At 25.6% G+C, this 72,089-nt stretch overlaps 2 protein-coding genes across 3 annotated transcripts in view; both read left to right on the plus strand.

The window, feature by feature from the left end:
* Positions 1 to 3,129: 3,129 nt before the first annotated feature.
* On the plus strand, positions 3,130 to 42,430 carry LOC111620635 (Kv channel-interacting protein 1-like). Of its 2 annotated transcripts, none has more exons than XM_023362609.1 (7): positions 3,130 to 3,626; positions 41,132 to 41,256; positions 41,330 to 41,399; positions 41,473 to 41,543; positions 41,651 to 41,863; positions 41,966 to 42,028; positions 42,132 to 42,430. In XM_023362609.1, exons 1-7 carry the CDS (start codon positions 3,452 to 3,454, stop codon positions 42,150 to 42,152), a joined length of 738 nt encoding a protein of 245 aa, XP_023218377.1. In that variant the 5' UTR covers positions 3,130 to 3,451; the 3' UTR covers positions 42,153 to 42,430. The 2 variants fall into 2 exon arrangements, with proteins under 2 accessions (XP_023218377.1, XP_023218376.1); XM_023362608.1 differs by having other exon boundaries at positions 3,131 to 3,626; positions 42,105 to 42,430.
* Positions 42,431 to 51,766: 9,336 nt separating this feature from the next.
* LOC111620622 (ras-related protein Rab-32-like) overlaps positions 51,767 to 72,089 on the plus strand; it is a 21,209-nt gene continuing 886 nt past the window's right edge. The window contains exons 1-14 of the mRNA XM_023362586.1: positions 51,767 to 51,894; positions 56,016 to 56,141; positions 57,597 to 57,742; positions 60,161 to 60,193; positions 60,432 to 60,528; positions 60,739 to 60,795; positions 63,553 to 63,585; positions 64,704 to 64,731; positions 66,471 to 66,533; positions 66,607 to 66,715; positions 67,174 to 67,322; positions 71,337 to 71,399; positions 71,473 to 71,581; positions 72,040 to 72,089. The exon at positions 72,040 to 72,089 is cut by the window's right edge and continues 886 nt beyond it. Coding sequence (XP_023218354.1) covers positions 57,628 to 57,742; positions 60,161 to 60,193; positions 60,432 to 60,528; positions 60,739 to 60,795; positions 63,553 to 63,585; positions 64,704 to 64,731; positions 66,471 to 66,533; positions 66,607 to 66,715; positions 67,174 to 67,322; positions 71,337 to 71,399; positions 71,473 to 71,581; positions 72,040 to 72,089 — 906 coding nt within the window. The 5' untranslated portion in view covers positions 51,767 to 51,894; positions 56,016 to 56,141; positions 57,597 to 57,627. The remainder of the gene's footprint in view (positions 51,895 to 56,015; positions 56,142 to 57,596; positions 57,743 to 60,160; positions 60,194 to 60,431; positions 60,529 to 60,738; positions 60,796 to 63,552; positions 63,586 to 64,703; positions 64,732 to 66,470; positions 66,534 to 66,606; positions 66,716 to 67,173; positions 67,323 to 71,336; positions 71,400 to 71,472; positions 71,582 to 72,039) is intronic.

The raw sequence follows: 72,089 nt of genomic DNA on the forward strand, positions 1-72,089 counted from the left end.
CAACTAATAGCTAACAGCCTTTATGCAATTATTCATCATAAATAGTTTTAACAGCTAAATATGTTGCATAATTGAAAAATTTACTTTAAACTAAAAAGAAAATTAAATAAATTTTAAAAATTATTATCGACATTCAGATAAAACTGCAAACTTAAAATAATTTATTTTCATCTAAATAAATTTTTACGTAAGAAAGTAAGAACATACTAGCTGTAGTAACTAGTAGCCTTTATACATTATATTATCGATAGCGATTGCATTCCAATAATACTTACAGAAATTTATCTCATTACACCAAGTTACAGATAGTAATTAAGCCCATAACCATTCATTCTCTCTTTCTTCATGCCCGAGAATGCGCTAAACATAGACTTGGTAGTAACTGTTTTACTAATATCCTGTTAATGCTTAATTTAATATGCTAATTCGAAATGTATGAAATTCACAAGATAATTTCAATTATCTCCATATACACTTAAATTTGAGAAATTTTCTACATGTAATTTCTATTTGCAATGTCATTATAAAAAGCTTCATAAAAATAATTCTTTACCATCCGATTGAGCATATGAAAGTCTGTCGTAAGTTTCCGGTCAGGAGGTTCCGGTTCAATTCGTGCTCGAATTCCTTCCTTCTTTCAGCGAACTGAACTTGACGACAATGAAAAATTAAGATGCAAGTTTCACTTGCATCTTAAGTGCAATACTTAAATATTAAGTTTGGTTATTTTCAAATGTTAGAAAACAGTAATTAGGCTAAACAGAAAATACTAGTTAATTCTAAATACTAAATACTAAATAGAAAATACTAGTTAATACTAGTTAATTTATTCTTCACCAAAGTTGGTGAAGAATAAATCAATATTGTCATATTTATTAATTATACAAACAATTATGTATATTCAGGGAAAAATATAACCTTAAGTAAGATGTTAACAATTTGCTCTATTCTTACAGAATACCGTATAGATAAACACAGTTAATAACAGGAAATAAAAAATTTAAATTAAACGATGTATAATGAGATAATATTCTTGTTATTAAGATAAAATGTGCTTTATTTAATTATACACAGCAGTACTCGTATTATGAATCATTCATTTATTTTCAATTTTTTCAGCACATTCCTTTTAACAAACAAATTTATTTCGAGTTTGAATGAATGAAGAAATAAATCCTTGATTTATACATTAATTTGCATAAAAAATTTATATCTGAAGTCTGTTTTACACAATTTTATATTATTATATGTAGCTATATACGAGTATACAAATTATCCTTTTCAATTTTTTTTATTTAAAATATGGAATATATTTTAATTCCTTGAGATACAATTTAAAAAATTAAACTAATCTTTTATTTACTAATTTCTTAATTAATAATCGAATATTTTTATATTTCCTATGTTTAACTCTCTCTTACATAAAGCTGTAATAACTATACTATTGCTATAACTCGATTCGTTTTAATTACATCTGCTTGTTAAATAAGATTAGCTTATATAATTTATCTCTCTGTTCTTGTAATAATTTCATATTATGCAACTGATGTGTGTAATGTTTAGGATAGTTTACATATTTCATTTTGTTAATGTAGGAAACATTTTAATCTTGACGACATCCATTTTAACCGAACGTCATAGCTGGTTAAAAAGGAAAAAAAATGGCATTAATCCCTGTGAAATCTGAATATTCTTATCAATATTACTTAAAATATACTATATTACTTTACATTTCATCTCTTATTAGATTACAGTTTTATCGATAAGATACAATACATTTAGTCTATACTATTGTGACATTTGCATCCCTCACATCTCCCCTTGCACCTATGTACTGTACAGTACTGTTCACTAAAGTGGATGGCGATGTAGAGAAGGATCTTCTTCGAAATATATTTTTCGTTTTCGTAATTTAATAGTTATTTGTATTTTATCTCAGCTGTAATAGTGAAGGCAAATTGCATTGTAAATGCTCGCTCCTAAACTGTATTTAGAATAAACATTTAACTTAAGTAAAAATAATTCGCGACAATTCACATCTTTACTATTGATATTATTAAGTTTATTTAAGATAAATATATTTTGATTTAAGATATTCTACGTCTTTATTAAATCTAAAAATGTTTCATTAAATTACACAGACTACAACATTGGTTAAGTTATTAAAACTTTCTTTTATCAATATACTCGTATAATACATGTTTTATAAATCCGAATCGATTTAATAAACATAAAAACACATATATGCTTATTATTTCAGTAATGTAAGCCTAAATATACTTTAATTAAAATAATTAAAATTATATTAATAATTTAATTATTTAAAAATTATTATAAACCAAACTGTAGAAATTACAGTAACCGAATCAAAATATTTCATATAAGACCGACTAACTTCAGGTATATTTTTAAGAAATTCCATTTTATTAAATTAGTATTTAATTTAATTAGTAAAAGCATTTAGATGTTTATATCTATTCATGTCTAAAAATAAATTGTTTACGAATAAAATACAGTAAAGTATCATCGGCTAAAGAATTCAAATTTTCGACTGCCAAACATTCTAAGTTCGAATTTGAAATCACTGGTTGATCAATTCGTAGAAACTTCTAAAGTCAAAGATACTTTTCAAAGTTAAATTTGAACTTAAAAATATTTAAGCAACGATCCTTATATTCTGTATATGGATGTAGAGAATGAATAGCGTTAATGAATTTGAAGAGTAAGCTAGAGCGGTATCTAATTATCGATCATTATTCATCTTTAAAGAATAACTTTAGCGTAGCTCAGCACTTGATCAGATAAACAATATTCCGGAAACCTTCGCGTAGACAAACAAAGATGTCATTCTAACAGAGAATATCCGACGTTTGGCATTTATTCACACAGCGGCGTACGGTGGAAAATTCTACCGTAAAGCTCTCTCCGACTTAAGTCCTCGAAGTTGTTTATAATTAATTTACGCTTAGTTTAATTCGGGAAAATTGCTTTTAATACGAAATCTCGGGTCTGTTCATTCGAATGGTAGCATTTAACGGCATTTATCTCCTTTGGAAGATAAGAATGATGGAGTAGCCATCGACACTCCATCGATTTTTATCTATTTTTTTCTCTTCTAGGATATTGATACGAACAAAACTGCAGTTATTTTTCCCGCGAAAGGAAAACGAAAGGAGAATGGCAGAGAACGATTTCATGGTTAAAACGTTGTTGCCAGAGTGGATATTGCGCCGTTAGGATGGCGCCGGCGCGAAAGAACGGAGCCACACGTGCAGTCGGCGAGGAACACGGCAGCGATTCGCCGCACGCGGGTCGTCAAGGCAACGAGCAACAGGCACCTTCTTTCTCCCTTCACGTCAGCTTTGGCTGCGATGACTGAAAAGCGAGACGTTCGGGACTGAATACCTGCCTCGTTCTTTTTACCTGTCTGCGCAGGTGGCAGCACCTAACAATGACTAGTATCAAGAACATTAAACAGATCCGTTACAACCTGGTGGACATGACGGAAAAAGATATTCCCAACTGTCGTCGAGAAGGCAGCTGTAAGGCGCCGATGGACGAACGTCAGACGGGATTGTATCGCCGTCTGTTGCATATGTTTAGGAGAGCTTGGAGCGGAATCAGAGGTAAGTTCCATTACGTAAACGCTAACGTCCATAACTCATCTACGTCTAATTAAAATGCACCAGTCGCATAAACTGCATTTTCTTTCTCCGTTCGTAAAGTTTAAGTCTATTAAGTACCCGACCTTGGCAACTACAGATCCAGGAATAAAAATAATATTTATATCCGAACGCATCGTATACATTCGTCACTCGATCGATTTCGAGCATCTCGACGTCCCGGAATTCTTTTTTAAGCCAATAATAAACAACAGTTTAATTCATTACCGCACGATATTTGCATTTTATGAGTTTATTGGATGGCGTGTCTACGCATTACTGGAAGAAATGCCTAACTTATTTAAATACTTGCAGACTCTTCCATAAATTTATAATATATATATTAATATATAAAATTTGCCATATATTTCACCTTTTAATACTTTATAAATTATTATTAATTAAAGCTTATTTTCTTTAAAAAGGTATTTTAGTTTTTTGTGAGAATAACTTTAGCGGCAATTTTTATAAAAGTTTAAGCTGTGGTACTGTGTATCAGTTTCTATTTTAGATAAAGATTCATTTATTTTCCTAAGTCGTATGTTTAGTTTGTGAGATGTTTAATATGCTCCGAAGAGAAAATTAACTGTCTTATTTCACTCGTCAAAATTATTCCAGATGGCAATTTTAGTTAAGTTGTGTTTTGAGAAGAGGATGGTATATTGACATTCGTATGTGTTCCAATACAGATTTTCAAAAGAATCTTAAAGTTCAGTCAAATATTAAATAAAAAAAGTATATTTTGTAGTTTATATCATCAATATAAGAGTGGGTTTAAAGTCGAAAAACTGAAATTTATGTAAACTCCGTTTGTGATGTTCTCGTGTTCCATTCTATCAATATTTACATATTAACTTCATTCAAATGCAGAAATTCACTACATGTCCGAGTAAAATATAGAGAATTTGTATCCGTTCGTGTAACGTCGTAAAGATTTTTTGAAAGAATTTTTAAAATGTCCGAATCTTTGCTGGCATCTAATAATATACTTATAACTTGTTTTAACCTGGATATTTGTCAATGTTCGTTTCTATTCTTTGTTAAAAGCACATTATATATATATTTATATAAAAAGTTATTGACAAAAAAGCTCTGATTCTGTAAGCCTGGCGTATGTTTGATGGGATTGCGATGCAACTATAAAACATTTTTTTAAAAAAAGCTCGAGTATTATATTTGTATTTTATTCTTCTGAACATACCAGAAGAATAAAATACAAGTATTTAGAAATTTTTTTTGAAATTAATGAATGTCATCTCTTCAAACATAATAACCTAGTTCAGTGACATTGATTCGAAACGTTTAATGCAATTTTTCCGAGTTTTGCTAGTTGAAGGACGGGAAATCCTTGTAAAAATAACAAATGATTTTGGAATTGATCCAGAAGACGATGTTATTGTCGTAACTGAATTGGTCGAGGTCAAGGTAGTAAAGCCAGCAAAACAATCCCTTTTCGTGAGAAATCGTCTCATCAAAATCTCTATAAATGATCCCCTTTTTTGTAATATGAAATGAATTTCTTCTTATATTTTTTGGCTTACCTAGATATTTTTTTGGACGTAAAGCCATTAAACTCGACATTATTTTGTCTATAAAGGTAAATTGTCGTAAAATGGCCGAATACTTTTCTTAAACGAGTATTGTCAACGTATAATATATAGCCTATGATTTAAAACATCGTATATTAAAAAGTTTTTGGCATGTGAATGTTATTGTAATATTTATTCATGTTATTTTTAATCTGAAAATAAATTCTAAATGGTCTAAGGGTGGACCTATTTATAAAATATAAAATATATAATAAATATAAAATCGAAAGAAACTTTAAAATTTTATAGATCTAATGGAAAGAAAAAAACATTGCCGTTTTATTTTTGCCGTTCAAAGTTTAACGAGTTTTTTGCTCTTCCATCAGATCTCCAATACAAACTTTGCAGACCATCTTCTAATTCAATGTTAGGATGTTTTAGCCACACAAATTATTATCTTTCTCTTACAACTATCCGGGTAATTACGGTGCATCATGCACCAATTACTATATCATGCACCAAACGACTACCTGTGTAAAAAAGGCAAGGAAATTTAATACAAAAACCTATTAATTTTCAACTGTATATGTTTATGAAGCATAATCTTCAAATACATATTCATTCAAAACTTGATTGTTCAAATATAATAAATGGATTTTTACTTGAACATTCTTATATCCATACAGTTCTGGATTTTAAGCTTTAAAGATCAAACATTTTTTTGATATCTGAATAAAATGGGACGAAAAAGATTCTTGAACATCAGGTAAATTGCCCGATAACATTAATGGATAGACCATCCTTTTATTTCGGGCGAGTAAATTATGATGGTTTGCTGCACCACTTGATCTTCGAAAGTATGAAATGTGATATCTTTAATGCTATTTTTATGGATATTTTATTTATGGAAAGAGAGATATTTTGTCATGTATTATTACTCATTTTCCATTGGTAAGAAGCATTTATTTTAAAATAACCGTAACAGAAAAATCAACTTGGTTTCTTTATTAACTCGAGTAGAATTAAAAGTATAATGTTTGCTCCGACTTTGTTTGACTACTTCATTAATTACAAATCTGCCTCGAAGCCATTCTATCTAGAGTACAAAACCTTAATAAATAATTAAATATTGAAGATAAATTTAAATAAAACATTCTCGATAACTTTTTAAATATTATAGTGATCATTATTTTAGCCATTAAACATCTTAAATATCAATACTTTTAGATCAATTTTTAATTTGGATTTTTTTTATCGTTTTGGTATAGAGAATTTAATTCCGCTAAAAGGATTTTTCTGTTTATTAAATGCTTCGAGTTTAAATACAAGTAATTATAACTTTGCGTTGGTTTTTATTTATAATTCTTTTTTAAATCTAAAACTTATTTAATATATTTCGTAGATTATCATCACGACTTTGATATATTAAGAATCTGAAAAATAAATATTTAAGATAGTATTCAAATATTAATTTGACTAAAGGGTTTCGTTTGAATAGCAATTATTCTAAATGAAGATAATTTGCTCCTTAATGTCTATTGTTAGTGTATATCTAAAGATTAATGGATGGAGATAGCGAAGTTGATAGAGTTTTGGGATTAACTAAAGCACGGGATTGATGGAAATGCGATTTCTCTGGGTGTTAATTGAAGCATTTCTTTTTTTAGTCAGTAAATTACTATTTGAAAGAGCTGTATTTTATGATGATTGAATCCTCTCTTCTGTCAAATATTATTTCATAAACGTCGAAAGAAGCCGAAGAAAGAATATCCGGATAATCTTCTGTTTATCTTTAGAGCCAGAAACTTCAACTTCAACTAGGCATTTCTAATCTGCAAAAAATACTTCTTTAATTACTAAGTTTGAAAGTCACTATTCTTTTTACTTCAGGAGTTTTATATTTTTCGTGAGATGAATTTTAATTCGATTCGTTGGAAAAAAAATGAGAATGCATTTAAAATTTCGTTAAGACATAAACAAAATGAAACTTGATTTTCATGCCGTAATTTTCTATCAGACTGAATGAAGAATTAGTAAAAAGATTTTTCATACGATTAAATTTTTGTTAAGAGAAAATGTTTTATCACATTTTAATTCGAGTCTATTGATTATAAATCAAAATACAAACAATAACGAAAATAGTTAAGATAAGGGCATGGAGAACCAATTTTTATATTTTTGTTGATCGAAAACCTTCGAAAACAAAAATGTTAATTTTATCTTTCTGATAAGTTGAGTTCGATCATTTAGAAAGTTATAACTACGTCATAAGCCGATCAGCTTAAAGCTTTCGGAGGTCGTAAAAGTCATCTTTCCATCTATTAATCCAAATGATTACGAGTAATGTATTAAAGAAAAAATTTCTAAATGTTTTATCTAGATTAACTTATAGATAAACGAATCTAATTAATTCTAATGCACAATCGTTAGACCATCGAAACTGCTATCAAAATTACACTATTAGAGAAACAAGCTGTCTTATAACGTTGCCAGTTTAAGATTTTTCCAACTTCTAGATAAGGTAAAAATGATTACTTTTTTTGTCAATTCCCCATCTGTCTTTGTCTGTTAAAGGATAATTGTGGGGCTAATAGGATGATATACGATCCTTCGTGCGTAGAACACTCGTGGGGTTTCCTCTTACCTGCCTTTTGCCACAAAATTATTCATAGGAGCCTTCAATCGCTGCTCGTTATGGAGAAGACATAGTTTAGACGCCAGGCTATTCGGTTTCTCGAAGAAAGTTTTGTTAGCAAAGTTAAGACAAGAACCTTCCATTTATAATGAGTTAAAAGTAAATCATTATCAGCTTCATTAAAGTTAATATTTTATTTTAAACGCATCAATGGCAATACTTAAATGGTTTCTGTTTATTTACAACTCTCTTGATGGCATTTTATTCGATGCAATTCCAATTGAAGAAGGTTTCAGTCTATAAACTCTCCTTCTTTAATTCTCGTGTGTATAGTTGAATTGATGTATAATATCTACTTATTGTCAAAAATACCTAACGTTATTAAGATTCATTCCCTAAGTTAACATTATATTTTTAGTACATTTTCATCAGTTCAATAATTAAATATTAATTTTGTTACGTAAAGTTTAAAAATGATTTCAAAATTGCTTTTTAAATGTTCGGAGAATTTCTGAATTTTCTCTCTCTAAGGGGAAAGAAACTAAATGTATCGATTTATTGGTTTAACATTTTCTGTAGTTTAAATATAGTCCAGTTTACATAATTCATAAAATGTTTTTTTCTTTAAATTTATAAGTTAATTGGAATTATAACACACGTATTTGTATATAAGAAATTTTGATTGTTGTCATCATATTTTATTATTTAGTATGCTTAGAATATCTACAACTTAAGTACGAATTAAAGAAATAAATTTAATAGTAGGATTATTAATAAGTAGCTAAGCTCATGGAGTAATTAGTAATATTAAAAAAAATTTTCTAAAATTACAAAGTTTTTCATATTGTCAAAATTCATTTAAAAATAATATTTGAAAAAGATAAAGAAGATCTTTTAAACTAATCAAAGTCCCTCGTATAATGCTGTTTTTACTCTTAAAAATGTTTCTATTAAAAAAATATCATCAAAAGATATTTCAAAGTAAATTTCAAAAAATTATTCTTGAGAATTCAAACGAAAAATGCAACTCAGCATATGTAATGAGTCGAAAGATCGTTTTTCTCTTGTCTACTTAAAATCGAATTTACTTTGATCTGAAGGATGACTAATTTTTATAATTTAAATTATAATTTCGTGGTGCATTTTCACGTGATATATTTCAAGAATGCGATTTCAATTTGCATTGAGTGATTTCATTTGAAAAATTCTATAGTATCCAATAATTCGTATAAATTAAACCTATAAAAATGAACTTTTATTATTATTATTATCTGTTACATGTTATATAAATTTCGGCTTGTTTAATAATTATTTTGACAAATTATAATTAAAGCATTTCAATATGTTTAAGAAATCGTAATAAATATCCTTTATTATTTACTATTTAAATAAATTATTGTATAATATAGGCCTATATCAAGCTGAAAATATAATTTATAAGTTACGTAGTTTATTATTTCATATAAATCTGATTAAATGAATTAAAATAATTCATAGAATTGTCAATACACAATTTTATGAACCTAATATTTTTTATTCTATTGATAGTTTCTAGAATTATTCTCGATAGAAGTTGAATATTTTTAAGATCAAAGTCTTCTTACTCGCTAGTAAACCAATTTAATGTCATTTTTTTCATTGCTTTATTGTTAAATAGCACTTTTTATACGAGCAACATTTTTTCTTTTAGTTTCTATTTCTTGAAACATGGAAATAAGCTTACGTCTATCTTGAAATAAGCTTAAAAATAACTTTTGTATCTTGTTTATAAGTTTTAAAAAGGAGATTTAAAAAAATAATAAATTTTAGCTTTAAAAAAACTTAAATAATATTTACTCGAATTTGAAAAAATTTTAAATCATTTATTAATGTTTTTTCTATATTCAAATCTGAAATATTTAGACAATAAAATTACTTTTATTTATTTTTTTAATATTAATTAAATACATTAAAGCAGAAACTTTTTACGAATAAATCTAATAGATTCATCCTATTAAGATAATTGATAGATTCAAATGGAAAAAGAGAAGAAAGAAATTCTTAAATTTTTATAAATTTTTTTTAAATTTAAAAATTTTTAAAGAGACAATTTTATATTTAATTTGAAATATTCATTTATGTAATACAAATACAAAAAATAAGAATATTAAATTCGGTTTTAATTCTCCCTTCAGTAAAAACAGAGAATATTGGAAATTATACTTGTATTGTATCAAATTCTGCTGGATCCGATTCCTATACCGCATCGCTGATAATGAAAGGTAAACGTTGAATTTTATATTACCGAAAAATAATGCAGAGTATTATTATTAGTTTTACATTTGTAGATTAGCTCTAACTTTGGATATTATAAAGCGAAACAGCAAGTGAACTTTCATATTTTATTTACNACGATAAGGTTTATAATAACCCACTTAATTTGTTTTTTTATTTTGAAATTTAAATTTTTATTTATTTTTTTTTCTTGTTGGAAAAAATTTAATTTGTTAGCATCTATAAAAATAAAATAATTACGAAACTTTTTTAATCCTATATAAACATTAATTGTATTAAAAATTCAATTTCTATATTAAAAAATAAAATAAAATTCGAAATTATCGAAAAAAATTAAACGTAATTTTATTAAGAAAATAAATAAAAAAATATATTAAATTTGAAAGTCGAACGAGTCAAAATTAATATAGCAATAAGAAATAGCTAGAAAGTAAAATAATTAAAATTAATTTGACTAAAATCGTTTTGTATGAAGAATTCAAATATAATTTTAAAATATTAAAATTTAAAACAATTATTTTTATTCGGTTACGCTTGTTTATATATTAAATAATGTATTTTTGTATTAAAGTGTATTCGGTAAAAATCGACTCGTACTGTACAGTACATCTTTGGAACAAATAAGCAAAGCAGAATTATAATTGGGGATCAATGTTTAATGGAGCATAGACAAGAAATATCCTCAGGGAATAACGTGAAAAGCTAATAACAGAAACTTATAACAAGGAACACGCTATAAAGAGAGCATTTTTATCAAAATAATGTCATCTTTGTCGATTCTACTCCACTCGTATTAAAATTCTATTCTGTTATGAACCGAGAAACAGAAGCGCTTCTGAATATTTTACAACGTTCACATATAAATTCTTTTATTATTTATTTCGTAAGTTACAAAACCTATAAGTAAATACGACATCGTGTTTATCACAAGATTTATTTAAGAAGGTATTTAAAGAGAATGATATACGCGTCCTTTCGTCTTAAAGCTTTTTATTTATAAATAAATATATTATTGAATATTTATTTAAAATCTTACTTTATAATAAAAATATAAGTCGGTAGAATATTTTAAAATTGTTGACAAAGATATTTATAAAATCGATTTAACAAAATAAAATAAATTTGAAAGATAATTTACTTAACAAAAGTATTTGGTTTTGATTCATATTTCTATTTAGAAAAATCAATCTTTTTATAAAAATATTTATAGAAAATTAATCTTTGACGATTTATATAAATATTCAAAGATTAGTTTTCTATAAAACATAAATATTAAATTCTGAAAAATTAATATTAAATTTGATATGCATTAATTTTCTTTGTGTTCAGTAGTTAGATCGTGTTCGGTTTTATAATATCAAACAAGAAAAATATGATTACAAGGAACATCGATTAAACTGAGATTAGTAACTTATTATAATCGATATTATAATATTAATATAAAATTTTTAAATGTTTATAAACGTCAAAATTGAAGAGAACTGCTTCCGATCTAAAAGAATCGATAAAATTAAGAAAATTTCTCTTCTTAAAATTAATCATTTGAAACCTTTCTAAAATTAATTATAAATTTTAATTTTAAAATATATTTTTTAAACTGTCGTTTAAATAAATATTCGTTGAAAATTATATAAATTCGTCAAAGAGAAGAGGAAGAGCGAGATAATGTTTCGATTTAGATGGATCGAAAGTCGATACTTCTGGCCAAATAAGATTATTAACAGAGATGAACAGAACCCTGATAACTTGGTGTAACAGGATTAGTATTTTCAGTGAAATTAATGAATTGTAAAGATATTAGAAATGATACCGAAATTTGTCGATGGTAACGAATCAATTATTTAGAATTTGTAAATATGTACCGTACCATTTTAATGTTCTTAGTATTCTACGTATATTTAGAAATTCAATTTTCTTAGTATTAATTGTAATTTATGTCCTTTAATTTTAGATTCGCTGCTAAGTTACGAAGTTTTAAATACATAAAATTTTGATAATTCGTGTTATAATGCACGAGTAGACAAATATTAGAAAATTATATTTTATTTAATAATCATGTAACAAAGTTTCTAATATTTCAGTATTTTAATTTTTGTTTTCTGATAAATATAACGATTTTTCTTGCTTCGGCCGGAGAAATTATTATTGTTCTGCTTAAACCAAACTCCTCCGTGCATTAATTTTCTTTAAGTCTGTTGTATTTTATTATTATGTTTATTTTTCAAAGGACGTAAATGATTTACAGATAGTTTGATGCAACTGTATGATAAAAAAATGAAAACTTTAATAAATTTAAATTAGTTTTTTCAATTCAATATCGAAATCTTAATATCAAACTTTATTTTATTTTATTTTTTAATGAATTTGTTTAAAAAACAGAATATTTATTTCTTGATCTGAATATGTTAAATCTGAATCAATGAATAACTTGATAGAAATTAATAAATACTTAAGTATTTTAAAATGAATATGTACAGTACAGTCTATTTCTTTGTACAGTTTTTAATCTATTTTTCAGTAATTATTTATTTTATTTTATTTACTTCTAAATTTATTTTCTCTAGTAGTTAATCGTAGTTCTTTTACGCTATAACATTAAAATACTTTGAATATTTAGTGAATTTTCATTATTTATTTCTATTGTCTCCCAAAAATTGTTTAATCTAATGTTTCATATTTTCTATTGTAAATTCCGCTTTCCATTTCAACAGAAAATAATGAATACAATAACTTGACAATTATCTATCTAGATATAGAGATTAAAATGAAAAATCATATTTAAAACAACAATTTTGGTAAAAATAAAGCGTTTTATTTTCTTATATCATTAAATATTTATGAATTAACTCTTACAGATCAGTTTATTTACTTGATTCTCTAATTTCTCCAGAAGTATTTACTTATAAGTGATTTATAATATTACAATAAGAATGTTGACTTTTANAAAATATATTTTTTAAACTGTCGTTTAAATAAATATTCGTTGAAAATTATATAAATTCGTCAAAGAGAAGAGGAAGAGCGAGATAATGTTTCGATTTAGATGGATCGAAAGTCGATACTTCTGGCCAAATAAGATTATTAACAGAGATGAACAGAACCCTGATAACTTGGTGTAACAGGATTAGTATTTTCAGTGAAATTAATGAATTGTAAAGATATTAGAAATGATACCGAAATTTGTCGATGGTAACGAATCAATTATTTAGAATTTGTAAATATGTACCGTACCATTTTAATGTTCTTAGTATTCTACGTATATTTAGAAATTCAATTTTCTTAGTATTAATTGTAATTTATGTCCTTTAATTTTAGATTCGCTGCTAAGTTACGAAGTTTTAAATACATAAAATTTTGATAATTCGTGTTATAATGCACGAGTAGACAAATATTAGAAAATTATATTTTATTTAATAATCATGTAACAAAGTTTCTAATATTTCAGTATTTTAATTTTTGTTTTCTGATAAATATAACGATTTTTCTTGCTTCGGCCGGAGAAATTATTATTGTTCTGCTTAAACCAAACTCCTCCGTGCATTAATTTTCTTTAAGTCTGTTGTATTTTATTATTATGTTTATTTTTCAAAGGACGTAAATGATTTACAGATAGTTTGATGCAACTGTATGATAAAAAAATGAAAACTTTAATAAATTTAAATTAGTTTTTTCAATTCAATATCGAAATCTTAATATCAAACTTTATTTTATTTTATTTTTTAATGAATTTGTTTAAAAAACAGAATATTTATTTCTTGATCTGAATATGTTAAATCTGAATCAATGAATAACTTGATAGAAATTAATAAATACTTAAGTATTTAAAAATGAATATGTACAGTACAGTCTATTTCTTTGTACAGTTTTTAATCTATTTTTCAGTAATTACTTATTTTATTTTATTTACTTCTAAATTTATTTTCTCTAGTAGTTAATCGTAGTTCTTTTACGCTATAACATTAAAATACTTTGAATATTTAGTGAATTTTCATTATTTATTTCTATTGTCTCCCAAAAATTGTTTAATCTAATGTTTCATATTTTCTATTGTAAATTCCGCTTTCCATTTCAACAGAAAATAATGAATACAATAACTTGACAATTATCTATCTAGATATAGAGATTAAAATGAAAAATCATATTTAAAACAACAATTTTGGTAAAAATAAAGCATGTTATTTTCTTATATCATTAAATATTTATGAATTAACTCTTACAGATCAGTTTATTTACTTGATTCTCTAATTTCTCCAGAAGTATTTACTTATAAGTGATTTATAATATTACAATAAGAATGTTGACTTTTAATCGCCTGTAATTATAAAATTAATCTAGATATAGAGATTAAAATGAAAAATCATATTTAAAACAACAATTTTGGTAAAAATAAAGCGTTTTATTTTCTTATATCATTAAATATTTATGAATTAACTCTTACAGATCAGTTTATTTACTTGATTCTCTAATTTCTCCAGAAGTATTTACTTATAAGTGATTTATAATATTACAATAAGAATGTTGACTTTTAATCGCCTGTAATTATAAAATTAATCTAATGAACGAACATATTCGTATGTTATAATTATCAATAATTAATTAAAGAAATGTTTTAAAATTTTCTTTTGACATTTAAATGTTAAAGTTCCTCATCTCTATAAGAAATAAATTACGAGTTAATGACTTTTCCATTCTTATTGTTAACCCATTTGTAACCTAAAGGTATTCTTTCCTGTTGTCTCACCTTTGCACTATTGCTCGTTACCTTATTAATAAAGCCATGAAGAATGTTGTAAAGGCATACTCCTGGCATTATTTATCCGAATATTCTTTGAATTCAGGGAAAATTTTGTAAATAAATAAATACGAATACAATACATTAATTTATATTCTTTTTAATCGATAAAATAAATCGATTAATTTTTTTTCTTAAATTATTTAATGTTTGTAAATTTATTATAATGTGTTTAACGTTTTACTAAAATTAAATTTATGAAGAAATTGTTTAAATTATTCATTTTTCTAAAGAAAAAATTTTGATTTTTTCTCTATATTTACAGAATAAAAAACAAAAATTTTACATTAAAAGCGTTTGAAAGATGAATTTAGTTGAAAACTAACTTGTACACAGATAAATATGAAAATGTTCTTTATAATATTAAAATGCAGAATATGTCAAAATTATGTTAACACTTAAATAGAAAAACTATTTATTCAACATTAATAAACATTTAACTCCAAAACATTTATCAAATATGGAATATTATTTATGTAGGTTTTAACTTGTCCATTGTTATCAACACACAAAAGAGAAAATAAAATATAATTTTTTTTACTTAAGTATTAACATAATTTTAACATACTCTGGTATAGTATTAAATAATACTTTTAATTGGCATTCTTTATTAAAAGTCAGCTTTATTAATTTTATCTCAAATCAGAAAAAATTTTTATTAAGTTACATGGAAACGCCCTTTAATTTAAAATGCTAAACTCTCTATACTTGTGTATAAACATACCAACTGAATGAATATTTAATAGCTATAACATTTTAAATATGTTATAATAATATAAATTTTTTTTTCATATTTACTTTTATCAAACTTTATTAAAAAATATATATTTTACTGTAAATTTAGTTTTACAGTATCAATAAGAAGATACCGTTCAGTGTAATGTATCTTACTTTCTCTTTTAGCATCTTATATTGTTGATATCTAAACATAGTGTGATTAGTCTTTTTTATTTCAAAATCTCTCATTTTTCTTACATTTCTCCCAACAAATATAGCTAATCATTGTTCTAATATTTATCTTTTATTCATGATTTTAAAACTTCAGTTATCTCCAAGTTCTGTTACAACTTGCATGTTGAAATTCATACGCCTAACACGTTTATAGTTTCTCTGTATTTCTTTTTTGTTTCGGTTGAAATAAGAAAATATTTTAATATATGCGTGTTTTAACGAAAATAACAAAAAGGAAAGACCATTAAGATATGAAACGTATAGTCATCAGCGTGCGATGCTCTTTGACGTGATTCGAAATCTGACGGATATTGATGAAAGAAATGCTTAAAGTTTTATGTAATATTAATATTTTGTGGTAATTTTAATATTATAATTTTTTATAGTAGAATCTTCTATTGCTCTTCGTTTGCGATATACATTATAATATAAAAGTATTATAAACAAAATTATATTCTTTATACTCTTTCAACGTGTTTAACGATTTAATATTTATATTTTATTAAATATATATTTTAAATTTTCGTTATAATTTTCTAATGATGTAATCTAAATATGTATATTTTTAATATATTTTAATTAAAAAAATTGTTTTCGTATATTTTACTTTCCCCCCTTTTTTCTGTAAAATATTTGATTCTTGTTACTACAATAGCCTATATTTGTTATAAGAATATTTGAAACATAAATTATATTTTATTTATACGCTTCAACTGGTTGTTTTCAAAATAATTTATATTTATAATTTGCATGAAATATATATTTAGGCTTGTATAACGAGACGATTTATTTGTTTAATTTCATTCCGGTTTAGTAATAAAAAAATTATGTTAATTATTAATTTATCAAAATCTGTATAAATTTTTATCATTTAATTCTTATGTTTTATTCATTTTATAAAACTGATAAGTTAATTTAAATTCGTTAAATCTTCATATTCAACAATTCATAAAATAGAAATAATAATTTTTTACTGTTTTCAACATATTTAAATGTTTGTCCAAAATTAATATTTCGATTGATAAAAATGTTATTAACTTTTCACTTTATAAAATAATTTTAAACTTTTTTATGAGTTTGATTTTAATTTGTCAAGCAAGAAAAATATATTTATTCTTTTATATAAGGAAACGACTATTCCACATTTCAATATAACAAAATACAAACTATTTAATTAAAAACTTTTTGAAAGAGGTTTGAATGTTGTTGTTGTATATTTATTTCGTTACGTTTATGGAATTGTTGACGAAAGTATATGAAAATAATAAAATGACGAAAGAATAGAAAAAATAATGTGTTTTGACTTATATACTTTAAATTTAAAAAATTCGGTTTTTTAAAAAGTTGTATCATTGTAATTTGATTTTCAAAAGTTATAATATTGAAGTGAAAACGGCAAAGATAAATTTATGTAGTATAGTTAGACAATTTTCAAGAACATTTTAAAGGGTCCTCAAAACTTACTTAAAATAACATAAAAAGACGGATGACCGAATGGCGGAGACGGTTAAGGAGTCAGCATATGGCTCTGGGGGATCTGGAATCAAATCTGCCAGCGATTCTCCAGAAATTTTTTGTAGTCGGTTCCCGTCCCTCGCCACCGGTCAATCCTATCGTGGGCTTTGTTGGATCCGCAATGGGTATGAAAAATGCTTTATCAGTGCCCTCGGGGTGGAAGGAATAAAGGAAATAAAATACTAAAGTTAAAAATCCTTTAAAATCATTTTAGAAAGGTTATCATATAGAGATTTGTCATATTTATTAAATCTAATGTCTGATTTAAATCATGAAATAAAGTAAAAACGATAATGAAAAAGTACTTAATTTTTAATAGGTTGTATGTAGATCTTAGGCAAAATCTTTTATCACTGGTCGTTTCTTTATTTAATCGTACTTCGCAACCCGATACTAAAACAATTTACTTGTTGCTTAGAAGGTATAGGAATCTTTCTGTTTCGAAGAGATTGGCTAGACACGTTGGTGAGTAGCGGCAGTTAAGGAAATTTAGGAGGTTTTCGTGTCGGCATCTCCAGAATTACTATTGTCGTAATGTGCTATAACGACGAAGGTCCTATAGGGGATCTTTATTACTAACATATTTCACGTAAGAAAATCTTTCAAATAGTTAAGCTTAAAATTTAATATACACTTTATGCAAATTATAAAAACGGTTATACGAATCGAACAAAAAATGATTTTAATTATATAAATTGTATAGATTGTAATCTGCTCTTTGCGTCCTTCGACACTTTATAAAAATAAAATAAAATAAATTTTTTGCAGACATCTAAATCTTTTTTGTCTGTGTTTTTACATTTTTCTCAAATATAATAAAATTATTTATGACAATATTAAAATTTATATTTGGGAAATGTGCATATAAATTCACTGATGTACAATTCGGCTTAGAATTTTAAAAATAAAATGCGGAAATTCGTAAGACAGGTCAAGATAAACGGGTCTTAACCAAAGTTTACGTAAGATATTCTACTTTATTTTTATTTTTTAAGAACTTTCTTTTATGAATATTCTTATTAAGATAAGTTTGTTATAAAGTTGCCTTTGTCAGTTTTATTATTTTAAAAATAATCCGAAAACTTGAATGCCACCATCGACACATTATCGTTTAAAGCCTATTTTTATTTTCGCATTGGATTAATAAAGTTTAGGATATACAAAAGTTAAATAAGATAAACATTTTCTGAAATGGCATATAGGCCTAATATACGTAAAGTGATTACGTTACATAAAAAGTTATTGTGTCAAACGTTTAGTATATATTATATTGCTATAAAATAACTGTAAACTGCTCAGAAATATTAATATAATAATGTTTTAAATCTCGATCAAAATAAAAAATGTCTATAAATGAAAATTGCTAGTGTAGTCGATTTATTTTTTTCCCTGCTTGCAAGGATAGTATCTTCTTCAATTGAAGTAAACAATCAATCTTCAGCATCAGGTCTTGAAAAATAAACGTCTCTTCTGTGTTAGCAATCACTCTTACAGTTCTCGTGTTGCTTGGGATGGAACTGTAACAAAAACTCACTGTATAGCATTGTTATTAATTATTGGTACATAGAAATATAAATAAAAATGCATTTAAACTTCATTAATTTAAAAATTTTTCAAATATTAATGCTAGTGGATTAAAAATAGATATTTATCTTATTAGAAATTTACCAGACGTTATTTATAATTTTATTTATTGATATAAAATATAAAAAATACTAAGATAATCATAAATTTTCTAAATTTTTCATTATAAAAATATTACTGTATACGAAAGTGATTTTACAAATTTAGAAATAGATTCACGAAAGTGTTGTGAAATAACGACGCAAATTAATGACATGTTTTGTAAATAAGTTCAAATGTTCTTATACCTTATAACGACCAAAACGTTCATGAATTCATCCTTTATTTGTATTTGTATTATATACACAGCGATTATTTGTATCAAATAACTTATTTATATTATTATTTTATAATAAATTTATAATTATTCTAATATTTTAGTACCAATTTGAACAAAAATTTGTATATAAATTTGTGGTTTATATAAATAATCAGTAATTAATTATTCCAAATGATTTAATAAATTTTCTTAATTAAAATTTTTAAAATTTTTTTCTTTTTCATAAAAAAAACTTAACATTTGATTACAGTATTTTTTATATACTGTAATTTATTTCTTTGGGATTATTTTTCTTGGTATATCGCCTGAAAATAATTTAAGCTTAATTTAACCTTGTGTGAATTAATAAAAACAACACTATAGTTGTCAAATTTATTTTGTTCATTGTATTACTCGTGTAATACAATATGCATTGATTCAATTGAATATTGATATTCGTATAAACAAGCTTAACCAGAGGACTAATGCAATTTTAGATTAGATAGTTAATTTATTTAGTTCGAAATCATGTTTTTATACATAGTTTCTGCGATATATATTTTAGAAATTCAAAATTCTATAATGACCAAACTCATCGTTGATTCATAGGTTATATTTTTTCACATTAAATTGCCGATTTTTTTTACTAAAGTTTTTCTCTATTACTCTTTCTTTCACTGAATAATTTATGTTGTAACTTGTGTCGAATCGAAAAAATAATATTTTTAACGTTAATAATAAATTTTCGTGAAATTCTAAATAAAATATGCAATACTGATTTGGGATTACGGATTATTCACTAGCTACCTGTGGCACATGCCTAGGAGCACCGGGTCTCGAAGACACCAAAATTGGAAAAATAAAGCAATTGTACCGTTGCAATTGTATATTATATCATATATTTCCGCAGATAAGACGATAGTTGAATCATAAAAGAAGGCCCCCAAAATCCGGGGTCATCTTATAGGACAGACACAAAAAAATTAGATTGAAATTTATATAAATTAAAACCATTGTAAAAAAACGGACAAACCGTAACTAGTAGAGAATAGGGTATGTTCACAAAATAAAATAGCCAGTACGACGTTTTTGTGAATAATCAAGGTCATTACTCGAATGCCCGAATCAGTGCGAATGTTTGCAACAATAGCAAGGCAGTGCTGCCAGATGCAAGAAAATAAAATTTTTTTATTCGAAAAATTACGAATAGGACATAATTCTGTATACGCTATACAGTATTATTATCCAGATGATGATCGCTGATCTAAACCAAATTCATAGGCCGTTGATAGCTTGAGGATCGTCTTATAGGACATATATGCTAAAACTATAAAATTTTGACGAAAATTTATACCTCGTCTTAGCTGAAGGTCTTCTTATATGCTGAAATATACGGTAATTTATAAATAATTCTAAAGCTCCAATTAAATGTTATTAGTTTATTATATAAAATTATAGAGAGGGATCCAAATTATTCTGTGTCAAGGTGCCCTGAAAGTCTTAATCCGCTACTGTTGACCTTGTGCAAATCTATGATTTTTACTTTTCAGGCTGTTACGTATAACAGAGGGAAAGTATGGCGATCGATCAAACAATGATCCCCCCGAAGATTTTTACATTTTTGGACTTAGGACACCTTGAAACGTCGAAAAATGCAAAAAAAAAAAAAAAAAAAAAATTCGGAGGTAATTTCTGTATGTATGGATGGATGTTAATGTGTGTGGGGGAGCACGATTTTATTCACCTGTTTGTATTTATAGCTTAATAACTCCTGTGCTTTTTGTCGAAAATTTTTGAAATTTTGCAGGGAGGTTTGTTTATTGTTCTTTTATTACTATTAAATTTTGAGGGTTAAAGGTAGAAGGGGTTGGAATCGTGTGTATCTCCAGTAGAATAGGACTTAATGACGATTTTATTCGTTATTAGCATTTACAACTTTTTATAAGACTCGTCCCTACCTTTAAAATTAAGTTTTTTTGCCATTTTATAATAGTTAAAAATGTAAAAAGTTTTAAAATAAAATATGATAACGGATGGCGCCACCAAAATTTTAAATGTTGCCGGGAAAGTTGAGCAACTCGTGCTGGTTTATTTAAATATTGACATAAACTTAAAGAACTTTATAAAGTTTTAGTTATTTTCATTTATTTAGAATTGTATTTTATAACTTCAACAGATTGAGAAATCATGTTCTAAATAATTTATTGAAAATTGTGATATTCCTGTAGGGATATTTTGTAAAAGAAAAGCTAATATCAACACATGCGAAATTTTAATAAATTGAATTTTCTGTTTTCTAAATATTTTAATTTAACTCTACTTATTCAAAGAAATAAAACTGGAAGAAAGATTAATGAAAAACAAACTTCCAATTATAGTAAGCATTAAATATAAATTTTGTATGTTGGAATATTGTATTGGAATAGTTACATTATTGTTTTATTTTACGGTTACATTTTAATAAAGTTTTGTTCGAACGTGTAGATTTGATTTTAAAATATAAATTAAATTATTAAAATTATTTAAAATAACATTTTTAATTAGTAAATATAAATTTACATTAGCTATTGTCTGATTGCTTTAATTTCGAAGGAAAAGAAACAGTTAATGTCTGTTATAATAAATAATTTAATAAAAATTATTTAAAAATAAATGTTTTAATTTGTAAAAGATTAAATGTAATTTATTTTACAAAAGTCAATTTTTAATTATTAAATTTACTGCTTTATAAAATTTCAGCAGATATTTATGTTGACAATTTGTAAGGTGAAAGAGCACTTGGGTTTGATTCTTTTCTTCTTGCTAATGACTTGCTGTTACCAATTAGTACAGAAATTCGGCTAGTGAGATTGTCGTTTTTGCTCTCAAGGATTGAAAATTAGAGACGGCGAATAAAAATAATCTGTTCAAGATGTTTGATATACTTTGACACATATTACAAAAAAAATAATGTTTTTAATAAAGTTTTAAAGAATTTGTTTGAATAGGTAAAGCGAATAAAGATTTTAATTTTATTCTATTAATAACTTCTCTTTTTGAAATACATTTAATAATCTATGGAATAGGAAGAATATTTTACTCTCACTTATTCTCGATTTTATTTCAAAATAAAAAATAAAATATTTTAGTTTTAAAGCTGGTAAAGCGTAGCGTTTTTCACTCGATGTCCGTGAGGACTTTCAAAGATATTTTATTTAAAACATAATAACTTATGAAAACAATTTTACATTAAAATACATTTAATTATAATTAGATTTGCTGAATATAACGATACAGTTATGTTTTTACTTTTGTTTTATATTATATTAAAACGAAAAATTTAATATTTTTTTCGCTGTTTTATATTTAACATTTAAGAAGAAGATGAACTTTGCTGCGATCACTTAAAATTTAGATGATGGGATGGTATATCTAAAAGGATTTAGAAACGTTAGCTTAAGAGCATGCAGAGGTGATAAGCGTATTTTTCGAGTACTTGATAATGGCCATACGTGCAAACAGAAAGAAAACCAGAGTATCAGATTAAACGAACAGAGAAAGCAATTAATAACAAAACAAACCATAGCTGATGAAAGAACAATGAAATGAGAAGTGGCAGGATGAGAAATACCTTTGCATTAGAAGTAAATATTCACTCCAGAAAAAATATATATATTAAGCCGAATAAAAGTACAAAACCGAATTAAAAATGATTCAAAATAATATAAAAAGAGCCAACACTAAATATAAAAACTATGAAGAAATATAACACAATTTATAATATTAACGGATAGCGATAAAGAATGCATTTTGATCAATGTAATTACAAAATTATTCAATTAATGGATAATGTTCCAATTAAATGCTTTAAAATTAAGATAAGATAATTACAAATAAATGTAGTTACTTTAAGATAATTAATTATTATAACAAAGGATAAATGATTAACATGAATAATTTTATCAAAATATCTCAGATAAAAATTTAAGAAAGGCATAGTCAAGATAATTAATCTATGATGAATGATATAATTTAATTAAATTTTTTTTTAAATGAACAGTTAGCTATTTGATACTTACTAAGACTAGTTAAAACCAACCACGCAGCATTCGACAAATGGAAATTAATTTGAATTATAAATGATAGTCACGCCTATTATCATAAATAAAGTTAAGATAAACTAAATAGTCTATTCAAATATATCTTCAATAGAATTAGCAAAATTGATATTCTGAGATACAGTATTTCACCGCATTATGCTTATATCCGGAAGTGAACTTTTAAGTCGTTCTCGTCAAAAAGTTAGGCATCTTATTTTTTATTTTCAGAGTAAGATTTGAAAAGTCGAAAATTCTTAATGTCAACGCGATCAATATCTTTAATATTTCATCAGTTCCCTAGTAAATATATGCAACATTCATCTGACCTCTCTCTAAACTTAAAGATAATATGTATACGTAATTATAATATATATATATAATTAATATATATATATTAATTTTATACCAAACATCATTCGCACTTCGAATTTATCTATATTATCTTATATAACAAGAAATACGTATGCTGTAGTGATGGACTGTCGATTTAAGAGTTCGAGGGGTGTACGATTGTCATAAAATCTAATTAAGAAGATTAGATTTCTGAATTTTTTGAATTTTAAACAGTCTTGAAAGTTGCGCTTCTAAATTATAAACGTTAAACTATTCATTAATTTTGTTTTGCCAATAAGTGTTATATTAATGAGTTACATGCCACGCCAACTACTCAGTTGTTAGTTATCAATCTATTACAACGAATAATCTTGTAATAATAAATCATAAATCGTACAAATTACTAGTTATAAGTTAACGGTCTATTAATCAATTTGTTGTAATACCGAAAACAATATTAATGAAATAATGTCTCATTTTAACTTTCTTTTTGTTTACATTTACAGTACTTTAATTATAAAGAACCTAAAGATATTTATCATCATACAAAGAGTATAAATAAATGAGTAAAAACGTTAAAACAGATATATTAATAGAATAATCCTTATTTAATTTTTTACATTGCTAATTTTTTTCTTTTCAATTAATTTCTACACGTCGGTCGCGAAGGTCCTAGCTGTATGAGGAAGCCGGATTTGAATCCGATCCAAAATTTGATTTTTTTTTTTTTTCGTGTAGGTCTATAATTAAGTAAGAATTTCGTTTACTGTTCTTCGTTTAGGTCTACGTTTCAAGACGGAACTATTGTTATTGAAAAAAATTGAAATTGGCAACGTAATCCAGAATATACCCGTGTAAAATTCAATTTAATTTAATTTTTTCATTTAAAAATCAACTTAATTTCCCAGATCAGCATTTATATTTTTTATAGTTATTGGTTTTAATTTGCCAATTCTAAAGAAAGGCTTTAAAAAATTGTATTTTAAAATCGAAATGACTTCCATTAAGCAATTTCATAAATTATATTTAAACTACGGGTATTATCACAACAATTTTTCCTTTTTATAGGAATGTTGATTAAAATGAATGCATCAACGATGTAATTATTGTAATCGATGCCACGTAATTGGTTTAAAATTCGAAAATAATAAACAATATATAAATCGTCTCAAAAATCAGAATAACTCCCGAACATATGATAAAAGATTTGCAGGAATGTTGCATCGTAAGGTATTCTTCTACTGCTTCGAATTCGATCTAGCATTTTACTATTTTTCGTGAAAAGTTCGTTTAGGATTGTTGTTCTTATCGCTCCTTCGTTCTAGTCAATTCAGTTTGGACTTGTCTATAAGAGAAAAATTGATTTCTGCTACATAACCTGTATGTGTGTTGGTTTTGCAAAAGAATTCTGTGCTGAGTATTACGCGTAAGAAATTTTATTTCCGTTATGAAGAATCCGGAATCAAAGTCAAGATATTTCGAGAATAATTCTTATTCTTTATTGTTTTTGCCAAATCGATTGAGGATGGTTAGGACCAGTATGTAATGGATAAAACAGAAATTATTCGTAATATTCGAAGGTTGATTGATACGCAGGTTCTCTATTTTTATAAAATTAGTTTGGGAAAAGGTAAAGTTTTGAATTAACATTTACAGTAACACATTTTCCCGAAAGTTCAATCTCTTTCTGTATTTCTTGCATGAAAAGATTTCTGGTTTTTCCTTTATCCATTCCTTTATGACAGTTCTGAGCTTCGGCATCTGACGAAAAGCGTTGATTTTTCAATCTTTTCTTTAATTTTACAAACAATCAGAAGTCTAATGGCCCCAAATCTGAACTGTAAGAGGTGCAGAACAACCTTTAACTTCAACTTCTTAAGAGCCTTCGCTGTTTTCTTATTGTAGTGTAGTCTTGCTTTACTGTGATGCAAGAAGATATTGTTCTTTTTGGCCTTACTTTGAAAATACTTAAGTGCTCATAAGATTTCACAATACTTCACTGAATTGATTGTTTCTATTTCAAAAAATCGTTAACACGACCTTTTAAAGACGAGAATATTGCATCGAGTGTCTTTTATTCTCTTGGTTTATAATAATGAGACTAGACACTCGTGACTACTACTGGTGATCTGTTTTTATCCACACAATTTGTCAAACAATGCCGTGAAAGATCTTATTTATTAATCGACTATTGTAACTAAAATGGTGTTAAAAGTAACACGTAAAGATCAAATTAAATAAAATACTATAACCGAAAGTAAAATAAATATTTTTGTTATTACGTCATTAAAAATGTAACATTTTATACAAACAACTTTATACACTAGATAGTGCAAGACTAATTTAACCAAATTTTGTTTCACGAAGAAATTTTGTCTAGAATATTTATTGTTTTAGAGTATAGCAACAAATAAAAGTTAGACATATAGATTATGTCATTACGATTCATAAACTTTAAATCTACATGTTAAACTTTTTTCAGAGTTAAAAAAAATCATTTTTCTTTCTTTGTTTAAAACAAACACAAAACTTTCATTAAATATCGCATTGTAACGAAATTACAAACTCAAAAATGCATTATGCCTTAGTAACAGGCACGTAGACAGGGAGGAAGCTCGTGGTGGTAAAATCCTCCATCGAATTTCGGTAGAAGACTACTGCTAGTAGCAAAATGTCGGGGGGAAGACCGAAGTGGTTAATTAAGCATTACTAGCACATAGTGATTTTTATATCAAATAAAGTTTTTAATACTTAAAATATTTTAATATAGAGGAGAAGGTGGTATTATGGAACCCCAATTACATTTTAGTGAATTGTAAATAAGGTATCATAACTACACCCACATTTTTTGTGCGAAAAGTACTGGTAACTAGTAAACTAAATGTTCCTAATTGGATTTTTCGCTAGTGTAATTATAAGTATGGTTTTTGAAGGCTTTTGTACAAAAAGTCCGAAAGTAGGCTTAGAGAAAATCGGGTGGTAATATGGAACCTTACTGTATATTTTCAAAAAAATGCTTTAATGTAGCCAAAAACAAATAGGAAAGGACAAAAAATGTTAAATAATTACCAAATTATTTACTCCAATGTATTTTATCGCAAAAATGCTTTTATAATAGAAAAATATGACCTCCATTAACAATATATATTCCAGCAGCCCTTTTTCGATATTCTCAAGAAGAATTGGCTTTCTACCTAGTGTCTTTTTCACAAATTGCTCCGGATGAATGTCTGCTTGCAAATAGAAAGTTCGGAGGAGTTGCGTTCCATATTACTGTAAAAGCACCAATGGGGTCCATATTTCACGCATCGCCATCTTGAATTAACTTATGTCTGTCAAGACCAAAATTTAAAAAACATGAACATCATACAGATTAATATGTACCCCTATGTCTCTGGAACGGAATACGTGTACCAGTGAACCTACAACTACACGATTTATATTTTAAAAATAATTAAATTCATTTAGCACTCAAAACTTGCGAATTTTGAAAAAAAAAACAAATTTGCTGATTAAATGCAGACAACCGTTTAACCGAAGTAAAACGGGTTTTCCCCTTGCTATGGATGTCTGCCTAGTTCAGTTCAGCCACATTCTGCTACAGTTCGCCTTTATTATCAGTTCGAAATGGGGTGGTTCCATAATACCCGCAGTGTTCCATAATACCACCTTCTCCTCTATAGTCTATATTACTCACATACATGAATAAATTATTATTACATTACTAAACTCTTATTAGAAATAATTTACATTAAAGTAAAGAAAACGCGATTATAAATTTAGTTGAATTTGATTTTAAAATATAAATATCTTAATATTAAATAAAAGATTGATGTTTTTATTGCTATCTTAAAACGTTGTAACGGGCCTTTTGGGACTGTTTCTTAATGGTATTAATTTTTGGATGCATTCAACTATTGATGCCGAAAGCAACAGTTATTAACGTTAATAAATCCGTCTTTTGTCAACGTAAACAACACAGCACTAGACAGATTGATTTGATGAAATCGGTGCAAAAGAAGAATGTAAAAGTTACCGAAATATATATTTTTGAAGTTTATTCACTACAAGAGATTAGTTTTCACCAAATTAAAAATAAATTTTTCAACAGTAAAATTTGATCTTTTTTCGTTTCAAATATTAAATACGTTTGGAAACTTTCGAATAGATTTTTTGATATATTTTTTTGAAATTATATATCTATATATTGATAATTTGCAAATTTTTGCATGTTTTTCTCTTGGTATTTTTCTCTTGCATTTTTTTTCTCTTGGTTGACTTTTATTAGAACTTTTTTACAATTTTTTTCTTAGTAACATTATAAGATTAAACGTAGAATACAATTTTTTCGCTATCAAATCGAATCAAATTTTTACATTGCAAGAATATTTCTGTTTTACATTATAGAACATAAAATATTGTATAAGCTGAATTTATTTCTTTCTTAATTTAATCATTTCCTCGGAATTTCTGATATAAACAAACGCATACGTTTTATTTATCATTTATAAATTTTATATCTTATTCGAAATGAAACTTTTTTCCAGTTTTATCGACACTTTAAAATATGTTCTTCTTAGGAAAGAAGTATATTTATTTAAAATATTTCTGTAATAGAAGATATTTATAATTTATTCATAAAAGGATAATAATAAATTTATAAAAATTAGAAATCTCTCCATTTTTTTCAGTTTTCACAAAAGAAAAGTTTATGAGATGCAATTCAATATTAATGAACGCATTGGATTAAATTAAATATCATTTCATAAAGTCAATACAAAGAAGAAATTGCATTTTTGTCATAATAAATGATGAAATTTCAGTGGTTTTAATGTCATTGATTAGATATTGATAAGAACAAAAAATAATATTATTATTTTTATTTAATAATTTAAAATGATTATAGTAAAAATATATTTCGAATTTTAGACTTTTTAGAGTTAAATGTATAAAAATTTTATTTAAAAAATTATGTAATTTATTTGTGAAATTAAATGTTCGTTAAAATTCATTATAATTAAAATTTAAAAATGTGTTTTTAATAGGAAGAATAAAATGCTTATTAGGCCTATATCTTGTAAGTTATTGGATTTTTTAAGAGCTTTTGATTAATGTTTTTAGGAAAACGTATGATTAATAAATTCGGTATTATTAATGGAAAATATATAAGTTCCTAAACATATAACAAAAAGTTATTAATAAAAAATTACCACATTCAAATATGAAGTAGCAATTGTTCTTTGAAATTTTATTTAATATTTTCTGTTTTATACTGTATAATTCTTTAAGAAAGTTTTCATCCTAACATAAAATCAATCATTTCAAAATGAAGAAAGAAGCAAAACGCAAAATATTCTAAAAACTTGTCCATTATTTGAGAAAATTAATATACGAAATGAATTTAACGATAAACGTAACATTACAATAATAAAAAAAATCAGATTCCATAATGCGTTGTTACCGCGTTAAGTCGAATGGCTGCTCGGTCTGATCACGATACTAACATAAAAATCATCTTCGAATCCAATTTCGATTCACCTGACTTTTATTGTTATTACAATAAATATACTACACAAATAATCGACTCGAAATCTTATCATTTTTGTCTCGCTTTTTTACTAGTTGCAGATACAAATCCATATCATGACTGTGCTTCCAACTGAAAATTTCAAATCAAATTCAAATTTTAGTTTTCGTCGATTTTTATCTGTTGAAAAGTTAACAAATTAATATATATGTATATATGTTGTAATGTGAAATACAGAAGTACAAATATTACAGTTATTGAATTCAAATTCTATAAAATTTAAAGGAAAACTTACTTATATTTTTTCTATGTTTCTGATAAAGATCTAATGATAGTCGAGAAACTTACGAATTGTAAAATCTCGAAGTAATGTGTATTTTTTAAATCATTCGAAATTATCTTAAGATAAATAAGATAATTTCAGTTACTGAACAGAGCGTAATATAATCAATCTATCGTAAACAGATATAGTAGAAACTCGATTATCCGAAGCGGTCTTCCAAAAATAAAAAATAGAACATGCAGCGTTGAACACAATACTGAGTATAATACACAGAGACCAAACTCTACGTAACTGGAAATTCCTTCGTCATCTGTCGATTGTTCGTCACAAAATTAACCATACATGTAACATTACGTTATATTTTGAGTAAATTAATTAATTAATTTACTCAAAACATACAGTAATACAGTAATTCATTACAATATTTATAGTAATATTTATAGTTAAACTTTAAATGTGGGTGTTCGATGTACCCAAAACACAAAAACAAACGAATTTCAAAATTATACCAAATTTCGTGCATCGAAAGAACCCAGGTCCCATCAAGTTCGGATAATCAAGTTTCCATTGTCAATATGTACTGTACTACTTTCAATATATTCTGTTTACATTTTGTAATAATAATCATTTACTTGTCAAGCTTTTTCGATATTAATTATTAATTTCACTAAATCGATTTTGTCTATTGTTTTTAATATCAATTATAAATGAGTTGATGCATTAAAGAATTATAGGCCTACTATATATTAATTGTAACAATATTATAAGCATTGATATCTAAAAGATGCTATTAAATATACAGTCAAACCTCCAATAACGATCATCTCTAAACAGCGGCCAGTTTTTTTTTTTTTTTTTTTAATATTGCTGTTAATGACCGTTGTTCGGAGGTTTGACTGTATTTGAATACTGTATTAAGTTACTATAATTTAAAAGCTAGCAAAGAGTTGCATAACTTTCAAAACAACAACATTTAGAACTGTGTGTGTGGCGTCACCTGTTATGATATTTTATTTTAAAAGTTTTTATGTTATTATTATTATTATTATTATAAAATGGCTAAAAGCTTAATTTTGAGGGTAAAGGCAAGTTTTATAAAAAAAAAATTGTAAATAATAATCACGAGTAAAGTCTTCATTAAGACCGATATGACACATGGTCCCTTCTACCTTTCCACTCTCTCGATCTTTAATCACCAAAATTTAATAGCATCAATTCCCTAATACACAAACCACTCTGCAAAATTTGGGAATTTCTTGACAAAAGGCATAGGAATTAAGTGTCAAAGAGGGTGAACAAAATTACTCCCTTGGCGCACACACACGCAAACGTACACATATATCAATAACAAACCCCCTTTTTTAATTTATCGACGTTTCAAGATGCCATGAGTCCAAAAGTGTAAAAATTTTTGCAGGTCATATTTTACCGATCGCCACACTTTTCCTCTGTTATATATGATAGCCGGAAAGGTAAAAATAATGCAATTACAAGAGAATAAAATACAGTATTTTTATTTAAATCTAGTTTTATTAAATACTTAGTTTAAATAAATAAATAAATAAAAATTTATCGACACAATAATTCTTAATGTAAAGCTAAATGACATAAAAATAAATTTTTTAGAAAATTACTAATGAACAAACTTTTTTTCTTTTCTTTATTTTCGACTTTTTAAATATGCAATTTGTAATTAATATAAACACTAAAATAGTGTGTTTGAAATTACGGGATGATCTCAAATTTATACAATAACCAGTTACAATTGACACCTTGTAGACAATTATTGCATTTAGAAAAATGTTTTATTCAATATCATACTTCTTTTTTACAATATGCATTTTGACAAATAAATAGTTTGGCCCTCTTCAGTTGAACTATAAAAATTTTAAATTACGTAAAGGTTACAATTTATAAATTATTATAAATTACTTGTGTAAAAATATCCCTTATATTTTATTTGCCGAAATGCATATTGTAAAAAAGAAGTATGTTATTGAATAAAACATTTTTCTAAATGCAATAATTGTTTACAAGACCTCAATTGTAAGTGGTTATTGTATAAATTTGAGATTGTATAAATGTTTACATTAATTATTAAAAAAACCACCTCTCTTTGTTTCACAATTATTATTATTATTATTGGTAACTAACACTTGTACAATTTGTGTTTAAGGATTTAAAGTTTTTATATTAGAATGAGCAATTATCTATTGTGATATCGTCACAATGCCAGGCTACAATTTTTTTTTAAATCGAATTTTAAATTTATTTAATTTAAACTATATGCTCTCCACCTCAATTTAGTAGTGATTTGCCCCTGTACATCATACTTTCCCTTTAACAATAGAGTAGTTCCTGTCATCTAACACCATTTACGGAAAATTTTTGAATTGTAATAACATGACTTCCTGTTTGCATTAGAGGTTCATTAATCGGGGCCTCCTGCCCCTAAGGTTTCTATATCTGGTTTCGACTTTCATCTATCTAAATCCGTTCTCGAGATTTTGAATGACAGACGGACAGACAGACAAACGACAGTGAGAATTTATGGGTCTACAATTTTTTTAAATTGTAGCCCAATCATTTATTTAAAATAACACAGCAACATTTAAACTAATAAAATATGTAAACATTGTAAAATTATTTTTGAGTTTTTTCATTACTTTTTCGATGTTATTCATTTTTTCTGTGAGTATTTCCAAGATAATATATAAAAATAAACTAAGTAATTCATTTATTTTGATAGAAAATTACCATAAAATAAACAAGTCACATCGTTCTGAACATATTCAGAATGTTAATAGTAATTTTGATATATGTTCAATTATTTACATTATTTAAGGTAAATTATTTTATTCACAGTAATAGTTTCTAATTAGTATTCTATTTTAGTCATGTTAATGATTCAATATTTGTTATTTTTACTATATGTAATACTTTAAACTAATTTGTATTCTGTTCATTACTTTTTCTTTCGCATCGAGTTGATTAACGTAATTTTTTAAAATTATTGCCTTAATTTTTAAATTATAGCCATAAGCTTTTAGGTAAAAAAATTTTAGTAAAGTTACTTTTATTTATTTTATTATTTTTTTCCGTCGTTTTAACATTTCGTAAGTAAACACGAAATGACTTTTTTAAATTATTCTTTAATAAACTTATATGTTGATACAGTTTTGTGGTGAATGATTAAAGGAATTTCTTTGTTTACTTTACTTTTACGAAATTCAACGACATTTTTGGTTTATTACTTATTCGGGTAACTTGATCAATTTAATCTTCTATCCACTTTCATCTGTTTTGAATGAAAACTAATATACATTCTTCGCGAATACTTCTTTATTATCACTTACAGTAAGCAGCTCGGCTTATCATTCTATGCAATATTTTCACATCATTTCCTAATCATGTTTTACAGTTTCGAAGATAGATATCTGGATTTATCTTTATGTATGATAATTTATGTATTTAAAGCCAGTTTGAACCGGATATAATTATATATTTTATAGTATCCATACTGAAAAGAATAAGTTGTAACAGGAATTTCAAAATATATTCCTGTGGACTAAATATAAATGTGTAGTAATTTTCCAAAGAATTAATTTAAAAAATTGTTAATAATATAGCCTATATTTAAATATTATTTATTTTATAGACGTGTATAATAGTTTCCAGATATTTTTTAAAGAAATAAATTCTCTGTAGTGCGTTATTATAAACTATTATCAATATAGAAGGGAATTGCAAAATAATACGTATACGTACTATACAGTACTGTACATTAATGTTCTATTATGAGAAAATAATTGTAATACGTAAAAGTTTATTTCAGCTGATTTCATCTTCAGTAATTGTAAGTAAATTTGAAAAATACACTATAATAAATAAGCAACTAGAAAATTTTATATCTTAATTTATATGTTCACTTAGCAAAGACGAAAATTAAGAACTAAAAAAAAAAATTCATTACATTCCGTAATTCGGATATCGGCTTTTAAATTTTTCACAACATTAGAGGAACATGCGTAAGAGGGATATCATTAGAAAAATATTTTTAAATTATTCGAAACAAGAAAGTGAGAACAAGAAAATCCGAAAGCATTATCTATGATGGTATCATAATGATGATAAATGCCGAAACAAATTAATTTAGACAGATTGAATTTCATTCGCTTAGATTTAAATAGTAGGTAGATTGGAATGTAGACACTTTCATGCAGGATAAATCAGGGTTAGATAGTGAATAAAAGTTCTGAAAGCTGACTGTAAAAATAAATTTAAAAAAAAAGCTGACTGAACTTTTGAACTGTTAAATCATATAAAAATTTAAAAAATAAAATAAAACCACAATAACGAACAAAGTATTACTATTTTCTGAAAAGCAGATTCGAAAAAACAAAATATAATTTTCTGCTAATTTACCATCTCACCCTTAGAGGTGTGGGTCATTTGGTGAACAGTATATTGACGAGCCCTGGTTTTTGACTGATTATTGGTTAGACTCATTATTCAAGCTTATAAAGTAGTATATGCAAGAAATCAAATTCGTTCGTTAATCTTAAGATTTTCAAGGCCATAGTAAACATAAACATGTGTAAAACATTCTACAAATCAGAAACAGAAACATTCGATTTATTCACCTATTTTTACAGCAATTACACGTAAATGGCATACACAGCAAGTATGACTTTCAACTAACACAATATCAATACGTGGCGCTATCTTTTAGTTTATGCAGCAATAAGATGTGTTCGCCATCTAACCCTTATTTACTCTATTGAGTCTATTATACTATAATTTGAGAAACTCTGAAAGCTGTCTAATCTAAAATATAAAAGTTGTGACTAAAATTATTCTAACATAAAAATAATGAATTAATAAGATATGTTTGGTGTAGAAATATATGACTTGAAAGAAAATTTAGAGAAGTTTAGTTCAGATAAAAAATAAAATAAACTAAAAATACAAACATTGGATATACTAATCATCTCAACAAAAGACACGATAACAATTGACAAAATTGTTTGATAGAAACGAAAAAGTGGAGGGTGTTCCGGATGGTTTGGAGAAAACCGCATAAAACAGAAAATATCCTTTTACTGTCGTTAATAGGATAGGTTGATCAAAATATTTTATTTAATTTGATTGATAAATTAATGGAATTTTATTAGAAATTCCAACACAATAACGTTCTCTGCCAAGCTTCTAAAATAATAATAATAGTATGACTAGCGACGGCAGATACAAGAGGAGGACAACAGAAATTCAACCCCTCCCATCGACCTAAAAAAATTAATTGTTTGTTCGAACTTGAAAACGTTATTTTTATAAACCGTTTACGATGGCAAATACAGTTTATCGGACCATCTGTAATCGTATTGTAAGTGTTAATAAAAGCTACTGTACAGTACTTATAATTATTCAAACATTTGTAATTTTGGGATCTGCTACTGATGACGAGTTACAGTCGATGCAACCAGAGTTGGCCGTTGGGTTGATTCACCTTAGTGTACTATAGGGAAGATTGATAAGACGATACGCCTTTTTTTAAATTTGTAATGAAACCCAAGGGAGTAATGTCTATTCATAAACAATTTTTTCACTCATTAAAGACGCAAAAATGAAATAACTCAATGGCTAATTAACTCTAGTTGCATCGACTATACATACGATATACATTTTGTTGGTCAATTTTCTTCATCAAAACTAGTTGAATAAATGTCTGAAAGAATTTTCTAAATTATTTTTAAAAAATTTAATCGCGTCTATTATTAACAACTTGAAACATATTACAATATTTACAATACATCTACAATTTTGTTATTATTTATTGATTTAAAATAAATTGAAATAATTTTTACTTGTTATATTGATTTTTTCTTAATAAATTATAATTTCCTGTATTTATTTCGATAAACTTTTGTATTAATGGAATAAGAGCGTAATTTTTATAATTTTATAAGTTGTTCTTATAGAAAATGATAATTAATTATCCTCATAAATTATTGCCAATTTATTTGGTGAAATACAATCGGATATAATTATAACTCTGAAGTAGCAAAATAAGATTGTTGGGGAACAGATTCATTTTTAATTTCCTGTTTCGATTATAATAGAATTACATCGTCACATTCCTTTGATTAAATTTTTAATGAAAATTAAATTTTTATCATCAAATAAAAATCAAATGGATAAGAACTAATGATTTTACCTTAAAAAAACCTCTTAGATTTTTTACTAAAAAATTCTAATAGCTAAAAACTCTTATTTCATAGTTTAATTAAACAAACCTGTGTACAATATTAATATTAAATGTTTTAAATGAAAATGTATATTGTCTCACTCGACTTGGTTTTAATTAAAATTATTTTATTTNTTCGATACTTTTTTTTATTTTTTAAAGCAAAGTCTTATATCAATCTTCCCTTTTAAATCAACCATTTGCTTTATTAAATGAAAAATTTCAGTTATAAGGCTTTTAGCAGTTTCAATAAATCATGCCACGATAAAATCACGTGATACTGTGAATATTTCATGAAATTTCAAGATCAATAAAACCGAGAAATGCATCTACCGAGGGAAGTTGTTCTAAATCTTTAAAATTTGCAAGTAATAAAATTATAAATAGGAAACATCCGATATTGGCTATCAAGAACATCATCTTTGAATTTAAATTTTAGATGAAAGAAATAATATTCTTTAGAATTTCTTTACACTGATATCATTCGGAAGAATTTTATTGATTGATAAACGTTGATTAAATAATCTTAGTCCTTATAAACTGGCAATTCGTGAGCATTTTCTTTCGGCTATTTCGTGACTTCTATCCATTAATATACTTATAAGATGTTTAACTTATATCATTTGTAAGTATAAGAACACGCCCGGTTGAAAAGGAAAGAATTCTGACTTAGAAACATTCATTTATATATAAATTCTCATTTTGAAAGAATATTATTTTATATTTACAGTCTTAAGAGCTCGTAAATTATAATATAAAACACATTTGTTTAATAAAATCTTTATTGAAAATAAAGCTCGGAAAAATTTTATTAATCCGAATAAAAATTATAAAGAAATATAAGCTTTTTAACTGTTAATTACACTCTGAATTCGAATAAAACATATTTAGTATTAATACAATAATATTCGATATATCAGAATGATTCTAATGAATTCTATAATAATTCTTTCCTTGGAAATTCCACTCAATTCCCTGTTGATCCTTATTAGATTGCATTAAATCGAGATTCAGAAAGACGCATGATTTTGGAACGTAATTAGAAATTTCTTTTTGGCTTGATTAAGGAGAATGTATTAGAGGAAAGCATCCTAAGGGGAAAAGATTTAGAATGAAATTAGTTCTATTTAGTAACACCTCGATATTTCCTTCCTAAGATAAGTTATTAATAAGACTTAACAAACAAAAGTCGTATTAATTGTTCATAAACTACAAATAACCACAACCTTATAATAAGCTACAGAAATTCGTTATTTAAAATCAGTTGGTTTCTATACTTAAGACTATAAGCTATCAGAATATCTCTTTCTGTGTCATCTACGGTTTGTTTGCAGATTCTGTACTTTATACTTGGCGATGGATTAACTACCTCTCGGGCCTTTAGGCCGAGCTTTAGAAAGTTCCTCGTTTCACCTTTTGTTAAATAGAACGAAGTGACACTAAGCTACATTAAATAAGTTAAATAACACATCGTTGTATCAAAGTATCAATTAGACCATTTGTTTTCTTGATTTCTTTTTACTCGCGGTTTCCTTCCTTCCTAGGCTTATTTAGGCCCTAAGCTTACTTAGCCTAATGATTAATCCGTCACTATGTATAACTGTTTATACTGTATATTATTTTCAGAATAAGCATTATAAATTTATTTTATTTCATATATTGAAACAAAAAATAGAAAAAAATAACAGATCTATACTCTAATTGAAAATGTTATTACTTAAAAGTATGAAATTTAATTCACGAATATACAGAAATTTTTATATTTTAAAGAGAAAAATTATGGGATTTCTATGTGTATTTGTCTATTTATCGAATAAATATATACCCTTAACCAATTCTTTTCAATAAAAACCTAATTCTTATTCTAATATTCTAATATTAAAAATATTAAAAAAAACATATTAACAGTCATCAAGATACATAAATATAATATGACTATTCACAAAATAATAGAGACGTTAAATCAAATTAAAAGTATTTTCATATTTCAATATACAAAACTTTTAAAAGAAGTTTTGTATATTGAAGTAGACGAGTGCCTCCAGATAAAGGTTGACTTGACCGTGAGACTCGAGATGTGAAAACGGACGTAATTTATTTTAGTGTTTATTCTATTTTTTGGATTTGAAATATATTTATATTTATAGTATTTTAATCAATAATACGATTATATGGAAATTAGTTATACTGCACTTAATTTTTAGCATTTAAAAAAACTAATTAACAGATTTTACGGTCTTGTAGAAAATTGTAAGTTGAATATTCTGAAGACCGAAATTTTCATATTGAATAATATCAAAATCCGTACATTTTACAATATTCCAAATTGATATTTGATTAAAAGCAATTATAGTTTTGACAAATCTCCGATACGTTGGAAGAATGCATTTATCTTGGCTCTAGACATTTTGCCACCCTAAGCAAACAAAATTGTTTGTCGCTCCTCCCATATTTAAACTCAGATTGACTCAGAAAAATACAATTTCTTTATTTATTTTAAATACAAAACATATGATTTAAAATTTGAATTAAATTTTCTTCATTTTTTTTTATAGAGTTGTTTTTGCGATTTTTCAAAATGTGCAGCTCCAAGCATGCGCTTGCTTTGTTGATGCCTAGAATCAACCCTATCTATGCACAGTTCAAAGAACAACTTATTTTTTAATAGTAAAATCAATAAAATTGAAAATTTTTAAATCTATACTACTTATATGTATATCATTGCACTCGTAATGATTTAATATGTAAGATATATACAGTATTACAAGTTATTCGGTATAGATAACATAGAAGTTAAACCTGCGAATGGCGAGAATTGAACTTCGGATGTTCATCTTGACTTGCATTGTTACAATAGAGTATAAAACATACAAACTGGAAAGATGGATCACGTCTCAAGTTTTAACTTATTTAGGTAAAGAGGAAAATGACGTGTCTAGTCTATGTTATATTAGTGTCTTTAAAGCGTAGACTTTCTATTATAGTTGATAAGTTTATTATTTCAATGATTAATCCAATTTCTCAACCAATAATATTAAAGCCAGTAACAAAATAATTTTAACTTTGAACAGTTTAAATATTTATTAAGTGTATAATCATTTAAAATTTATTTTCAATAAACTTTACCTTTTATCATACTTTTCTAGTTTCAGAAATTTCAATTATTAGAAATATTTGAGACGAAGATTTCCACTTTAAACAAAAATATTATTTCATTATAATGACGGTTTTATAATATTATTAATTATTATCATTTATCCNCCGCATGCCGAAGTTGCCCCGGTCTCCCCTAATTAAGATAAAATATAAAATATTTTTTCCTTTCTTAAATAAACTTAGATCCGCATACATTATTATATTTGATACAAACTTGAAAGCAACAAGTAATTTTTTTACTAAAATTATTCTTTTGGGGATGCTATTGCAATATATTTCCTTAACCCTATTGGCTACACCAACGAAACGAACAATTTTAATCTTGTAAGATTTATTTTTACTATTTACCTATTAAAGAAATTTATTTTTTGTATCATAAAATATCACAAAATACAAACTTTATATACTTATTCAAATTCTTTGTCGTACATTTGTTTTTGATTTCAAACTAAATTTAAATGAAAATTTTTTATTCGTCCATTTGTTTCATAGATTAAACAATATGACTCTATAAAAAAATAGTAGGACCTACATAATTTGTGTCGAATATTTTACGTAACCTAAAGCTTTCAGATTGTCAAAATTAATTTCATACTTTTATATAAAAAAAAATAATTTACATGAAATAATATTTTCCTTATAAAACAAACATTCTGTTGAAGTCTACGTAAATTAATGAAATGTTCTTTTTATATAACGTGTTTCTACATTTCCGTTTTAATCCGTATTCTGCTCTTAAATTATCTATAAAAATAGTTCATATACAGCATGCTGTTTTTAAAGAATGAAAAATATTGTTATTTCCTCCAGAATAAAATGTAAATCCGTCGATTTAAGGAGATAACATATTCTCTCTTTAAAACTACAAACCTTACAAATTAATTAATAGTTTTTTAATTATTGGGCTGCAATTTGGAAAAAAATATAGACCTATAATTCCTATTGTCGTCCGTCTGTCTATCTGTCTGTCCTTAATCTCGAGAACGGAGTTAGATAGATGAAAGCCGCAACCATATATGGAAAGATTACATATCAGAAGGCCCTAATTAATTATATACGAACTTCCAATGCAAACTGGAAGTCATGTTATTTCAATACAAACATTTACCTCCGAAAGGAGTTAGATAGATGACCGATACGACTCTATTGCTAGCAAGAAAGTATGATGTACAGAGGCGAGCCAATACTAATTTGAGGTAGAGAACATATATTTTAAATTAAATACATTTAAAATTCGATTAAAAATTGCAACCCGGCATTGTGGCGATGTCACGATAAATAATCGCTCGTATTAAGTACAATACTTTCGGAAGAAACACGATCATTGATCTTTTTCAGTTAATCCCGGTACACATAAAATTAAACAAGAAATAGGCATAGGTCGAGGTTTATAATTGTCATTGTGGCTTAATTACTTTTAGGTGAAAAATAGAGTTTTCTCTTTGATTAGCATTTTAAAGCCGTAAACCTTATTGTCAAAATCATTTTGTCAACACCGAAGTATTGTTTTACTAGCCTATAAGCCGCTATAAATTCCTTTGTTGTAGATGAATTATTGTTTTTATCGGAGTGAAAATCTCTTACAAGTAAAAAAAATATGTATATGTAAATACAGTATTTAGATTTTGTAGACTATAATTATCAAAGTTTGAATATCATAGTTTACAATAAAGAAACGTCTTGGATAACAGAGACAGTGTTTCTTACTGCGATTGCGTGGTTGTCGGTATATTTATGCATGGCCTTCATCTGTCTCGAACGGAAGAGGCTAAGAAAACAGGCATCGTAGACGTCTTTCGTTTCCGTCGTTTACACGCCATATTTCTTCCGTTATTTGAGAAGCCGTTTTATATCAATGAATAAACTTTCATTTCTTGCCAGCAGATGGCGACACTAATTGGGATGCTACGCAATTATTAGACTATATGTTGGAATTCTAACGGTTTATTGGCTAATCCGTACTTCTGGTTTCTATTAAAGTGTATTGCCATTAAGGCGAAATAATTTCTCTCTCGAAATCGTATCTAAACGAGGTTAAAGTATAAAAGGAATGCTTCTATTCTATTCTTTCCTCGATCGGTTAAATCTGCTTTCAAAAAATCGTCTTCTCCAATTTCTTTCTAATCTGCTCGATCGTTCTTTTCACATTTAATATACTTCGAGATGCCATAAAGATTGGAAATTTCTTTCAGTCTTACAAAGTTTTACGCAATATTCTTTGCGTACATTGTTTACATATCTAATAAACTGCCTCATTTTTTCGACGTAGATCACGATTCGGAAGAAATTTCGGAGCCTGTTATACGTAGAAAACCCGCGGGAATCGATGCCCTCTGCAAGACAACGAAATTCAACCGGAAAGAACTGAAATTTATGTATCAGGGATTCAAGCAGGTGTGTTCGATCACATAAAATTAAGTTGTTTCTACATTTATTCTTCTTAATCTTGGTTTTTCCATCTTTAAAGGCTTGTCCGACCGGCATCGTTAACGAAAGCACTCTGAAGGATATTTACGCTCAGTTCTTTCCTCAAGGAGGTAAGGGAATCCTCAAGGAAGGCTCCTTTTCGTTGCTTCCTAAGGTCCGACTTCCCGCTCCTTCTCTTTCCAGACGCAAGTCAGTACGCCCATTACGTCTTCAAGGCTTTCGATCAAGACCGAAACGGAACGATAACATTTCAGGTGAGCGACCTTTCGACTTGCATTTAATAACGGTAATTAGTGCGGACGTTTAAAACACGCGAACTTTCTATAACATTATTATACTACCAGATCTGGTTTCTTCCTAGGATTTTGTCGTCGGACTTTCGACCCTTTTGCGTGGTACGACCGTCGAGAAACTTCAGTGGGTATTCCATTTATACGACTTGGACGGAGACGGCATTATCACTAAAGAAGAAATGGCTCACATCATCGAATCCATACATAATCTGATGGGCGAATATGCCGCACCGTCCATCGACGGTGAATCTACTCGAAGCCACGCCGAACGGGTATTTCAGGTTTGTGATTTTTAAAAAATGTAACTTGGATAATTACATTTATAATCGTTTAGTTAATTAATACAAAATTTGTATGCAAAACTAATTTCTTGGAAATTTCAGAAGTTAGATTTAAACAAAGACGGCGTGGTCACTCGAGATATGTTTGTGGAGACTTGTTTAAAGGTACAACTGATAACGGGATAATATTATTTGACTTATAAGTTACTTTTTAATCTGTTTTTAAAATATTTCTACGCAGGATGATAACATTTTGAAATCTCTCCAGTTACTGGACACCGTGCTGTGAACGGAAGTTGCGAAGATAAAAGAAACTGTTTCTATCCACGATGTCGACTAGCCACTCTCCCGTACGATCCAATTTGTGGCTCTGCGTACCTGTTACTATCTCCGTCTAAATTCCTTTTTGGTGTGCGTTGCGTCAGACGGTCCACGTGCGCTCACTCGTTCCTCTTCTTCTATTAATTCTGGACCGAGACACTCCAACGAATGGATAACTGTGATGTCCCTTTACGGTCTTAAAATCTACCATCCGATCGGAAAAATAAAGAATTATTTATGTTTTGACGAGGTTTTGATTTTAATGGGAAGAGTTCTTTTTATACGAGTTTATCTTAAACAAATATCGTAAAAGTCGCTATATTTTTACAATTAATCAAAATTTTATCTTTCGGATATTTTTGTATATTTTATAGAAGAAAAATATGCTTCTAAAATGTTTTTCTTTTAAGACAAATTTACACTTTATTTAGTAAATCGTAAAAACCGTCGTGTAAATAACGCAAAATTAAGTTCTTTTGTTCGAATTTTTAAAGTATAAAACGATAATCAAAATAAGGCATTCTCTCTACATTCGTAAACAGTTAGTTCTTCAGTTTAATTAATATTAATTTGTAAAATGATAATTCGTAAATGATAAACATTTGCAAATGCATCTCGGAAATAGAAGTTATATCGGTTTTCGGTTTGTCCAGTATTAGATAAAGGAAGACAAACAGATTATTAATAAAATAAAACTTTTATAAATAATTAATTTGGTAATAATTCATACTAAAAAAAACTATAGGCTTATCTGGAGATTTTTTAGAGCTTGAGTCCACAGTATAAATTACTTTAACCAAACGTAGTTTTCGGCACTTTTTTTTATTTATTTAAGCTTTCTTCTTATCGAATGCCATCAAAAACTGCTTATAAAAGTTTTAAAAGTTTTTGTTTTATATTAATTTACGCGCTCGTTAATTTTTTTGTTATACTAAAATGGTGACGCAAACATTAATATAATAAGTAAATTATAACTAGTAAAAATTAATGAATATGAGAGCGTATGTATATGTTAATATCGTAGCTATCTGCCGTAGTTAAATATTTGTTATTATTGTGTATTTTTATAAAGTATAAAGTATAAAAGCTTCCTTTAAAAAAAAATATATATATATATACAGCAGANTATATAGGCCTATATATGGATATATTTACACGCATATATTTTTGTTTAATGACTTACTGTTGAATCTAAAAGTTTATCAAATGAATTATGTCAGACTGTTAACTTGACTAATAACAATTAGTCTTAATTCATTTTTTGTTGTTATAATAAATTCGTTTCAAAAATAATTTTATGCTTTTAAAATTGTTTCCACTTCAGATAATTTTTCTACGTGATTACGAATCTATAATTTGGTAAGCCTCAAATGCTGTCCAGCATCGTTGGAGAGAACGGCCGAGAGTACAAACTTGGTCCAGGTATCAGATTAAAACTCTTGCCCAGTAACGGTGCCCCCGAAGAGAGATTTGAGAAATGTGCAGTGGTTCAGGCGTGGCAGAGAGTCAAACTTACTATGTTAAGTCTACGGGGACAAACATGTCGGGCACTCGCGTTTCATCTAGCGATTAATTAATTATTTATTTATATTTAACCGTTAGAACAACCCATTGCTCTATCTCATGTTCTGAATTCCTGTTTTTTTTTAATTAAAAGACTTTTTGCATTAGGCCTATTTTTATAACATTAATAAATTTAAATACTTACGCTATATATTTAAATAATAGAATATATTAAGAATCATTTTATTTTTGAACTAAACTATTTTAATTTATTTAGAATTTGCGTATTTATTAGTAAAATAAATGCATGAGCTCATTGATTGTATTTTAATTGAATAAAACCATGGATTTCGACTGGTTTCTGCTAGTAATAAAAATTAATTTAGAATTTCATCACATCATTCGTATTATGTATATAATATAATAATACTATTATTCTTTCGTGACAGAGAAAGGATAAAATTATGAACGATTATGAACAAGTATTAAGTACCAGATCCATATTCTACTAACTTGTAAGTCTAATTAGTCAGAGTTGATATTTAATATCGACACCAACTAATTAGTCGAATGCATACGTGGATATTTTACAACGAATAAATTATTTATTAAACCAATAAATCGAACAAATGATTTATTTGAAATAATAAAGAATATTTGAATTCTTTATAAGTTAAATTTGGAATTTTCATATGAAATTGCTTTCGTTTAGAGACATCAAATGCATTTTGCATGAATTAGAACAAACACTACACGTATCTAAAATAAATAAATAGTTACATAAATAGGGCATTATAATAAAATTGAACAAAAATAAATCCTCTAGAATAATTTAATTTTGTATTTATAAAAATAAATGAAAAATTATTAAGGAATTCTACAATTTCTAATTTAATTGCGTAGATTTAAATGCAGGAAAGAGCATCGACATTGCAAAGATGATAAATATCCAACAAACGAACGAAATGTGAAAATTAAAAGCACAAAAAAAATTAAGTGTATTACAGACAGGCATATTTACTAGTATGCTATATGACAACGATACACTGGTGATAACAGGTTTGAAAGAAGGATATTTGAGAAAAACAGTTATAGGAAGAATTTAGAAATATGACATACACAGAAAAAATATACATTACGATACATATAGCCTGCTACAATACATAGCCAAAAAAAAGCCTGCTGCAGAAGATAATAAAGTGAATCACTATTTGGAGATATCTATAAAATGAATGATCAGCGAAAGATTTAAGATTTCGCATTTGACATTATAAATGGAAAAAATACAAAACCAAAACTTCGCGGAGTGCGGCTAAACGACGTATAAGAATAGTGCAGAGCCAAATTATGACTGATTCACCACGAAAAGAACGGGAAGCTACGGAAAGAAATTGTAAAAAAAGAAAAAAAATCAAAATCAGACATCAATGAGCTCAAAGTTATCGATGATGATACGCATCGTAGCAATGTTGATAAATATTTCCACTTGGACAAGAATAGTTGGGTATAAATTTAATAAGAGTACGCTTTTATGTCATTATTTATAAAAATTTACTTTTTTTAATGCTTTGTTACTATTAATACTTTCCCTTTTTTATTTGGAAGAATACTACGAATTAAAAAGAAAACAGAGTCATAATTTCGTCAAAAAATTATTCTGAGCCTGTTATATTGTTATCATGAAAGACATCAACGAGACTTTAAATAATAATTTTTAATACTCGTACAATAAAACTTTTCGCTTCAAAAAATTATATTTGAACAAATAAAAGATAACATTCATATGAATCAATTTATCTGCATTTTTTTTATTTTTCTATTATAATTACGTTTGATAATGGAAAGTGGAAAATTTAGTATAACCTCGCACTAAATAATATATGATTTTTATTATATATCTGTATAGAACGAGCACTAAAAATACTTTTATGAAAAATTTAAAATATGTATAAATTATTTTCGTTCTATACGTTATTGAATTCTTTCTATCAAAACTTTTTTGTGCGCGTAGATTCTTTATATTAAATATTGCAACGAATTGTCGGTCCGTAAAGCTGTGTTTCCTATAAAACATAATGAAAGATAGGGAAAGCCAATGCAATGTGCTCGAACTTTTCTTTAGATAAAATCTGTTTCCGCCGGATTTAAAATTTCGATGATAAACGATAAAATGTTACGTAATGAAGAAAAATTTCTCTACAACAAAAATCAAATTTGATAGATAAAGCTTAGATTTTAGTTTGCTTGATAAAGTCATATTTTTATGTTTAAAATCGCCTAAAATTCTTAAAAACTGTCCATTAAAAAGTAAATTTGAAATTTATAAATATTTTTTAAATATAATTATTTTTCGAACTTAATAATGTTTAGAAATTTTTAACCAGTTTCGTTAAAAATATCTCATTAGAAAATAATTATTTAAATATAAAAGTACAAAGGATTACAAATGATTTTATATAATTTAAAATCCTGGAAAAAAAATAATAATTATTATTATTTATATAATTAAGAAAAACATTTAGTTTTTAAATTTATTTTTAATAAACATAAATTTATAGAAGTAACTTTAAAATTCATTTTATTCCAGACTATTTAGTCTTAAATTTAATACTTTTCTAAATTGCAAACAATTAAGATAGAAAGTAGCCGTTTACATCGACATACCTGATAAATTTGCAATCAATATAATCTCTGTCCACTACAAAGCAATAAAGTGCCAATTAGGAAACCGTATTCAAATAAATTTTACATAAAATTTAGGGTATTATCAAACTTTGCTACAATTTAAAGTTCTTATTGAAATGTCGAGTTTGTACTTTTTAAACAATTCTCATTAATATATATATATATATATATATATATATTTTAATTTAGAATCAATATAGTTTATTCGAGTCATTTTGATTTTATAAATGTGCATACGTTTAATATTAAATTCTTTTGCACAAAGAATTTGTGCAAAAGAATTGAATATTAAATTACGGTCTAACCTGCGATAAAGGCAACCTTCCAACAATGGTCACTTCTAAATGGCGGCCATTTTTTCACGAACTTCTTTTTCTTTTAACGAGAAATACGTACAGAATAATTTCCTTAAAGATCCTTAAAGTATTAACTCTCGCATCTTCATTTTTCGAAATTTTAAATTTATTCAATTTATATTTTATCTTTAAAATACTTTACGAATACTTCTTTATGTGAAATAATAATACTGTACTCAAATAATAAATTATGAGCTTATATCAAATGAAATTACAGTAATTTATTTATAGTAAGACGTGTTCAATGTTTTATATACTAAAACTCAAGAAGATTAAACTGATTCTAAAACAAATGAAATTCAATTTTGAATTGGTTTTCATTGCTATTTCTGAAACAGGATTTACCAGAAAATACCGAAGTGGATTTTTTAAAAATTAACTGAAAAACCATTCAATTTTAATATAACTTAAATTAAATTCGGTCTATTTTATGTGGATTTTATAGCCATTTAATTTTTTTTCTTATATTAGATTAAGCACTTCAACTAATGTAAGCTAAAATAAAATTTATTCTAGAATACTTTATATATGTATATATATAATTAAATACTAAGATTTGATAAAATTTTAAATTGATTTATATTGAACAAACAGATTTTATACTAGTTGGAATCTTTTAATTTCAGTTCGCGTGACCACGCAGAAGAAAAATCAATATTTGAGATATCGAATATTATGATTTTCAACCACCAAATGATTAAGGTTATATGGAATTATATAAACTAGAAGTTGTTTAATGATATTTCGCACGATTTTACTTATTTTGTTTTTTAGTTCTTTATCGGTAATTGATGTTTCAGTCTTATAATTTCGATATTAATTTTGTGATATTTTTAACAAATGTAATTATATTAAACTACAAAACTATAAAATTCTTCTTAAACTTGTTTTTGTGATTTGGCAAGTTACTATGACAAAGAAAAAGGTAAATGTCGGATAAAAAGAATGATTGTTTTCCAGACACATATTGATAAAGATTGAAGATTTACGAAAGAATTAATGTCTTCGTACATTGTGATTTACTAGCAAACCGTAAGTGCAGATAAATTTTTGGGCCGCGAATCTCGCACTTGTCTTAATTCACTCTTATATGAGAATTTGATTGATGATAAAGCAATGCTTCTTATATAATTCATTTTATTACTTTTAATTGTCTTTATCATTCTTAATGCGAGTGTTAATTACTTATTTTGCTAAATTTATGTGATAAACTCATTCTTGATTTCCAGTTGTATTCCGACGCAAAAGTAACAGTATTTTAAATCGTTCGTTGCATCGTTCCGTAGAAAATAAAACAATCGATAGATGAGATATTTACGTAAACAATAGTAAAATCCATAAAATGCTTCGAGTGAGGAATAGGCGGACATTTCGAGACACTACAATGTGAAACGCTCCTCCTCTTTGGACTCAACAGTAATTAAACATTCAAAGACATTAGAAACGAGTTCGTTTCGATAGGAAATCGTTGATTTTCTAACTCATTTACAAAGTTTGGAATGGTTTCTCCTTTCTTTGATTTAATGGAAATAGATACTGTTGAACGAATTACGAGGTACAGGTTTGCTTTCAGAAAAGTACTGTACTTGATGAAATTCGGCTACGTTCTTTACTTAAATTACATTCTTAAATTAATTATGATTAAATTTTTATTTAAAAATTTGTAAAAAACCCGTATATTCAGTTTTCACACACACACACATAGACTATAAATAAATAAATATATATAAATCACCTGTTTCGTGTTACTTATGTCAGACTGTTACTGACATAAGTAACACGAATTCCATCTGAGTTTAGGCGTTACTCGGAAATTATTTTCGTAGTATGCAAGAAGTTTCAGAAATAGCAGTTTCTTGTATATATATTTGTTATTATCTTTCGAAAAATTTTTATAAGTAATTTATGATTTTTTATGACGTTTTTACTTCATGATATACGAAAAAATTTTTGAAAATTATGTAAAACTTACATTTCATTTAAGTTTTTGTAAGCAATCGATATTCTAACCATTTTATAAAGAACTTAGTGATATTCGAATACTTAATAGTATTCGAAAAATATTAAATGAATATTGAATTGTAGAACATGCGAGTCACTTGAAAATTGCGTCAATTTCTAATGTTTAAACGGTAACATTACACAATTTCTAACATTTCCAAAATACAATCAAACCTCCGAACGACGACCAATGACGAAGACATAAAAAATGGCTGTCGTTCGGTACTGCACAGTTTGGAAACTTATTTTGCATACATTTTTGTTCAAAAAACATTTCCGAAAAAATAGTCGCTGTTTAGATTAGTTATCGCAGGTTTGTCTATATATATATATAATATTAAACAGTCGGGGGGAAAGCATACAAGAAATAAAAAACTCTTCGCATTATATCTATTTCTTCAAAACTTTTAAACACGAGACGTCTAGAATAAGCAGCTCTCAATTTCAAAATAAAAAATAATTTAAAAAGTATGGCTTCTTAAATGTAAATTTTTAAGTTTTCCCCGATAACTCCGCCATCAAAGATTTTTAAAATAAAATTTTGATTTCTGATTCAATCTGACCATTAAACTAGTTTTTAAAAATAAACATTACTCGTTAAAATTTACATTAATATTAAACACGATTATTAAAAGTATTCATAATTGCAATTATGTAATGTCGAGTGAATAACTATAGTCTTTCTCGGATTAGAATACGCTCGATGCTCATCAGGAAAATAATTTCGTGTTCGTTAAAAATGAGAACATGCATTAAAAATTATAATATAATAATCTATTCGATATTTTTCACAATTTAGTGAGAAATTTGAATAAATGCAATAATATTTTTCAAGATCTTTTCCAGAATAATATTATTGCATTACATTCAATTAGTGTAGGCCTAAATGTTTATTTTACGTGTTGTACTGAAATTAAGTCGAAAAGTAGAATTTTGTGGCCAAATAATCGAAAATTATGTATTATTATAACAAATTAAAGAAAATGAAATACGATAAATTATTTTAAAAAAGATTAAAAAACGAATTTATTTTTTATTTTCTTTTTCAAATATTATTTTTTATTTTTCATTTTTTATACCTCGATTCGTTTTATTTTTAATGACTATTCATATACATGCAAGTACCGTTATAAAATTTTAATCATAAAATGATTTTTTTTTATTCTTTCATTTTCTGTGTTTATAATAATTACGTGTACTTCTTAAATTAAAACGAATAACTTTGTAATTAATGACTTATATTATTAAAATGAATAACTTATGTATTAACTTACTGTTTTCTTCAATTTATTTTACATTTCTAAGAAACTGTTATCAATAATTTAAATAAATATTTTATTATTATATTATTAATAATTGATGCGCTTATAACGAACGGAAAAGCTTGTGCCTCCATCTGTTGTCACGATACGAAAATAATTTCATTTAATTTATTTTAAAAAAATGAAGAAACAAACTAGTTTCTAATAAAGAAAAAAATAAAAGAAAAATACATTTCTATAAAATTTTTCTTAAGATTTATAAAAGCCGCCAAAAAATTAATATACGTTTTTCATTCTTAAATTTTCAATTATTTGGATTTTAGAATTTTTGGCCTTGTCTTTTAGTTAATATTACGACTCGAAGGAAAAATTAGAAATACATTTTTTTAAAATCTTTTAGCCAAAATAATAAATAGAGCATTAAATACTTTTTCCCGTTTTAAGACTAAGAGATTATTTTAGTGACGTTGCTAGATATTTGGAGGCTTTAATCCAATTATGTTGCTTTAGCGATTGAAACGACCTCCTTATTTAATCATTACGGGCCGTCGAACGAAGGAGAAAAGACGAGAAAAAATATATTTTAAACATTTATATTAAGTGCTTTATTACTTCGTTTACTGAATATTCGTTATTTATATCTACAGGTAAGATTATTGAATAATTTAATGCCATAGCATTTCTTTTTTTATTGAAAAAAATCGGATTTCTAATAATATTTGTGATTTATTTTTTATTTTATTTTTAAAAATATCGAAACCTAATGTATAAAATACATTTAAACTTTCCTTCTATATATATTATTTTTTAAAGATAACTTTGATAATTAATTAAATCGTGAAAAATTCCTTTCTTCCGAGATCAAAGATTAAAATTTAATTATACGCATTGAATTTTATTATTTGTGAAAAATGTTTAAAACGTGAATCCTAATAATTGAAAGATCGCGATAGTATAAAATAAATTAATGAGATGAAATATAAATAATTAATTATAATACAGTATATTGCATTCTCGTGTAATATATTATAATAAATATATTACGTTAGTTTTATATACAAGATTATGTTATCTTAGAAAAACTGATAAAATCTATTCTAGTTAACTTCTGTAGTGTTTAGTTTACACACCGCTAAAATTATATAATAATTGCTTTTGCAGTTTTTTTAGTGTTGGAAAAGCAGAAACAAGATTATAAGAGTTATTCTCTTTTTTAAATTTAGTTAAATATGGCATATATTCGGGCTTTCGGTTTCCTTACGAATTAAAAATATTATGTAATTTCTATGAAAATTTTTGTAATTAATGTCATTACAATAAAAACGTAATTCATAATTTATCTTCTTAATGACGTTAAAAATGTAGTAATTATAACTATTTTACAAATCGTTTAAATTATTAAGCAATAATAAATGATTATTCATTTTTATATAGAATTATTTATTGTGGAGACAATAATTACTGTTTTAATAAAAATATTTTCATATTACAAAACCTTAAAAATGCTATTTTGTATTATTTGATTTGTATTATCTTCTTATTATCGTTTCAAGTTTCCAACTTAATTATTATATTTCTTCGAATCTAAAATAAAATTNTAGTTAATATTACGACTCGAAGGAAAAATTAGAAATACATTTTTTTAAAATCTTTTAGCCAAAATAATAAATAGAGCATTAAATACTTTTTCCCGTTTTAAGACTAAGAGATTATTTTAGTGACGTTGCTAGATATTTGGAGGCTTTAATCCAATTATGTTGCTTTAGCGATTGAAACGACCTCCTTATTTAATCATTACGGGCCGTCGAACGAAGGAGAAAAGACGAGAAAAAATATATTTTAAACATTTATATTAAGTGCTTTATTACTTCGTTTACTGAATATTCGTTATTTATATCTACAGGTAAGATTATTGAATAATTTAATGCCATAGCATTTCTTTTTTTATTGAAAAAAATCGGATTTCTAATAATATTTGTGATTTATTTTTTATTTTATTTTTAAAAATATCGAAACCTAATGTATAAAATACATTTAAACTTTCCTTCTATATATATTATTTTTTAAAGATAACTTTGATAATTAATTAAATCGTGAAAAATTCCTTTCTTCCGAGATCAAAGATTAAAATTTAATTATACGCATTGAATTTTATTATTTGTGAAAAATGTTTAAAACGTGAATCCTAATAATTGAAAGATCGCGATAGTATAAAATAAATTAATGAGATGAAATATAAATAATTAATTATAATACAGTATATTGCATTCTCGTGTAATATATTATAATAAATATATTACGTTAGTTTTATATACAAGATTATGTTATCTTAGAAAAACTGATAAAATCTATTCTAGTTAACTTCTGTAGTGTTTAGTTTACACACCGCTAAAATTATATAATAATTGCTTTTGCAGTTTTTTTAGTGTTGGAAAAGCAGAAACAAGATTATAAGAGTTATTCTCTTTTTTAAATTTAGTTAAATATGGCGTATATTCGGGCTTTCGGTTTCCTTACGAATTAAAAATATTATGTAATTTCTATGAAAATTTTTGTAATTAATGTCATTACAATAAAAACGTAATTCATAATTTATCTTCTTAATGACGTTAAAAATGTAGTAATTATAACTATTTTACAAATCGTTTAAATTATTAAGCAATAATAAATGATTATTCATTTTTATATAGAATTATTTATTGTGGAGACAATAATTACTGTTTTAATAAAAATATTTTCATATTACAAAACCTTAAAAATGCTATTTTGTATTATTTGATTTGTATTATCTTCTTATTATCGTTTCAAGTTTCCAACTTAATTATTATATTTCTTCGAATCTAAAATAAAATTGCATGATTTTTACGTAGGCAAGAAAAATAATAAATAAAAATTAAAAAATTCCAGTGTAATTACTAAATTTCTGCTACGAGAGCATGTATTATTAATGTAAAATAATAATTTTAAAAATTTTAAAAGTAGAGAAATAGTTTACCTAATGTACAGTATAGTACAGTACACTTAAATAGTTCGAGAGGAAAATATGGCATGAAAGATAAAAATAAAAAAAATCACTGTCACTCCCGTGTTCGGTTCAGTGATAATGATCAACCCACTGCATTATTTACAAAATAGTTACGATTATTACTCTCGTTTCCTTTCAAACATATCAGTTATTTTAATATTTAAAAAAAAAGTAGATTTTCTGTCTCCTCGTCGTCGTCTCTTACATTGTCAATGTTTTTTGGGTTGATTTATAATATCTTTTATAGGTTACTTTCTATGAAAATTGTGATTTAATAACTAAATATAAAAAAATTTATATAAATAGGTCAATCGTGAAAAATTTTTTTCTATAAACTAGTTTTCTAAATTCATTGGTAATAATTAAGTGCCGTTTGCACCTTTCGACAAGAACCACTGACATATAATTCTATGCTCTATAATCTCAAATGCTAAACTTTTCAATGTTCTTAATAAATATTTAGTTTTTAAAAATCAATAATTTTTATAGATAAACTGTAAAATATCAAATATTTTTTTGTTATCTTCAGATTAGTTATAACCTACCGCTCTATTACTTATTATCTGACCTTGTACGAAACCTCACGGATTAACAAGTTCTATTATTAAGTTAAATGATAGAGGTTACGTGTTGCTAAGTATCGGTGATTGTAAAATGTCATTGTTTGTTACGTACAGTATAAGAATTTTTGTCGTTCGAGTTGGATACACTCGGTATTACAAGTAGTTACACAATTCGATGTAACTCGACCAATGACGTCACGTTTCCTATTAATTTAATAAAAAATAAATTTCTGTCTACTTGTCGTCGACCCTAACATTGGAGATGTTTTTTGGGTCGATATAATTGATTTTTTCGTTGTTTGATTGTTAGAAAGGATTCTGTTGTTGCCTTTTATCTTCGGCCATTTTACGCCGTATAAATACTATTTATAATGCATTTTCGAACATTAATGCCCATCAGAATATTCAAATACAGATAGGAAACACTAGTAATACCTTATAAAAATAAAGTAAACTTCATTTTTTATTAAAAAGTAATAAAAAGTTATTAGTAATCGTCGAAAACATAAATTAAAGTAATTAAGTCGGAGATAATTTAATTTAATATAACTCGTCGAAATAGTATTAGAGGCGCATCTGGTGGAAACAATACACGGATAAAAAAATTGTAGTAGCTCGTAACTAATGAAAATTATTAAAATTTATTTTAGCACTCTGAAAGCTCGGATTCAGGAAAATACGAATCCGATTAATCTATTAATTAATTATTAAAATACTTGCGTGAAGTGCGGAGTGCGCATAATAGTAATGTTGGAAAAGAAAGAAAATTAAATCATTTAAATAATGAAATATCGACTGCGCAATTACAGTAAATAATCCACAGTCGATGGTCGTTCGTTTTCTTTTCGTTTTTTTCCGTTTCTGTTCGACGTTTTATTGCGATTTTCGGTTCGTTTACCGTTTATTCGGTTTGTCCTCGTGGTCGAATTCTGATTAAAAATCGATAAAGGTGTTAAAGCTGGACGTTTACATTAACTGCTTTATAGTAAAACTTTTTAAATTAATAATGAATATTTGTGAGAAAAATTCGAAATTTTGATGCTGAAAATAGTCAAATGAAGTTGGATGTTGAATATATAATCTGACATAATATAAATATTTTCTATGTGAAATCACAATTATCAAAATATCAGGAATATTTTCTAAATGAATATCATTTAGTTAACCATCTGTCAATGCTGTATAAATCCTATTCGTTCCTATATATATTTATTACGTGACGAATTAAATATAGTACTTTATATAAAACTAGTAATAATAAGCAAAGGAATAGAGTCGACCACATTAATTTCGCATAAAATATGTTTTTTAAATAAAATTAATACTATATAAAGTCATTATAAAACAGTGAAAATGTCATTATAATTGAAGATACTAATTTAAAAACGAATTAAATATTTTTTTATAATAAACGTGTATTATATTTCTTCTAATTGATTATATAATTTTATATCTCTCTTACATATTTTACATATTACAAAAATACAAATAAATGATAAAATATGAATTATTTATGAGATATATTTTTTGATTGTTATAATTAAATTTTTACTTAATTTATGTTATATAAAACCAAGTATTAGCTACAAAAATAAAATCAAAAAATTATAAAATGTGCAAAATGTATCGACCTTATCAATTGATGTTTTTGAACTCGCAACGTGGATAGCCTATAAATCATTATATTAATAGAAATTACTTTTGTTTTTTCATACGAAATGGCTTATCTGACTTATAAAAATATTTTTTTAAGACTCGATAATCGCGGAAACTTCACAAATTTATACTTTACTCGAAATATCAAAGATCAATCGATTGTGTAAATATCATATTACTGTTTATCGTTTTTAATTCTAACTTCTAGTTATATATGGATTTATCTATTTTAGATTAAATTAATAAAAGTGAAATTAGATAAAATAAAAAGTTCGTATCATTCTTTATAATGATTATTTATTATATTACAGTATAATTCATCCGTTTCAAACGCACTATTAAGATGGGTGACTTGTCAAATTTTATGTTAACTACATTATAATCTTTCATCTCAAAAATATGAAGGAAATTTATATATATATATATATATATATATATATAAAATTTTGTTTAAAATTACAAAAGTTAATCAAAATGCTTACAAAATTTTATCATTATTAAAAATGATAAAATTTTGTAAGCATTTTGATTTAAAATAATTATTATTAAGACTAAAATTAGTACGATAATATTTCTCTAATATTTAAAAAAATATATTATTGAAATTCCGAAAATACAGACTATAAAGATTATATTATTTATATAAAATAATAAATAATTTCTTAAAAGTTAAGTATAATATTATTTTTCTCCTGTTATTTATCATTTCGAAGAAAAGGAAAAAAAAAACAAAAAAGTAATAAATAATAATAGTTCATTTACTATAATATATTCTACCAGGTGGCGCCCAGTCGCTTCGGCTTTAGCGTGGAGATTGATGAGTGGAGTGAGGAGACGTGTTTGGTGAATAAGCGCTCGTCAAGCAGAAAGCTCGGCAGGTTCGAGCGTATTAATATAATATATACGGTAAGATGTCTTGTGCTTAAGAGATTGTTAATTATTACTTTACAGGTAATCTGTTTTAACTAAATTGTGGAAAATGTATGTCGCGTGTCAGACATGCCGATCGTCTTTATTCTGTCAAAACTGTTTTTATCTTTTAGCATTGTCATTCGTATTTATTACGTTAGAAACGGAATAGTTTTCATTTTTTTAAATTATAAGGTAACTTAATCAACGAATAAAATTAATGAGTTGTCCAGTTTATATATATATGATTATTTTTTTAAATTTATTTTTTAATTGTATGTTTACTGGAGGATACATTAGTACAGAGTATTCACTCCTTAGTTTTATGAATTAACTTCGGCTAAAGAAACGTGAGTATGGTACTATAGACAATGGTGATAGAAAAAGTTGCTACATTAAATCGGTACATTTCCACCCGTCACTTGAAGTGGCATGTACAATATACAATCTGTACTTGATTTCGGCCTGTGTCTGAGCCAGAGACGTGTTAATGGAATTCTGTTCTTCTATGCAGGGTTCTTACATCTGGCATTTTTGGGGTGTATATGCAATCCTTGATGTAGCCATAAAAAAGTTAAAAGGTGTGACATCTGGTGATTGGGCAGATTGAGGAATAAGATTGCATTGATCCAGCTGGTGACCTAGGTCTGGATTGCTGCCACGCGATGGAAGCGGCCCTTTTGAGAATATGCATGAAAAACTGAAAGTATTGACCGTGAAAAATATTCATTTGTTTACAAACTAACCGAAAAATAATTCAACTGTTACAGAATTTTATATTTTTGTCTTATTCATTTAAAGTTTATAATTATTGTAGTATGCTGTATTCACATATTATGTATGCAAAGGAATTTTATTGTAAGTATAAAGTAACAAAAGTATAAAGCATGTCATTGATAAATGTAATAATAAAAAAAGTATCTTTAAGTCTGGGCAACTTAGGAAAGACACAGAATATTGATTAAAATTTTCTTTACTTTGATCAGATTGTAAATTAGTAGAAAGTGTTCTAACCAAAAGTACTAAGTATTAAAAATAACTTATAAATATAGATTTTACTTATTCTATAAGCTATAAGCTATTTTTAATATTAATAGTATGTATGCATGCATGTAAGAAAAAGAAAATTGAATTAATTAGTAATGTTTTTTAATTGATCGATTTTACTTACTACAATAAAAATATTTTTTAAAATTAAAAACATCAAAGCTTTTTCAAAATTTTTCTCTAATCAATAGAACAAAAATTTATTATGTAAAAAAAGCATACTTATTTCAATAGGAAATGAAAAAGTAAATTATGCAATATTTATAAAAGTAATTTTTGAAATATATCATTAATCTAGAAATTTTATTTTAAGAAATATGCTACTAAAACTGAAATTTTCAGAATGCTGGAAAAATACCAAAAAAATTATTCAAAAATTTATTACAGTTGTGTTTATATTTTCAGATAAATGTGATATATAATAATAGTATTTATAATGGCTGTGATTGCTCCTACTTCTACTGACAAAACTAATATGGTTAATGGATTTAGTGATTTTGATGTAGAAGAATTACTTTTTAAAGTTTTAGTTATTGGAGATTTTGGTGTTGGTAAGTGAAATCTGTTTACTAGTTTTTATTTATTTATTTTTTTTTAATAAATATTTTAAATTGCTTTTCATTTTATTGAAATCTTATTTTAAAAATTAAAAATGTTTTAAAAATTTATTAGATGCTTTTTCACATTAATGAAAACTATTCAAATAAACATACTTTATAAAATATCTAATTACTTTTAACTATTTTTTAGAAAAGTAGAAATGATTTAAACCAGTGTTTTAAAATTTATGCTGATAAACAGATGTATGCTGTACTTAGTACAAACTACTTTACATTAGATATTCTAAAGTTTGCTCAAAAAGATCTAAAAACATTTTACAAACAAAATTAAATATTTGGTATCTTTAACAAACAAAATTCATAGATATATTTAAATATCGTGCCAAGTTTTACTGATTATAATAAAGTTTTTATTTATTAAAAAATCAAAATTTAAATTTACTTACTCCTTTTTTTTAAAAACATGATTTTACAAATTCTTAAAAATAAACTTCTTTAGGAGCTTATCTGCAAGTTTGCAAAATCAAGTTTATAAATAAAAGCAGGAGTAAATAAATTTAATTTTGATAATCTTTAAAAATTTAAAATATGTTTTCATAATGAGTCAAAACTATAGTTGATCATAACTTACTTATATTACTGAATTGTTTGAAATATTAATTAAGAGGCAAATGGTGACTGATGGTTTTAAACACTCGTTGCTTAATACTTCATACTTATCAGATCAGATTAAATCAGATGGCAGAAAGTTGAATCACTTCCCCACACATTGGCAGCATAATCATTACCCAACAGTTATCTTTTTCTATTCTTTAATAGTTTAGTAATATATTATAGATCTGTCTTATATCCTAGTTCTATAAAGGATTAAAGATTAATTGATGAAAAAATAACTTTATCGTTTTTGAGGAAGTGAGATATTTTAATAAGGATTCTTTTCATAGTATTGGTGATAACTAATCAATTATTAACAAGATTGATGATGATTATATGCTTTAACTATGTTTGCATCAAAACAAAATAATTACAATACACTCATATCACTATTTTCATGTTTGTTCTAACATTTTAAGATAAGTTTGGTTTTATATTGTTAATTGACAATTTTTTATAGGTTAAAAAATTATACAGAAGAAAAAGTTAAAGAAATAATTTCAATTTACATTAAATAACATAATTAAATTATAGAAAAAATATTAATGATGCTTTAAATATTGAAGATCACTTTCTTCAGTTTTCTAGAAAATTGTTATATAGTATTTTGGCAAAGACCCTGTCCATAGATTCATAATTCCTGTTCTCAGTCTTGATATTTCCAATTAGGCATTCTTATGATATAAATAAAACTAAGTTTTTAATCATATTAAATTATATATTTCTCTTTCCTGTTGTAAATTATCATAGCCTTCTGTTATCTCATCAAAATTTGAAACTTCATAAACTTTTGCCTGAATAACTCAATTTATAATGAAGAGGGATGTAGTGTAACTATGACTTTAAAAAAATTTTCAATTAGTATGAGAACTTGATGATTTCACATATATTAAATGTAATTGCTATACTTAATAATTATCCATCAAATTTGATCTGACTCTGATAATTAATAATCTATTAAAAATGACACAACCTTATTATTTTGAAGAATGAGTAAAAGTTTGTTTATTTTTCAGTACTGTAATTTCATTTTTATTTTGCTTATTTACTGTTATAGAGATTTTTTTTTTACAAATTAAAGACAAAGTCGCTCTAAAAATATATATTTCAGACGATTACCATTTTTACAATGTTCTAGAACAAAGTACAGACAGCTGGACCTTCCTTTTTAGGCTACACAACTGCCTATATTTATAAAGTTCCTTAAAAACACAAAAAAACCAATAAATATTAAGAAAATTCTTCTTTAAAATTGGAATGGTAAATCTTACGTCATCTTGTTAGTTCATCCTTGTCCATTTGGGTTTCTGGCTCCTTTTATCTACTGTTATAGAGATATTAAAAATTTTTTCTTGTTAAATATTTTTAGAGTTTTCTTGAATTTTGAAACTAATAATTGTTTTTATCATTACTGTATAAAATTTAAGTTAGAGGATATTCAAATAGGTATAGCAGTCTTGATAAAACTTATTTGCTTATGTTTTCAATTAAGATGAAAGTCATTGACTAGCTAATTACAAAACTAATAAAAATTAAAACACATTTTATTAAAACAGTAGTTTGATTTGCTTTAATGTCCATTACTGTATTTTAAAAATGTTAAATTGCAATACTTGCATGTTAAATCGTATAGTTTTTAATATTTTAAAATTACATAATCAAGTTGTTTAAAGTAAAAAAATGTAATTTTTTTATAAATATGATGATAGTCTATAGTAAGTAAATATTTTGTTTTGATATATTTGTTTCATAAAGGAAAAACAGCAATTATAAGAAGATATACAGAAGGTAAGAAAATTTTAATTATAATTTTCATATTCTGTTACATTTTAATGTATCTTAAAAGAAGGAAAAATATCTTGTAAAAAAGTACAAGTTTTATATTTCTTTTAAAACTGTAGAGATGCTAAAAATAGTGTCAATTTTTTTAATAAATTAAATTAATTTGAATATTACAATTTTATAAGTTTCAGTATATATACTTTATTTTATTATTTTTATAATTTATTCAAATCACATGTTTTAGGTGTATTCTCTCATTATTACAAACTTACAATAGGAGTTGATTTTGCTATCAAAACAATCTTATGGAACAATAAGAAATCAATCACTTTGCAGCTTTGGTAGGTGTCTGTATAATTAAATAAATGTCTTAGACTTTATAATTTATAAAATATACCCAAGTAAACAAATTTAAAATTTAATGGATAATATAATAAATAATTGTAAATGTTATATATTACTATTTACTTTTTAATGAATATTGTTTTTATTATGATTTTTGCTAATGTTGATAGAGATTTGTTTAAAAATATATTTTTTAAACAAATTAGGGATATAGCTGGTCATGAAAGATTTGGACACATGACTCAAGTATATTATAGATATGCGTAAGTATAAAATTAATAAAATTGATAATTTAATTACACAAATTAATATCTCTTGTAAATAAAAAAAAAAAAATATGCAGATTTAGTGCATTGACATGTCTGCACAAGGAGAGATGTCTGGAATGGTTTGGTTTAACATTAGAAAAGTGAGTTATATCCCAAATAAAAAGAAAGGGATATTGGATAACATGTACAGATAAAAGACTACCTTATTTAGGAACAATCAATTCATATATTTCCAATTATTTTATGCACTATTCTTATAATTTCTATTTATAATCTGTGATAAGTGTTTCATTATCTTCTTATTCTTCAATAATTGAAGAAATATAAACTTGTAATTTTTATATTACTATAACTTTTGGTATTTATAATTAAATTTATTTAGAACATATTGTGTATCTATAATAGTATAAGTAAATAATTTACTTAAAAAACTAAATTTGTTAAAATTTCCAATGAAGCATATATTGAATCTTTAGTTTTTATTCTACAATTTTTTAATTCTGGTATATTTTTAATAATTATCAAATTTTTATAAAATCTCTTATGCCTAGTAACTAAGATCTAAATACTGTAGTGTGTATAACTGTAGAAATATGTTTAGTCCAATTATATATATGAAAATGTTTATGAATAGTTTCTGATATTTTTATAATCCAAATTTTAACATTATGATAAATTGTAACTTAACTATATATGCAAGAATTAATAATAATTGCTATATAATCAAAATCTTTACCTTTCTTCTTCCTTGGGAAATCACTATAATTGCTTTCCAGGAATTGAAGACATTGTCTTACAGATTGCAAACATACAATAAATAGAAATAAAACATCCTACTGGTAAAAATAAAAATACTTTTTGTATATAAAAGATTTGTTTTCAACATAGCTAATAATGTCTGCAATGTTCAATTATATAACTTATTAGTTTTTATAAAAATACAAAAATATCCAGTAAGCCAACACCAATCTGGCCCAATAGGTACCAGATTCCTTACAATCCTTCCACTGATTATTACAGTGGAACCTCGCTTAACAAGCACCTCTCATAACAAGCAAAGCAAATTGTAAAAAAATGACTCATCTAATGAACAGCGTTTCACATAATGAATTACAAAGAGAGGGGATGTCCCGGATTGTGCACATGCTACATCAGCACTTGTAAGATGATAGAAGAACTAATGATTGGTATAATGTATAGTATAATGTAGCAATGAGCAAGTCTACGCGACCATTACTAAGAGGTGCTGTTATCATCAAGCAATCAAATTAATTAACAATGGGGTTTTACCACTTACCATATACGTGCTTTGCTCACAATGGTGTGAGGGGGCTGATGAGGGAAGAAGGTATGTTAATCTGAAATCATGTCAAGATGAACAAGGGGTAAAGGACATTGTGTGGGAGAATGATGCTGAGATAAGTCATCTTTACAAAATAACCCATTTATTTGAATAGTACATGATGCCTATACAATTTCAGTCAAGAACTTCTTTTTGAAGACAGAAAACAAAACTGAAAAGTTCAATCTATAATTCAGCTTCATTGGTGATCCAACAATGATCTGACAGCCCTGGAGCAGACTAGTCGCAAGTCAGGTGTAATGAATAGTAGAACAAAAATGAAGCTGAAGGCAAAAGGACACTGACACAGAGGACAAATGGAGCATAAAAGAATTGATTCTTTTGTCCTCTAAGTTTGGAGATTTTAAGGATTTTATTTCTGAAATAAGTAATTGTAATTTGATCTCTCTCTCTCTCTGGTCTTGAACTTTCTCTTCATTTCTCAATTGGTTCCTTTATTGTTTATAAGTGAAATTAGACAACCAAATCATGTGCAAGAAAGGTTGATCTCCAGTAATCAATTTTGTACCTTGATTCAACTCTGTCCAAATAATGTTAATCAAACTTTGAATCTTTTGATCATATTGTTGATTATAATGTTTTCTCTCCTGACATCCAGGACCTTTAATGAATTTTACAACTAAAATGGGATAGTTTTTTCTTTGAAAAAAAGACCTTTTTTCTTGTTTTGTCAAGATCTGGTCATTTTTACAAGCATCAGAGTCAAAGCTTGATCCTAATCAATATTTATTAGAATTCCAACCCATGAGATTGCCCAAACTCGGGTTCTCACAGGGTTGATCATTCATTGTTTGTTACACATTTGTGATGGATTTATTTTACACATTCTTTTCTCGTTATTAAAATATTTTTAAGTTCATTTGGTGGATTTAGATCCTGTCCAGGACCTCATAATGGGGCTGCTAAGTGGTAAGAGACAGAACCTGACATATCCAGGATTGTCTATCCCCCAAAAATTTCCTGGGGATATTCAACCTCTAGGATTTGATCTCAGGTCCCAGAGTGGTAGGCTAATGCCTTAACTACCTTGGCCATCTTGTCCAGTAAACAATACTTGTTATAAGTATTTAATAAGTTCTAAACTGCAATAATGTAGCATGAGAAATTACATTAATTTTATTGATATTTTTCATGAGAGCAATGGTATAGTTCTATAATTCTCATATATTTTAGTATTTCATGTTTTATGTACTGTACAAGTAATAGAAAAATTAATTTTAAATAATCATTTGGTAATCTATGTTTTCCAAAGCCTACTTTTTTTTTCAAATGTATAGAATATCTGCATTCCATTGTTGTTATATAAATGCATATAAATAGTAAGTTATTTATATGCATTTAATTGTTAACATTTCTCATTTTAATTAGTTATCATTTTTTCTTTACAGAACTGCTGCCATCATTGTTTTTGATCTTTCAAGGTAATTTATTTCTTTATGATAAATTACATAAGAATAATAACACCTATCTTTCTGAAAAAATCAGATTTTAAACAAAAACTAATTTTGTCAAAACAAGAATAGATCTACTCACCAATATACTATAGCTCATTTAAATTTTTAAATTGTGTCTTGCAGATTTAATTTCTCTTAGTTTTTACTATATCATGTTTGTAATTCTTCCTAAATATTTTATATTGCAAAATGAGATAAATGGTTTGAAAGAAATGCTATTATTTTTAGTTTTAAAATATAAGAGAAAAGATAGAATCTTTGTGCAAGTTATTGAAACTAAATAACTTAATGTAAGTTAATATCAGAATTTCAATAATTTTCTATTATTTAGGAATTTTTTATATCTGTTTTTGTTGTAAAGAAAAATATTTTCTAAGTTAAATGTTTTTTAATCATAACTTGAAAAATTCTAAGAATCTTGCATTTTATGAGTGTTTTTGTTTTAGAAGTAGAATAATTAGAATTCCTGAAATAAAGTTATTTTTAATAACTATTGAAGTGTTCCATAATATGAAAACACATGGACTACATGTTTCATATGAAATGATTCAATATCAACATACAGATATACATATAAACTGCAACAGATAGTTATATAACTAAAGAATAAAACATGATTTTAGACAATATATGTCTAAACTTTCATTTAAATGGCTTTACTTACCATTAATGATTATAACTCATTTAGTATAATCATATTATGATTGTAACTGATTTAACATTTGCCAAGTTTACCAGGCACTAATTTGAAATATTACTGTGATAAATTTGTCTCAAAGTTGCTATTTATTCAAATTTCTGTAGTGATGAAAGTATAAAATAATTCTATATAATTTGATAATATGGATATATAATTTTTTAATGCTATTTTTTTTATACTTAATTGATAAAATATATTAAAAAAAATTAGTGATGGTGATATTTTAGAGCCTTTTCGTTGGTGTTAAATAGTTGTAAATTCTTTCAAACTAATTTTAAATTTATAAAATGTATTTTAGGAATTATGAAATTATTCTTATACAATATTAAATATTGAATATTTGCAAAATACATCATTTGTTTATACATTTGTTTATATATTACAGGCCAGCAACTTTGGAGTCAGTGATTAAAGTAAGTATTTATTTTAAGTTTTAAGTTAAATTTTGAATGTTTATAAAAGTTTGTGTTTATATTAACTTAAAGAAAGTAACAAAGATATTATCTTTATAAAAATTCCTATAGAGAATCACTCCAAAGATATAATCACTATCTTTTTAATTTCTATTTGGAAAAAATATGTGATATTTTATAATTCACATTTTTAAATAAAGCAATGTAGCTAGAAAAGCCTTCTAGTTATTTCTAAGTTTGAGTTTAGTCTCTTTTTTCTAGTCTATTTTAATTTAGTCTTCATATTTAAATTAAGAGTTTCCAATCAATTATATAGTTAATATTTATTTTATTTTATTTTAGATCATTTAATGAATTTGATTTGCTTCAAAAATAATATCAAATTTTAGAATATTATCTAAAAAGTTTTTACAAGAAATGAATGGGATATTTGTTAAAAAATCTCAAATTTACAAATTTAAATTTTTCTAAATGATAAAGAAAATTATATATAAATACATTCTGTAATGTGACTGAAAATGACTGTTGTTCTTGGATTACATGCATAAACAAAGTTTCATTAAAATTCTGAAGTTTCTTACATCTATTTAATTAGTCACCAACATAAAAATTTTTGACTTTATTTTATGCAGATAAAGGAAATTATTTCTTTTTGAACTGTGTATTTTCATTAAGATTTTTTTTAATCTTAATTTTATCTTTTGTGAACAAATATGGTGTTAATTTTAATTTTTATGCATATATTTATTTATCATCATTATTTGTATTATAAAGCACATTATTTTACAAATATAACACTACATAAATTTTGATTGAAAAGCATTGTCTTAATATTATGCACAGTTCATTTTCTGACTGAACACAAACTAATAATTGAGCTGAAATACTAGCACCTCAATAATGTTTCAGGGACCATTTATGATGATTACTTGCTGCTACTGTGGCAGTGATATCGCTGCTGGTTAAAAAAAAAAAGAATTTTAAAAAGTGTGTTTGCTCATGCTAGTGAGATTGGACATTGTCACTTTGATTCCATTGTATCTCATAAATGAAATTATAGACCTTCAATTTTTATTATATTTTTAATTTCCTTGCTCCATATTATGTAAAATGATATTTAATCAAATTTTGAGAATGAACACAATTTTATAAGCCACATAGAAACTTTGCTAACACTGCCTCAACAATAAAATCTTTCTGATAGCAGTATTTATAATTTTGTAAGTTTTTTCTTGCCCCTATCCCTATGTCTCTATCAATGTGGAGCTATTGTGCTTTTTGTACTTTTAATAATTTGTGTAAGATGTGTTACATCACTGCTTGGCACTATTTTACAGAATCCTGGTTGAAAACTATTTATTAAATGCTAAGAAAGAAAGGAAATCTCTTCTTTGTAATTTAAACTATTTTATCACAAATCTTGCTTTTTGTCTATTTATTCTTTCTTAATATTTTTATTCAAACATTCTTATTAGAGAACATTATTATGTTTAAGAATCTTGGAAGATTCTTAAACATTTTACTAAAGAAAGTTTTTCTACATCAATAAAAGAATAATTGATTATCAGATCTAAGTTTTTATGGTGCTTACAAGTAAAATGTGGCTTAAAATTCTCTTGAAATATGTTTGATTCAGTAAAGAATAACATATTTCACCTTAAAAATCAATGTGTATCATGCATAATTTTATATTTTTAATAATATATTTATTTTCTAAAATTAAGTAATTGATTTTCTAGTGGCAAAAGGATGTGAAGGAGAAAATTCCACAACCAATTCCAATAATACTAGTTGCAAATAAAGTATATTAAATTTTTTATTATTAAGTTCTTTACATAAACATAAATTTTATTTTATATTATTTCAAAATTATAGTGTGATATTGAAGGCGTAACAGTAAATTGTCAACTGTTATCAGAATTTTGCAAACAACATAATATTGCTACTTGGTTTTTCACTTCAGCAAAAATGAACATAAACATAGGTAACTGTATTTTGTATGAAAGATTTTAATTGTAATCTATTTTAATTGATTAAAAAAAGAATCAGAATTAATTTCTAATGATAATCTTAGCATAGGCTAAAGCATATTCGTATTTATAATCAAAATAATCTTAAAAAATCAAATATCTAGTGATAGAAATGCTTAGATTGATCTAAATCTTTAGAATTGACAACGAAAAAATTTTAAAAAGTGATTGTACAAAGAACATTTAATTGAAGATTTGGCATTACAAAAGTGAATATTGAGATTATAAAATAATCGGGAATGAATCCTGAAGCTGGGTTCTAAAGAATTTGAAAGATCTTGATGAATATGAATTTTTGAAAAAGGCCATATTTTTTAGATATAAATATTTACAGAATTTAATTTTGATTTATTTTTTAATTTTCTGCAGATTTAATATATATTTTACCATATTTATAAAATTTCTATTTCAGAAGAAGCTATATCATTCCTTGTTGATCATATTCTGCAACTAAGAAAAGAAGGTTATCAAGAAGAAGCATACTCAAGTAATACACCTAAACATTTGGTACAGTTGACTGCAAAACACTCTTTGAAACAAAAAATTAAGTGTTGTGGTCATTAATTACATATCTCCAATTCAAACTTTTTACTGGAAATGTTTTTTGAGTTTCAAAGGTTACAGGATTAATTTTCAAAACTTATTTTACCGAATTAATAACGAATTTTATATGATCTCATATGTTACATGCTCATATCATAAAGGTATGCTGGCATACCTTATCATATCATGCATTTTATACAAATAAACATTGACATCAATTTGTATTTAAGAGAAAGCATTATGTAAGTATTTTAATTCTAAAACTTCTCAATTAGATACTGAATTGTATATTGTTAAATTGATGAAATTTGTAATACTAAAGTAGCATTCTTATATATATGTATATTAATGAATCTTTCACACACAGTAGCTCATAAAATTATTATGCAAATGTAATTATTCATCATGCATGAATATTTATCTTATAAAATATATTTTCTATTTAAAAGTTTATTGCGTGCAATATGCAATAATTATAGTACTTATTGTTTTCCATCTTGAAGTATTTTATGAATTGTTATATTTTTATTGAAAGCACTATTTTATAATACTCAAAATGGTACGCCTAAAATGTTTACCACTGCGGCTATGGCAAATGTACGATTTTCAAATGAAGTTTTAATAAAACAGTATTATTTAGTTTGTATTTATTTATAACTAAAGTGCTGCTTTTCCAAATGTGTGTCAGTTTTACTAATTTAATGTTGTTAAGATGCAAGAATTATTCAATATATTTTGTCTTATTATCATTTTTAAAAATTGATCATTCCTGCCTGAAACACTAAAGGCATTCTGTTTTTCTCAGCCAAAAATTAATTAATTGTTTTAAATTTAGTTGTAAATAAAATATGTAAATCATTTTTTTTTCTAATGATTTTTTCTATCTAGAAACATTATATATTATAAGTTTATATTTCTTATTAATAAAATTTTCTCTGTAAGTTGCATTTTAAATTAATGTCTGTTAGAAAAATAATTTCTAAGTTAAAATGAGATATAACATACAGAATGGCATCTTTGCCACAAAGTTTGAAGATTTAGGAAAAATAATTTGTTCTTTGGGACAAGAGAATTGATTTTAATCAGTATTATAGATAATATGTTGAAAGTTTAACTAATACTTTAAGTTTTCCTATATGTCTATATGCACATGAAGTAAACTTCAGTTATAACAGAAATTGAAAAATATCTTTTTGTGCATTAATAGGAGCTAAGTATTAAACAAATAGTTAAATTGCACTCAATTATTACATCATCCTCTATAGAATCTAGGTTAATATCAGGTTTTCAATGTCTTATATTTGGGCCAATGAATATGGCATTCAAATTCTTGTCTCCAAACAGGGACTACACTTAATTTTTACAAATAACAGAAAACAAAGAAGAAAAAAAAAAAATTATTGTATGTGGAAAAATAGGACTTTTAAAATGACGAGAGATTATAATTAAATTAACTTTGGCATGCTTTTGATTATTTCTCAGCAAAAAATTTACTACAAAACGTAATTCATTTTTTAATCACTCAACAGGTTAGGATGAGAAATAAGTAATATTTATTTTATAAATTAGAAAACAAATTTAATTAGCACCATTTTAAATCTCATGACTTTAAAACTTGGCATTATTTGAATTCAAGGAAAATATGCTACTTGTTTAAAAGTTAGGTACCTTAAATAATATGCATATTTTCCTCAAATACTAATCTATGAATTTCTTCTATAGTCTATAGTTCTGAAATTTCAATATATATTGGAAGAGAAAATTTTCAATGAACACAGAACTGCAGGTGAACTTTCTCATTTGAGCTTATTTAATGCATGTTTATGTTCATTTCAGTTTAAACATGCTTTCAGTATTGATTAACATAAAGCATTCTTTCAAATAATCCTGTAATATAAATTTCTGCACATCCAAAAAATTCAGAACAAGAATCAGATTATAACAAATAATTTAAACAATCAGTAGTAACTTAGTGTTTTGTGTTTTTAATTCTTGTCTATGGTTCTGCAATAAAGAATGAAAATCTGATTTTCTAGTGAAGAAATTGATTCTATTACTCTGATATGGTGAATTGATAGACAAAATATTACCAGGTTATAGTATGTTGTTTTTTGATAGAAATGTATGCAGCTGTAACCAAATTGACTATATTTATAGTTTGACAAATCTAACCAGATTTTAGTAGCCTGACTTTTAAGCAATTTGATTATAGTATTTTGAAGGAAAAATATGAATATTTTTTAAAGGTGAGTCTAGTGTTTGTGTTATAGAAGAAAATGATACATTCTGGCAAAATGGAATGTTTTCTTCAACAATCAGTAACTCATAACTATAATTTAAGAACTGTTATTATAAAGTAATAAAAAAAATAATATTTATAAAATAAAGTTGTTTTTAATTCCTGTTTTATTATTACTAAATTGCTAATAGTTTTCAAAATAAAAGAAAGCAATGATTTCCAATTAATAATAATTTTTTTAAATAATTGTAAAGCATAATAACTTTGTCAATTATGATATTAATTAAAAAGAATAGTTAAAATCATAAGAGCTAATATAACTATTCAACTTACTAATGCAGGGCTTCTTAAACTTTTTTTATTCACAACCCCATTTATGATTGTGATTTTTTTTGCGACCCAAAAAATATAAAATAAAGATATATACAAATTTGCAAAAACAATAATGGTGTACTATCACAGTTCACTCTTGTGTTACAATGGAACAGAGANAAATCTCAAATTTACAAATTTAAATTTTTCTAAATGATAAAGAAAATTATATATAAATACATTCTGTAATGTGACTGAAAATGACTGTTGTTCTTGGATTACATGCATAAACAAAGTTTCATTAAAATTCTGAAGTTTCTTACATCTATTTAATTAGTCACCAACATAAAAATTTTTGACTTTATTTTATGCAGATAAAGGAAATTATTTCTTTTTGAACTGTGTATTTTCATTAAGATTTTTTTTAATCTTAATTTTATCTTTTGTGAACAAATATGGTGTTAATTTTAATTTTTATGCATATATTTATTTATCATCATTATTTGTATTATAAAGCACATTATTTTACAAATATAACACTACATAAATTTTGATTGAAAAGCATTGTCTTAATATTATGCACAGTTCATTTTCTGACTGAACACAAACTAATAATTGAGCTGAAATACTAGCACCTCAATAATGTTTCAGGGACCATTTATGATGATTACTTGCTGCTACTGTGGCAGTGATATCGCTGCTGGTTAAAAAAAAAAAGAATTTTAAAAAGTGTGTTTGCTCATGCTAGTGAGATTGGACATTGTCACTTTGATTCCATTGTATCTCATAAATGAAATTATAGACCTTCAATTTTTATTATATTTTTAATTTCCTTGCTCCATATTATGTAAAATGATATTTAATCAAATTTTGAGAATGAACACAATTTTATAAGCCACATAGAAACTTTGCTAACACTGCCTCAACAATAAAATCTTTCTGATAGCAGTATTTATAATTTTGTAAGTTTTTTCTTGCCCCTATCCCTATGTCTCTATCAATGTGGAGCTATTGTGCTTTTTGTACTTTTAATAATTTGTGTAAGATGTGTTACATCACTGCTTGGCACTATTTTACAGAATCCTGGTTGAAAACTATTTATTAAATGCTAAGAAAGAAAGGAAATCTCTTCTTTGTAATTTAAACTATTTTATCACAAATCTTGCTTTTTGTCTATTTATTCTTTCTTAATATTTTTATTCAAACATTCTTATTAGAGAACATTATTATGTTTAAGAATCTTGGAAGATTCTTAAACATTTTACTAAAGAAAGTTTTTCTACATCAATAAAAGAATAATTGATTATCAGATCTAAGTTTTTATGGTGCTTACAAGTAAAATGTGGCTTAAAATTCTCTTGAAATATGTTTGATTCAGTAAAGAATAACATATTTCACCTTAAAAATCAATGTGTATCATGCATAATTTTATATTTTTAATAATATATTTATTTTCTAAAATTAAGTAATTGATTTTCTAGTGGCAAAAGGATGTGAAGGAGAAAATTCCACAACCAATTCCAATAATACTAGTTGCAAATAAAGTATATTAAATTTTTTATTATTAAGTTCTTTACATAAACATAAATTTTATTTTATATTATTTCAAAATTATAGTGTGATATTGAAGGCGTAACAGTAAATTGTCAACTGTTATCAGAATTTTGCAAACAACATAATATTGCTACTTGGTTTTTCACTTCAGCAAAAATGAACATAAACATAGGTAACTGTATTTTGTATGAAAGATTTTAATTGTAATCTATTTTAATTGATTAAAAAAAGAATCAGAATTAATTTCTAATGATAATCTTAGCATAGGCTAAAGCATATTCGTATTTATAATCAAAATAATCTTAAAAAATCAAATATCTAGTGATAGAAATGCTTAGATTGATCTAAATCTTTAGAATTGACAACGAAAAAATTTTAAAAAGTGATTGTACAAAGAACATTTAATTGAAGATTTGGCATTACAAAAGTGAATATTGAGATTATAAAATAATCGGGAATGAATCCTGAAGCTGGGTTCTAAAGAATTTGAAAGATCTTGATGAATATGAATTTTTGAAAAAGGCCATATTTTTTAGATATAAATATTTACAGAATTTAATTTTGATTTATTTTTTAATTTTCTGCAGATTTAATATATATTTTACCATATTTATAAAATTTCTATTTCAGAAGAAGCTATATCATTCCTTGTTGATCATATTCTGCAACTAAGAAAAGAA

Source organism: Centruroides sculpturatus, unplaced genomic scaffold (assembly GCF_000671375.1).
Source record: "Centruroides sculpturatus isolate CEXI.00-Female unplaced genomic scaffold, Cexi_2.0 scaffold198, whole genome shotgun sequence".
NCBI classification, from domain to species: Eukaryota; Metazoa; Arthropoda; class Arachnida; order Scorpiones; family Buthidae; genus Centruroides; species Centruroides sculpturatus.

What these genes read in the sequence shown, in the direction of transcription:
- LOC111620635 (XM_023362608.1), top strand. Translation starts at nt 3,452, where the DNA reads ATGACTAGTATCAAGAACATTAAACAGATCCGTTACAACCTGGTGGAC. An exon ending in TGTATCAGGGATTCAAGCAG is followed by an intron (nt 41,257 to 41,329) that starts GTGTGTTCGATC and finishes CCATCTTTAAAG; the next exon opens with GCTTGTCCGACCGGCATCGT. An exon ending in ACGCCGAACGGGTATTTCAG is followed by an intron (nt 41,864 to 41,965) that starts GTTTGTGATTTT and finishes TGGAAATTTCAG; the next exon opens with AAGTTAGATTTAAACAAAGA.